The sequence below is a fragment of the Physeter macrocephalus genome, chromosome 16, assembly GCF_002837175.3.
Source record: "Physeter macrocephalus isolate SW-GA chromosome 16, ASM283717v5, whole genome shotgun sequence".
Lineage (NCBI taxonomy): Eukaryota > Metazoa > Chordata > Mammalia > Artiodactyla > Physeteridae > Physeter > Physeter macrocephalus.
In genome coordinates, this window is record NC_041229.1 from 94,847,841 (window position 1) to 94,918,981 (window position 71,141).

Below are 71,141 nucleotides of genomic sequence, written 5' to 3' on the forward strand. Positions count from 1 at the left end.
TGGATTGGGGGTAGGAGATTGTTTTTTAATTTGTTAATCTCTGCTTTTTACAGGCAAGTTTATTCCATTTACATTTATTATGATTCTTAAAACATGAAGACTTCTACCATGCTATTTTGCGCTATTTGTTTCTCTCTTTTATGCTGCTTCTCACTTTTTGATTGGCTCAATTTTTCTCTTTTTTAAACTCCATTTCCCCCCTGTACTAGTTTGGAAGTTTTACACTATATTTTCCTTGTCTTTACTCCTGAACATTTTCAGTGCATATGCAATACAATTTAAAGTTGTTTGGAATCATAACCCCTTCTTTAATAATATATGGTCTTTAGAACATTATTATTCTGATCAACCCTTTCCTGACTTAACATGTTTTTGTGGACCAGTATTTTGTTTTCTTTAAACTCTATAAATTGTGTTTTCATTATTTTATACAAACATGTTGGCATAAAATAAATTACATGTTTATCACTTTGCACACCTCTTGCATCTCAGACCTTCCCTCTGGTGCATGTCATAGTTTAATTGGCACTATTTTTTCCCCTTTGTTGGTGGTATATTAAAAGTAATGGTGGGGCTTCCCTGGTGGCGCAGTGGTTGAGAATCCGCCTGCCGATGCAGGGGACACGAGTTCGTGCCGTGGTCCAGGAGGATCCCACGTGCCGTGGAGCAGCTGGGCCCATGGGCCGTGGCTGCTGAGCCTGTGCGTCCAGAGCCTGTGTTCCGCAACGGGAGAGGCCACAACAGTGAGAGGCCCATGTACCGCCAAAAAAAATTAAAATAAAAAAAATAAAGTAATGGTGTGACTTAGAATTGATGGCATTTTAAAGTTCATGAAACACCTGATCATTTCACTGACTTCTGGCTTCCACTGTTAGTGTTCAGAAGTGTCAGTATGGCATTCTTCTGTAGGTGATACATCTCTGGCCAATTTAAAGACGGCGTTTGACTTGTTGTTCCTCAGTATTATGATAATGTATGCAAGTGTGGAATTTTGAAAATTTATCCTGCTTGGTTTATACTGTGCTTCCTGTATCTAAGAATTCATGTCTTTTGCCTTTCTGAAAAATCCTCATTGTCTCCACCTGCCTCTCATGTGTCATATCTTTATTCTGTCTCTTAACCTCTCGTTCATATTTTCCATACTTCTTGTCTCCCTGAGCTGCATGCTGCATAATTTCTTTACATCTACATTCCAGTTCTCTAATTCTTTCTTCATATATTTTTATCTGCTGTTAAAGCTATTCACTGCTATTTTAATTTCAGTTATATTTTTCATTTTAAAAAGTTCTTTTTAGTTCTTGTTTAAATTTGCCTGGTCATTCATAGTTTCTTAGTGTGTGCTTATTTTAAAAATTCAGTTTTAAAAGTTAAAGTGTTTCATACATTGGTCTTTTACATTCCACATCTGGTGATTCTTCCATCTGAAATTCTTAGGAGTCTAAATCTATTTTTTATATTTTTGCTCTTACCTGGATGTTTGTTTTCTTCTGTGTTTGATATTTTTATTTCGAAGTCGATTTGTTTGATTTTAATCTGGAGACAAATCCTGAGGGCTAAATTGGGATGTTCTGCAGAGATAAATGTTTTGTTTCTCTCTGTCAGCGGCCTAGGCCCTCTACCACGTGGCACCACTCTCTTTGAGGTACCTGAGGATGCAGGAGTCTCAGGCTTAGTTCTCTCACCTTGTAGTGATGCCAAGAGTCACTCTCCTCTTACTAATGCTGATTTGGGCATTTCCCTCACTGATTTATTTTCCTTACTGCTCCCTGCTTCTAGCTCTGGTTTCAGTTTCTTACGCTTTTTTCCCTTTTGGTTTGGTTTGTCTTCTGCCCTTAGAGATACCATTTTTATTTCTTGTGAGTCCAGCCTTGCATTAAAATGTAGAGTGGTTACAAATTAATTTTTAAAGAGTTTGCATAAACATTCTTTTTTACATTTCTTCTAGTTGGGGATTCAGTATGATATAAGCTAACAGATATACAACAGAACAACCCAGGGAAATTCAAAATTTCTGCAAAGAACAGAGGAGCCATACAGACAATTTACGACTAACATTCATAGGGATTTTGTGGTCACTCAGCATGTTTGTCCTAATTTAGCCAAAATCTAGTTGTATTAGTTAGCCAAACTGCCAGAATCCTCCATTAAGTTTTCCATTTTTTTCTCTCTCTCTGTGCTTGGATATCTTCTACTGACTGTCACTTTTTAAAATTAATAGACTGTATAGAGCAGTTTTATGTTTACAGAAAATGCGTGTGATATAACCACCATTATAGTGTCATAAAGAATAGTTTCACTGCCCTAAAAATCCCATGCTCCATTTATTCATCCCCTCCTTTCCCCCGACCTCCAAACCCTGGCATCAGTGATCTTTTTGTTGCCTCTACAGTTTTGCCTTTTCCAGAATTCTATAGTTGGAATCATACAGTACATAGCCTTTTCAGACTGGCTTTTTTCACTTAATAGGCATTTAAGGTTCCTCCATGACTTCTGAGGGCTTGAGAGCTCTATTCTTTTTATTGCTGAATAATATTCCATTGTACAGATGTACCACAGTTTGCTTATCTACTCACCTATTGAAGGGCATCTTGGTTGCTTCTAGTTTGGACAATCATGAATTAAGCTGCTATAAACCTTTGTGTGCAGGGTTTTATGTGGACAAAAGTTTTCAGCTCATTTCGGGTAAATACCAAGGAGCATGATTGCTGGATTATATAGTAAGAGGGTTTAGGTTAGCTCAACTTAGCTTCTTTTCTATTGACCATCTTTTAAGTTCACTAATCCTACCATATTGAGGATACATTCTGCTGTTAAATCCATGTAATATCAGGTATTAAACATTTCATGTCTGGAATGTTCATTTGATTCTTTCATGTAATTTCTAATCACCTATTTAAATACTCCCTTTTTCATATTTTGTCCGTTTCCTCTATTTTTATAAATATTCCAGTCGTTGTTCTACAGTCCTTGTCTGCTTACGCCTACATTTGGATTATCTGTGGATCTACTTGTTTGTTTTTTCTCTTGATGAGCAGTCACATTTTTCTGCCTCCTTGCACATCCCATAATTTTTAAAAATTGTATGCCAGACATTCTATATAAAAGAATCATCAAGACTGAAGTCAATGTTATTTTTCCTCCAGGGAGGGCTTGCCTCCTCGCTGGTAGATAGGGTGGGTATTGAGCTGAGCTAGAGTTAGGATGCCACTTTAATTAAATTCAGTGCCCCATAGTTTGAAATGTCAGCAGAATGAAACCCGTCACGTGTTTCTTGTGGGCTCCTCTTTCTCAGAACTTGGTTTTTAAAGCATAGTAAGACTGTGAGAGGTTTTACCTTGTCTTTCCATCCCAGCCCTCTATCCTTCTGTGCTGCCCTAGTACTCAGTGAATGCCTTGTAGGGCAAACTGGTTATGCATTTGAGAACTCTTCTAGATTCCAATCTATCATGCCATCCCAATGACTGTCAAAAGGTCTGTTGGATTCTCTTTCCCCTCGTAGAGATGCCACTGTCTTTGGCAAACCCAGTTCTCCATTGTCATGCTTGGAAAATGTCCCTGGGGAAGAACATAGCCAGCTCACCTAGCAGGGGTTCTTTCTTTAGAATTTTAGTTAAGCTAGTCCTCATTGCATCCAAAAATCTCCAGTGTCTTCAAAGAAAAACAAATTATAATTTACTTGTTTATTTTTTCCATTATTATAGTGACTGCTCACTACTACCATGTCCCACCCAGAAATAGAGGCTTCACTGAGTTTTTAATTTAATTGTTACATTTGGTTCTTTTTAAAACATCAAAAATTCAAAGCTATTTTTAAACTATACTTATGTTTTTCATTCTTTTATTTCAACATATTAAACATCATTATGTTGTGTCTCTAATAGTTCCAATAATCCAATAATTTTTGTAGATGTTTCTACTGTGTCTGCTGACTTTTGCTAATGGTGCTTCCTTTCCCTGTATTTTTCATGATTTGTGTATGTGTGTTTATGTTCATTAGACCTATATTGGAATTATTCAGAGTCTTACTGAGTGTAAATTTTCCTGGCAGGATTTGTGTGTGTTTGCATCAGACATGAGGGCACTACCAATTTTCACCTGCCTTAAATTAAAATTCTCAGCCTATGCAGTTGTTGGTTTTTGTTGGTCTTGGGTTTTGGGGAGGGGACAGGGGAATTGTATAAATGGTATTAATTCAGCCTTTAATCCTATGTAAAGTTAGGCTAGTGGCCATGAATTCTCAGGGAAGAGTTTTCCCTACCCTAAGTTAATGCCAAGACAAAAAAGTTTTCTTGCTGTTGGCCTCTGTGAGATTTCTTTTCTGCACCCCCTCCCGGTACGTACTCCTTCCTAGGTCCCAGCTTTATGCAGAAGGTCTCTGCTCTAACTCCCCTACACGAACTTTGCATCCTGTCCCAAGCCACCCACCCCCTCCCCCAGGAGTATCCAAGCAGTTGGCCACCCAGGAGTGTATATGCCCCAGCTTACTCATCTCTCTGGACTCATGTTCCCACATTACTCCTGGTATCAGAGGAAATCTTTTTTGCACAGGCCAATTCATGATTGAAAAGCATTTTCTCTTTTATTTGTAGGTGTTTTATACCAGATACCCCTCAGGATCTCCAACCTAATTTCTAAAAATGGAAGCTCTATGTGCTTTCACTACATGGAGTCAGATTCTCCTACCTTGTGTACTATTGACTAGCTCATCTCTGCAAAGCCACTGTTCTGCCCCTGAGAGCACAATGGTGCAAGACCTGGAATAATCCTTTCAGACTCACCTTATAAATGTGGTTTCTGCCCAGCAAGTGGTACTAGAAGTATGAAAGCTATAAGGCCACTTTTAACGTGCCCCGTTTATCCAGAGTGTTATTCCATGCATAGGAATGATTTAGGCTTACTATGTTTTTTTATTCATGCACCCACCCTGATGCAGGTTGTTGGCTGCATTTGACAAGTGGACAAACCAATGGTGGTTGCCAAGCACTACACAACCTATGGAAAAGCTGTAAGTGGAACCTCAGATGAATACTCTATTTAACAGCTATGTTGTCTTTGGTTCTTTCCGGGCAAAAGACAACCTAGGCACATCAATTTAGCTTTTATGCCTCTTTACATAATGGATTTGCTTCTACAAAGTGGATAATTTATTCCTAAGGCATTAGGGGACTTAGTCCACTAATCGCTAACTTAATAATTTCAGGTACTTTTAATTTATTCAGTAATAAGTTTTTGTTGACTATTTTCTGACCAGCATCCTAATCACTTGAAAGAAAACAATCCCTGCCTTTGGACACACCTAAGAACAAATGGACCAATATTCTGGTTTCTCTTTAGATACATAAATCTTTCACCTTTTTAAAACAAATGGATTTGACAACCATTTCAAAGTATCCTATGAGATGGAAAGTAAGGGAGAAAGGGCGAGTATTTAATGTTAATCATATACTTCATGCCATATATAAATTAACATTTAATGTTTATTATGCCTCTCAAGGCCTGCATGATCTGCCTCTTTTCTACCTCATCTCAAAAAACTCTTTCCCTGGGCTTCCCCGGTGGCGCAGTGGTTGAGAGTCCGCCTGCCGATGCCTGGGCTTCCCCGGTGGCGCAGTGGTTGAGAGTCCGCCTGCCAATGCAGGGGACACGGGTTCGTGCCCCGGTCCGGGAGGATCCCGCGTGCCGCGGAGCGGCTGGGCCCGTGAGCCATGGCCGCTGAGCCTGCGCGTCCGGAGCCTGTGCTCCGCGGCAGGAGAGGCCACAACAATGAGAGGCCCGCGTACCGCAAAAAAAACCCCAAAAAACAAAAAAAACCCACAACTCTTTCCCTCACTCTCTATTCCTACAGGAACTGTTTCTCAAATACTCCCTATCAAGTAGTGTGGTAGAATGATTGCAAAAATGGCTTCAATACTCTACTCCTCCCAGTATCCATACCCTTTGCAATGTGACTTTACAACTCCTCCAATCAACAGGTGAAGTCTATTTCCCCACTCCTTGAAACTAAGCTGGCTTGCTTTGGCCAATAAATGAAGAAGTGGTTCTGTACCACTTACAAGCCTAGGCCTGGAGAGGTCTTGTGTGTTTGCACACACCTCCCCTGACACCACTATTAGAACATGCCTGGTGAGCTTGTTCAAGGATGAGAGACCACATGGAGCTAAGGGTAGTCTAGAAGAGCCACCCACCAGCTGCTAACCCACCATCTGAATTAGATCCAAATCAGAACTCCCAACCAACCTAGGACTCAACATACAATGGAGATATTACTCCACTAGTTTAGGTCACCCAAGATAGAGTCTCATATAAAATACCACACCTGTAATATCTGTTTTTTAAATGTCTACCTTCCCTGCTAGACTATAACCTCCATGAGGGCAGGAACCAGGTCTGTCTTGATCAAAACTTTGTCCCCAGCATCTAGCACAGTGCTAGCTACAGTCAGTACTCATTATTAGTTGATTAAATGTGTATATCAGTGAATGTATGAGCGAATCTTCACACAGTCCAACAGATGAGGAAAACTAAGTTTGGGAGGGCTTTAGTAACTTTTCTGAAGTCACCCACCAAGGAAGTAGTGAGGCTGAGACACAGTTCATACACTTAAAATAATATAGTTCACACAGCTCTGAGGACTGGGTAACTCTAAAGCGGAATCTGCTAAGCCATCTAGATAAAGCCATTAAGAACGACCTATAACCCAGGGTCTGCTGGATTATATTGCTACCAGCCCTTCACTTTTGAAGTCACTGAAAGAAACCAGCTATGAGGTCCCAGGAAATGGCTCCACGTATCATTCCAGGAATAGTCCTGCCTTTCTTAATTTGGCTTTCATTCTGCCATGTATTTGTAGAGTAGTGGCATGGTGGCCACCATGAAGCATAGTGGTTCAGTTTTCTCCTTTGTAAATGGAACTAATATTTATATTACCTACAACACAAGGTTGCTCTAAAAATTACATTAGCGTAGGCATGTAAGTAATTGGAGCAGCACCTGGCATGCAAGAAGCTCTCAAGAAATGTTAACTAATAATATTACTTGCTACTATTTAGAAACACAAGGACGTGGAAATGTAGCTTACTCTTTTCAGGGGTAATGTAACTATCAGAACATCTTTGAGCCATATGAATGCTACATACTTTAAAACCTTGAAATAACTCCCTGTTTGCCATAAAGGTCTTCACTGATGCCCATAACCTCTAGTGGTCTCTCCTGTCCTGGATTTTTGTCTGCTCTCCACAATTTCACATCCAATTATACTGTTCTTTAATTGTACCTCATATTATTTACACTATGGTTCAATGGTAGATTTTATCTCTGGCAGCACCTGCAATCATGCTGGGCACTGAACAGGAGGAGTTCCTGTCTGGAGTCTGGGGAAGCATCCTTTCTCCCTCAACAATGTTTAAAGTTGACAGAGACTTGAAAACCTCCACGCAAACACCCTCCTCCCTCAAGCCAGGAAATGCTAAGCCTTTGGCAGTTGAGACGTGAACTGGGAATTTCTCTGTGAAAACTTCACTGAGAACTATTAGCATGATGGCGGTTATTTGCCTTGGATTGGATTTTCTCAGGAATTCAGCAGCAGGTGATTGAATGTTTGGCAAGAGTCTGGTGTGAAAATCAGCAACTGAAAACAGGCTACGTTGTGTGCCTCACCCAGAATCATTTCTAAGAGCTACCCCCATGTAAAGTATCTATCAGTTTTGCCATCCAGGGGATGAGATAACTGTTGGGTGGAAAAGTAACCACCTGAATAAAGCAGGCAGCTGGAAAAGGTACAGAGAACTCTTGAAGCTTCTTGCAAAATGAAACAAGGCACTGTTAAAAATGCAAATTGCTGGGCCCTGCCCCAGACCTACCGGGGGGCCTGGAATCTTCATATTTACAAGCATCCCCTACGGACTCCAGTGCAGATGGTCTTCTGACTACATGCTGAGAAACGCTGGTTTCAGCTTCCAGATTTGTGCCTACTGGGACTTCAGGAGGGTTGTCTCAGGTGAAGAGAATCAAGAAGGTAGTGCAAGAGTAAAGGGCCAGAGATAATAAGGGTCCAAATCAGAGGCAACCCCACTACCTACAGTTGAAGGCCTGCCCTGGAGCCAGCCACTTGCTACCCATTGCTCCCATCCCTGCTATCACAATCACACTGTAACACGACTTAAACAGGAGACAGAAACCATATGGTAATTTGAACAAGGAAAAAAAAAAACTGAGTAACCATGATAGGGTATTACCTACAAGGGAAAAAAGAAAACTCTGATATACAGAAACAGCAGATATAGGGAGCAGCCACTACCTACCTCTATGTCGAGGCAGAACACGAAGGAAGGCACAAATCTGGAAGCACTCCCACCCATCAGGAAGCACAGACCTGTGCTGTACTTTTTAAGTCATCTGCTCCAGGTGAGGGTTTCACAGGGTTTTCAAGCAAAGGATGGCCAGTCTCCTCAGACACAGGAGGGCAAGCTGCTTCCACTGCCAAGGGAGGCTCAGGGTGACTTGGATGTTCAAAATGGTCAATTTCACCTGGGTCCAAGCAGATGTTCCCTATTTCAAGTTTTGGGATCCCATTCCTTCCCAGATGATGTCTTAACTTCACAAGAGATGTTAACAAGGCTGTAAATTCAACTAATTCAGCACACAGAGGTGCCAATCACAGCAGGCCACCATGCACTGCAGAGTCAGCTGAGAGAAGCACTCTGGAGTGAGGGGAAAGAGCTCCTTCTTCCTCTAATGTCCCTCCAGCATCCTCTACTGATGAAGCTTAACACCGAGCCAAATGGCAAGAGAGAAATGTTCCAGTATTGCAAGCAGAGCAGAGAAGTATGGGGCTGGGGCTGAGAATCAGTAGGCTGGTGACTGGTAACGCACCCCACCTTCATTGTCTCTCCCATGGTCTCTGCTACCACCCCCTAACAAAAACACAAATACTGCAAATAGAAATGAGGAAACCCAGGATGCCAACACCCATCAAGAACATCTTTTGAAAACTATATACTCACATGTATCTAGGGTGACCAACCATCTCAGTTTGCCCAGGGCCGTTCCAGCTTTAGCACTTAAAGTCCTGCATCCTGGGAAACCCCTCAGTCCCAGAAAAACCGGAACAATTTTTCACCCTACATGCCTCCCAAAGGTTTTCAAACATTGTGTGCATCAGAATCACCTTGGGCACTTGGTAAAAATACAGGTGACTGTTAAAACTGTTAAAGGTGATGCAGTTATTTTGGGTGCAAGCAGACCATGGATTGATTTTTAAGAAATGTTCTACTTGGAGGACAATCCAGGACTTCTTTGTTCCCGTTCCAAAACCATAATCATTGAAAAGAAAGAAATGGGGCTTCCCTGGTGGCGCAGTGGTTGAGAATCCGCCTGCCGATGCAGGGGACACGGGTTCGTGCCCCGGTCCGGGAAGATCCCACATGCCGCGGAGCGGCTGGGCCCGTGAGCCATGGCCGCTGAGCCTGCGTGTCCGGAGCCTGTGCTCCGCAATGGGAGAGGCCACAACAGTGAGAGGCCCGCGTACCACACACAAAAAAAGAAATGACATCCTTTGGAAGATACAGACAAGGTTCCTGAACCAGAAGCAGACACTGACAAATTATTAGTTGATAGTAGCAACAACATAGGGTCGTTGATGGGGTATACTGAGCTTCTTGCAGGTAAGCACTATATAATACAAGGTTTATTTTAAAGACTTTCACAGAATAACTTGCACAGACATAGTTAATTTAGTGCTAGTTTTGCTATTTTCACACTGTAAGGTACATGATTTACCATGGCCACTTTAAAGATGTTTCTCAAGAACTCAGATGGGTTGAAGACACTCTTAACATTTACTGAGTTTCTATTGCGTTCCAGGCATTGTGCTAAATTCTTTAAATATATTATCTCATTTAATCCTCCCAACAGAAGCTGTGCCCATTTTATAAAGAAGCAGGGTACTCGACCTAGATTATACACCTAGTAAATGATGGTGTATAGACGGAAACCCAGGTCTCTTCTCTCACGCAAAATTTGTTAGCACTGTAGAGCCATAACAAATAAGGCGTGGTCCCATGCCCTGGTCTAAGTGCTATGATCGAGGTATGCACAGGCTGCAGTGGCAACACAATGGAGGTGCATCTTAGACTCTGAATGGCTTTCGGGATAAAAGTAAAATCCTTTTGCTCAGTACATCAGGACCAGGTTCCCCAACGCCTTCGCCCTTCTGCCAGGCCCGCTGGGTCTCAGTCGCTCTTTCCGCACAGACCAAAGAAGCGGGCTCTTGGACGTCTCTAGTTTGGGGTGTGCGGGGAATGTCCAGAGGGACTTCGGCCTAGTTAATACGTCTTCATTCCCACCTTCGCCATATCCCGGCCCCTCACGGGGCAAAACCGCACGCTCAATCTCTGCTCCCCTCGAACCCCGGCCCTACCATCTACACCTTCAGCGAGTCGGCCCTCCTGGCGCGGGGAACGCTGAGCCGCCCGGATTCCAGGAGGTGGCGCCGGAAGCGGCGGCCTTGGCAGCGGCACGTGACGTCAGAGGAAGTGCCTGACGCCGCGGCTGCAGTCGGTGCCCGGCGCTCAAGGTTCCCCGGACCGCGGGCGGTGGAGCAGGCCCGGGGCAGCGGGGTTTGCTTTAGGACGAGCGGCTTTGAACCTCTGCGCCCGTCTCCGCCGGCAGGTGCGGCCTCCAGGCCTATCGCTGGGTGCCCGGGGCTGCGAGTGTGGGGACCGCCCTGAGGTCCCTTCCCGAGCGACCTCCGGGACCTCGTCCAGGGCCTCCCAGGAAAGAAGGGTCTAAAATAGAGAAAGTTGCTAACCCTTATTGAGAGGACTAGGCTCTCTTACCTTCGAGGATCGCTTAACCCGCACTTGGACCGTGAGAGAGGTATTGGTTCTTCTGTTTACAGAGGAAGAAACAGGCTCAGAAATGTGAAGTCGTTTGCCTCAGGCCATGCAGCTGGGAAGTGTCAGATCTGGGTTCAAAGCGAGTCTTTTGGCTGGCGCCAGAGCCCTTGCTGTTTGCACTGCAGCAGGATTCTCACACTTAATTCGAGTAAAGAATCTCAGCATGGAAGGTGGGGTTAGTTAACAGTGTCTGGGACTGCAAATTCAGTAGGTCTGGGATGGGGTTCTGGAATCTGTATTTTCAACAGCCGTACTGTGCATATAATAATAACACACCGCTCCCCTGTGAACACAGCAAGAACGATAGCTAATTGTTGTGTTAAGGTTTTAAGGCCTCACTTGAGAGAAAATGTCACATGAGGGCTTGCAGATGCAAGCAAATCATGTGAGACTGGAGAGTTGGTATTTGGTTCTGCCGTTAACTTTTTGGGCAGATGGCAGCCTCTGTCCTCTCCCCATCTATTAAATAAGAAGACTTACAGACTTATCACTTGGGGGAATTTGTTAGACGCTCAGATTCCGAGGACCAGCTTTATTCTACTGAATCAGAAGGTCTGGAGGTGGGGCTGGGAATCTTTAGGCTAAATAAGCTATAAAATGAGCCTGTTACCTTTGAGATTTGAGATGGAAATGGATTATAGGGTTGGAACACTCCGCCCCCTTCCCGTTTTTGTTTTTTTGTAGCTGTGCATGCTCCTGTATTTGCTGTGGGCTAGACTTTTATTGGCAAAAATGTCAGTATTACTGGCCATTACGAGGTGGATTTTTTACTTAGCTGAAGACTGGAACGTAATAAAATTTGAACGTTAGTCTACCTACTGTTGATTTCCTGAGTGACACTGGGTGAGCCACTTAACTTTGTGGGCCTTACATACCTGTTTATCATCATCTCCTACAATGCTTGTTATAAAGACAAAAACTTGTATCCATCCTACATCACATCCTGAGACAGGCCATAGGTGTTTTTAACAAGCTTCCATGGAAGTTTGATGCAGCCTGTGATAATGGAATATGGCAATGCCCTGGGAAACTGTGTCTTAGCCTATTTCTGAATGTTCAGAGGTGGAGTATTACAGTTTCTCTGTGTTCTGCTCTTGGGGGACTAATAAGAGTAATGTGGTTTTTGATAGGTCCTGGTTTTAGAATTTCTTAACATCTACCTTCTTGCGAATGAAGTGAAAGTACTGTGATAAACATTGCAAAAGATAAGCATTAAAAGCAGCATCCCCAAGTGACTTAGTAGGCTCCTTGACTGAGATGTTGTGATGTCAGAAGTTGATTTCATGTAGAAGCTCTGATTGCTATTGAACCATCTCGTCTGCTTGAAAGGATTATAATTACCTCTTGATAGTCCAAGCTCTCACAACCCCAACTAAAACATCTTTTTTTTTTTAAACAGATACTATTGTGTAGTTTGAATCAGGAATGAAATCTTCTGAAAGCTGAGAGCAGAAGCCTTCTTGGTCAACATGGAAGACAAAAGACGGCGAGCCCGAGTGCAGGGAGCCTGGGCTGGCCCTGCTAAGAGCCAGGCCATTGCTCAGCCAGGCAAGAACCTGTGGGGATCTCGTGTGTGTGTGTGTGTGTGTGTGTGTGTGTGTGTGTGTGTGTGTGTGTGTGTGTCTGGACAAGTGTCATCCTATTATACATATATATCCCTTTGGTTTATGGTGGACTCCCATTTCAGTTGATGTTAAGGTTTGAGTCTCTTCTCTCTTTTGCTTCAGCTCCCACTGCTGAGAAGCATCTCCAACAGGGACCTGGTCAAACCTGGATGAACATGGAGCATCGTCTGTCTGACAGACAGTTTGTGTTCAAAGAACCCCAGGAGGTAAATTCTTGTTTCTTCTTCAACAGTAACAAAGATTTATTTATAAAAGCAACAGTCACATAGTAGACACTCAAATAAATAGTGACAGAATAAACTCACTAATAAAAAGAGAGTTGAAAGTATTATAATAATAATGAAATCTGGAGTATCAGTTTCTTAGTATGTCTGAGGATTCTTTGTGGTCTTCCCCCAATTTGTAGGCATATATAGTTCCCATTTTTTTGGGCAAGGAGGTGTACCATGACTAGAGGTTAGAGGTTATACCATGACTAGAGCTTGCATTAGTTATCTAAGTTCTAACAGTCCTAAAAATTGCTAGTATAGCACATATCTCTGGAATTGGATTGAAATTTCAGCTACTACAATGCTTAATCTTTTTAGCTTTTTCTCCCACTGGGAAGAATGTAAGAAAGGGTGAAGAGTCACTTTTCAATAACATGGGAAAAAAGAGCTAAAAATCAGGCATCTTGCTGTAGTAATGATTGTATAAGTAATATTAAAACTCCTTATTTCCTAGTATATCTTCTATTTTTAAAAATCCCTTGGAAAGATGGTTTTTCCAGAGCTGCTGACTGCTAGGAAAATGTATTAATTCTAATTTTGTCATCTTTTACTGCCCACTAGTAACTGTGAAGTAGTTCTAAGAAGAATAGAGACAAGAGTTTCTGGTGGGATAGTGAGAGCTTAGAATAAAAAAGGGAGAGTTTTAAACCTGATTTATTTTGACTAGAAATGAGAGGATACAGTAATCCTGCAAGTAAGCCTCCCTGAGGATTAGGAATCATTCAGAAATCAGACCTGGCTGTTTCCTTGCAGGTGGTACGCAGAGCCCCAGAGCCACGAGTGATCGAGTAAGTAAATTGCTGCCCTCCTGTAACTATTGCCCACAGTGAAAGGGAGAGTCCAGGATCTTTCCCTCCCCCTGGTTTTTCCATCTGGAAAAGATAATGGCCAATGTGTCTAAATTTTAGGCTGGGATATTTCTGTCTCAGATGTCTTTAAACTTGGTCTTCTGAGAAGCCTTTCTGAATTTGCTGATGGTGTGGAAAATGCAACCAGATATCTGTACATTAAACTCTGGCTCTGGTGTAGATTTCCAGACCCTATTTCACTAATATGTCTGCAGATAGTAGTTAAAACATCTCCTAGTTAAAGACAGAGAGGGATTTTTTCCTCAGTCATTGAAACACGGCTCTTTGAAAAATCTGTAAGTATCATTTTACGAGCAATGCTTATGAAAACTGCTAGAAATCTAGATGCTCTTACAGTTCATTTCTTAAAACCACATAACTCTTCCAGAGCAATTAAATGATAGTAAACATTTCTCTTATAGTGATCCGTGTCTAAAATAGTCTTTTCCAAAATGATGAAAGATGCTTTGATTCCTCTTTTCCTGCTTCTCAGTTTCCATCTGATGTAGATAAATTATCAGTAGAAAGCATCCTTTTATTTTAGCAAATTAGCATTATGTGTATGCTATTGCTCATGAACAGCTGGTAAATTGTGGCTGTTTGCAGATTGACTTGTATATCTTAGAAACGAACACAGATGTCATCATATTTTCAAAGAGGGTACGTAGTTGTGGCCTTGCCCTTAGTTAGCTATGGTAACTTACCTAGTCCTTAGGTAAGTTATTGCTATCTCTCTGGACTTTTGTTTCCTTGTCTGTACTATTAAGGGTTTGGACTGTATAATCACTTAAGACCCAGTCTGGTAGCTCTAACAGTCTTTGTTTTGCAAACACAAATGTGATACTGCCTCCATTGGTGGTAAAGAGAAGAAACAAAACCATGAAACCTCTTACAGATAGGACATTCAGGTTGAAAAAATGGACAATTGTGAATTTCCAAGTCAGAAAAAAATGACAGTACTCATTCCTCCTTGACCATAGGGTTTGTTAATTCTGTTTATCTGAAGTTAGCTATGCTAGATTTTTTTTTTTTTTTTTTTGGCCTCATTGGGTCTTCGATGCTGCGCACGGGCTTTCTGTAGTTGTGGTGAATGGGGACTATTTTTCATTGCGGTGCATGGGCTTCTCATTGCAGTGGCTTCTCTTGTTGCGGAGCACGGGCTCTAGGCACGTGGGCTTCAGTAGTTGTGGCTCGCAGGCCCTAGAGGGCAGGCTCAGTAGTTGTGGCGCACGGGCTTAGTTGCTCCGCGGCATGTGGGATCTTCCAGGACCAGGGATTGATCCCGTGTCCCCTGCATTGGCAGGCGGATTCTTGACCACCATGCCAGGAAGTGGAAGGGAATCTAGGGAAGTCCCTAGTTTTTTTTTTTTAATAGCCAGAAATGTCCCTCACATTTGAAGTGAGCATTTCTAAATGTGGCCCAAAATATATCACACTGAAATATTATATTCACACTCTAGGAAACTTTATAGGCAACTCATTTTGAAATGTGCTAAATGTTTATGATAATAACTCTGCCTACATTTTGGCTCAGAGCGGCTCACACATCTACCTAAGAGCCCAGCTCAAAGATCATGAACTGCTAACTCATGTGGAAAAGGGTGATGGAAATACTGTCCCTTTATATTATTCTCTATAACTTATCTCTGTGAGAAGAATCTGACACAGTTATCTTGACAGAGGCACCTCTCCAGTCTGGGTCACTTTTCTCACCATGGTGGGTTATAGACCTCACTACCCTGCCCATCTGTAACAGATTTGTACTGTTGCACATTTGATTAAGTTCAGTAAGCTTTTTACTGCTCATCTATTATGTGCCAGGCACTAGGAAACAGAAAAGTAACCCATTCCAGCCCTTCAGGAGCCCATAGTCTAGTAAATGAAATAGACATGTAGTCAGATAAGTTGTAATCCTGAATATCTTGGGAGCGTAGACTTGTAGGTAATGTGGTGTGGTAACAGAGGATGAGATAGCTAACATTATGTGCCTGGATTACAGGTCAGGAAAGGTTTAGCGAAGGTGATGCTGAGCTGAGATTTTGAAGGATGAATTAGAAGTTTCCACTGGACCAAAGCTGGGGGTGGTGGATTGGGGGTGCTAGATGGCGGGGAGGCATGCCAGCATGTAGAAAAGCATGGGGTTAGACACGTGGTGGTGCATTCAGAAGATTCCAAGTAGTAATTACCATGGAAGCTGATGCGTCTGTGGGAACTGTCAGGAGGTGGAGCTAGATCATGGGGACCTTGTACTTGCTTCTGTTCAATGTATCTCTGTTCCAAAGTCTCCAAGGGGATACTCTATTTGCCACCCCTTTGTGTGATAGATCCCTGTACCACATCAGCCTGAATTATGGGTGAAATATAAAGGGATAGCACTAGAATTTATTTTGTCCTGGTTTTTGCCTGATTTTGTCAGGATTCCAGTCCCAGTGCCATTAATGATTACCACACTGTTGCCCCTTACCTCAGTGGTAGACGAAGGTGGGGCTGTACTTCCCTCGTAGTGCACCTCCATCGTGAAGTGATTTTGGTGAGCTAGGGCTTTGTGAACTCTGAAGGACAGTCCTTCCTTCCGCTACGTGCAGTATATTGCTTTACTTGACACTAACAAGTCTTTGTTTTCTTTGTTTCTTTAGTAAAGAGGGTGTGTATGAAATCAGCCTGTCACCCACAGGCATATCTAGGTAAGTGAATCCTCACTAGAAAGGGGCTATAATTATCACTGAGTTATAGTCTCTTAAAATATTCTACCCCCTTGATTAAAGTAATTAATGTGGTAATATCTCCTTTTATACTAGCTTCAAAACATTTTCATAGCCTCTCAGGTATAGTAGCTTACTTCTCCAGTTTTTCAGATGAGAAAATGACATCCAGGGAGATTGAGTACTTTTTCCTAGGCTACATAGTAATTTAATATTAGAGTTGGGTCTGGCCTCAACTTCTGTGCTGTTTGTGTTACATTATATTATTATTGTTAGATTACATTGTGTGTATTGGGTTGGCAAAAAAATTGTTCGGTTAGTGAATACGTTGTTCAATAAAGTTCTTGGTGAAAGTGGAAAATGTGTCTTTTATTTTTATTTAAAACTGAACGAACTTTTTGGCCAATCCAATATTATTACATATTATGTTAATCATACATTATTATATATAGTATATATTAAGTTATGTCATATTGCTATGTAAAGGTAGATTTCAATAAAATTAAAGCATATATGATTTAGGGTATATTAGGCATTAGTCATTGTTTCAAAACATTTTGAAAGCATCACCTTAATGCATGTCACTATAAAATAATGAGACATTTAAATAAATCAGAATTTATCTATCTAAATGAATTGCTTAGAAAGAGTTGCTGTTGGACTTGGAAGCCTCTATAATTAGTCCACTGGCACTGCTATTGTTACAGCCTTTTTCAGAACTTCCCTTTTAGAGCAAGTTTAACAGTCACACAGGAAAACCAGTTGCATTATTTTGGTCACATCTCAGTGTTAACCTGGTATGGCTTCAGGTGAGCTTTGGCTCTTTCAAAAAATCATTTCACAATATGTGTAAGCCAAATCATTAGGCTGTATGTACACTGTAAACTTATACAGTGCTGTATGTCAATTATATCTCAGTAAAACTGGAAAAAAGTAATAATTCAGATCCAAACTTCTTTTTTTTTTTTTTTGCGGTACGCGGGCCTCTCACTGTTGTGGCCTCTCCCGTCGCGGAGCACAGGCTCCGGATGCACAGGCTCAGCGGCCATGGCTCACGGGCCTAGCTGCTCCACAGCATGTGGGATCTTCCCGGACCGGGGCACGAACCCGTGTCCCCTGCATCGGCAGGTGGACTCTCAACCACTGCGCCACCAGGGAAGCCCCAGATCCAAACATTTTAAATTGGACAACAGGTTAAAATTAATTAATAAATTACTTGTTAAAAAAAAATTAAATGTACCTTTAAAGAGTGAAAATTTACTACCAACAAGGCTGTTGAAGAGAGTGTTCCATGGGCTTTCAGAACATTTCTTAAGAAAGGTATCCAAAAAAGCCAAATGCATTGTTAAAATGAAATAGTATATTAGGGACATAGAAATCAAAACCACAATGAAATACCACTTTATATTCACTAGAATTTCCATAATCAAAAAGACAATAAAAAGTGTTATTATAAATGAGGATGTGGAAAAATTAGAGCCTTCCTGTATTGCTGGTGGGAAGGTAAAATAGTACAACCCTTTTAGAAAAAAGCTTGATGGTTTCTTAAAAAGTTAAGCATACATACCATATGACCCAGCAACTTCACTCCTAGGTGTCTTACCCAAGAGAAATGAAAACATACATCCACACAAAGACTTGCATGTGAATGTCCATAGCAGCATTCATAATAGGCAAAAGTAGAAACAACTCAAATGTCCATCAGTTGGTGAATGGATAAATAAAATGCAGTATGTCTATATAATGAAATATTTTATTCTACCATAAAAAGAAATGTTCTGATAATGTGCTACAACATGGATAAACCTTGAAGACATTATTCTTTGTTGAATTTTACAGTATGTAAATTGTACCTCAATAAAGCTGTTTAAAGGCGGAAAAAAAAAAAGATATCCAAAACAATTTTGAGCTGGCTTGACACTGTTGAAATAAGTATATATTCAATGAGAGAAAGAACCCTTATTTGGATATGTTTATTTTGATAGTTATAAATGATTGCTTTCCCTACAATTAGCATAGTCTTAGAAGACTACCAATTGTTAAAGTAACACAGGGCCAAGCATTTTATTAGTTATTCTACTTTTCACAGTGGTGCTATAAGGTGGAGATCATCTTTGTGTTACAGATGAGAAAAACCAAGGTTCAGAGAGGTTAAGTAACTTGTCCAAGGTTTCACAGCTAAGCAGTGCTTGGGTAATATTTGAACCATATCTGTGAAAGCTGTCATGTACCTCTTTATCCTTCATTGCCTCTTTTATTTGTCTTAACTTGAAAGAGGTTTATTTTACATCTGGAGCATTGTGATCTGGGTGATATTAAGCTCTGGAGGTATGGTAAGATGATTTCATCTCTCCACGAAAGGAAGCATCATCCAGATTAATTTATTCTGCTAATGATTAGAGTCTAACTCATCTTTTTCTGTGTTCTTTAGTTAATAACTGTTCTTTCTGCATCAAGGGTGTGTTTGTATCCTGGCTTTGTTGACTTAAAAGAAGCCGACTCAGTATTTGAACAGCTTTGTCAGGATGTTCCCTGGAAACAGAGGACTGGCATCAGAGAGGGTAAGTAGATCTCTGAGATCACAGTTGTTGATGTTTGGTCTTCCTTTCCGGAATGTATTCCAACACCGTTGTTTCTTTGCACCGTTGCTTCTTTGCACCACAGCCAGATTTAAACAGAGATTCAAAACCTGACTGGAGCCCTAAGGATGGGTGGGAATTAGCCTGTCAAAGGGGACAGGGAAGAGTGTTCCTGGTAGAAGAAACAGCAAGTGGTTCTCAGAACATGGCAGAAGATGGGAGTTCAGGGAAGCAAAGGAAGTTTGGTTTGACTGAACTGTGGTTGATATGCTTATCTCCTTTTGTGTTTGTTCACTATTTATTACTGCAAATGGTGCCAGCTTTCCTCTTTCTTCATAGAAACTTCCAGAGCTTTTTTTTCCTGATTCTATTTGGCATATATACTTTTGTGTTCCTTTGTATCAGCTTTTTATTCTCATTTTAGTTTCACTAGAAGAGTCCAGTCTCCTTTAGCTTCAGCATCTGTAGTATTCTACTGAGCTTGTTGAGATTACCTGACTTGGAACGGGCTCCTCTGGTCATCCACAAGCAACAGTACCTGCTATACCAGAGGCGGTCACTGGGGAGCGCCTGTGCTCTAGCATAGAATTTCCTTTCTGGCACATTGAGTGAATTTAAATTTTCTGTGGAGAAAGAGGCAAAGTATATTGGCATCATTTTTGTAACTCAGGTGTCAGAATGAGAGTCAGCTCTTTCAGGGCAGCCTTCTAACTCCCAGCAGTTTCTACAGCAGGGCTTTTGGTGACGGATTTGGCTTTGATTGCTGGCTCTGTCTTTCAAAATAATTGTTAATTTTAAACAAATTACAGTTAAATAATTTTCTGATTCTTGATTTTCTGATCTGTAAAATAGAGTGAATAATAATATTGATACCTATCTTACATGGTTGTTGTGATAATTAAATGAGGTAGTGCATGATAAGTACTTAACAGAATACCTGCTACATAGTAAGCCTTCAGTGAATGTTAGCTGCTTTTATTATTATTGTTTTTATTGTTGTAGTGGTTGAAATCAATTGTAGGAAAAATAGCAGATCTATGGGTAACTCCCTCTGTTAATAAATTGGACATCAAAAACTTCTGACTAAAATTAGCTACATGCTGTGATTGGTCAGAGCACTTTTTTCTTCATTTGGAATCAAAAGGGCTTACACAAGGGTGGCACATGGGTGAACAGTTTGTCTTGTTTCTTGTATGGACGTTGGTGCCACAAGGTCCTACCTACAAGGGTTCAGACTCCATATCCTGCATTTTAGACCCTCCCTAATCTGAACCCTTCTATTCTGCACTGTGTCACCTTCACTCTTGTTTATGTCATCACTGACACAAATAAGTCACACACATTCTCACCTCAGAGCTTCACCCATACTGTTTCTTCCAGTGTACCTTCTCTTGTCGTCCTCCTTTTAGCTGTCACCATTCTACTCCTGAAGTCCCATGCCCTCTGTGAAGGTGGAACCTTGGGTCAGGGCCCATCCTTACTCTTCCTTTGTATTTCTCGTAGCTTCTTATACATTGCAAGGCATGGTGTTGGCACTCAATAGGTACACCTTAAATAGCATCAAACCATTTCAAAGGCCCTGTATTTTCTTTCTTAGATGTAACTTACCAGCAACCAAGACTTACAGCATGGTATGGAGAACTTCCTTACACTTATTCAAGAATCACTTTGGAACCAAATCCTCACGTATGTTGGAGTGTTGTTGTTGGTTTGGTTTTATAGATTGTATACTATAAATGTAGAGTACTATAAAATAACAGTAAGATACCTTGCAGAGCTGCATGGTGATTCCTAGTTCAAAAAATCCTCTGGGTTCAAACACTGAGTTTTTGGGCTTATCACCCTTGATGGCTTTTGATCCATAGATAAAGACAGAGGATGAGAAAAAAAAAACTGGAACTAGAGTGAACTAGAACCAGACTCAAGGATTTCAGAGAAATGAATCATTTATTTTCCTAATCTCCCCTTCCCCAGGCTTTTCCAGACGTAGCCCTCTGTGTGCCTCCTGATACATATTTGCTGTGGGGTCTAAGCCTTATGACTGACCAGTGAGGTCAGAATGTTTCTTCCCACTTCTCAGGCTCTTTTGCCGTTTGTGAAAAAATCCGTGCTTTTCTTGTTGACTTTGCATTCTGTGGATGCAGTTCTCATACTTCTAACTTACCATTGCTTTGGCTTGTCTCTGCTGCTTCTTTTGTTTTTAAAAATTTTCATGACAGACAGAGAGATTCTAGTATATAAATTAAGCTTGCCCAGATGATGGAATTAAGAGCCAAGAAACAGCTCTCTGTTTAGTCCCTGGAATCTTGCCTTTGGCAAATAATATTATGTTTTTATTGAAAGAGACTTTGAAGAAAACGGAGTTTTGCTTATGGCATTGGAATAAAGAGAAATATGACACATTTAGAGCTTCTAGTAATTTGTTATCATAAACTACCATTTTACTAAAATGTTCAGGGATAAAATATTGACTGAAGGGAACATGGCTTTTTCACATAAAGAGATGCTGTATGCTCTGGTTTCTACAGCTGCATTTAGAATGTGATCCAGGGAAGCGTTGAGACCCTCTCTGTATGAAGTTGACTTGGAAACGTGAAGAGAATTGAATTAGGCCAATCCAGCATAGACTGCTGGCCGTGTTTCTGGCAGAATTAGTTTATCTTCTTGTCAACAGTCATAGCAGAGAAGCTGAGGATTAAACAACCTGTGGGGAAGAAGTTCTTATTCATTCTAGTTAATCTTTTAGAACAGGATTTCTCAACCTCAGTATTACTGACATTTCAAGCTGGATAATTCTTTGTTTTTAGGGTTATCCTGTGCATTGTAGGATGTTTAGCAATATCCATGACTTCTGCCCACGAGCTTCCAGAAGCACCCCTCACTCAGTCGTGACAACCAAAAATGGCTCTAGACATTGCCAGACATCTGCCAGGGGTCAAAATTGACCTTGGTTGAGAACCACTGCTTTAGAATAAACATAAGGCACAAAGATCTGCTGAGCTGAGTGACCACTTATGCTTGGAGACATTTTGACAACTCTTCAAAAGAATTTTTTATTTTTTTAATTTATTTTTTATTTTTTATTTTTATTTTTTTTTGCGGTATGCGGGCCTCTCACTGTTGTGGCCTCTCCCGTTGTGGAGCACAGGCTCCGAACGCGCAGGCTCAGCGTCCATGGCTCACGGGCCCAGCCGCTCTGCGGCATGTGGGATCTTCCCAGACCGGGGCACGAACCCTCATCCCCTGCATCGGCAGGCGGATTCTCAACCACTGCGCCACCAGGGAAGCCCCAAAAGAATTTTTTAAATGACAATCCTTTTCTTATAATGTAAGTAATATGTGTCTGTTATTGAAAATCTAGAAGCTACAGATAAGTATGAAGAATAATTAAAATTTTGGATAATAGTTCCACTTGATATTTTGGTTCCAGTCTTTTTTTTCTTTATTTTAGGCAAATCTATGTAGAGAATTTTTCTATAAAAATAAAATCAATTATTTATATACTACATTTCATTTTATTATATCATTAACATATTTTAGTATCATTAAATATTCTTTTACAACATTGTATTAATAGGTACATAGTATTCCATAATCTATGTGTAGCATATTTATTCAGGCAAGCCTCTTTTGTTGGATATTAAGGTTGTCAAATTAGAGGTGGTTTTTTTTTTTTTTTTTTTGCGGTACGCGGGCCTCTCACTGTTGTGGCCTCTCCCGTTGCGAAGCACAGGCTCCGGACGCGCAGGCTCGGCGGCCATGGCTCACGGGCCCAGCCGCTCCGTGCCATGTGGGATCTTCCCGGACCGGGGCATGAACCCGTGTCCCCTGCATCGGCAGGCGGACTCTCAACCACTGCGCCACCAGGGAAGCCCTAGAGTTTTTTAATTTGAATTTGGCTGGCTCATAACTTTGCATTTATTGCTAATAAATTTAGTTTGTATACCATCTAGAACAAAGTCAAAAGTGATGCCTCAGATTTTTTTTAAGGGGGGATTCCCTAATGTGTATATCTGTGTTGGGGGTACTAGTTTAAAGTTGTTGTTACCTCAAGTTTAGTATCCCATAGCACAGGAAGAGATTCAACCATAGGTAATTAAACTCCTTTTAGTCTTTTTTCGAACTAAATCTTGTATGAACCCAATGTATGAAAATAAAAGAGTATCTCGACTGACTGGCAGTCCTACCAGCTTGACCTCTCCTTTCTCCTGCTGTGATCCCAGAGACATCTCTGTGGTACCTACGTCTCTACAAAACACTGCTTGAAATCCACTGAATAGGTCCTTTTACATTTGTGATTCATATTTTCTCATACTCATTTAATCAAATGTCTTTTAAGGATAGAATGTATTCACTGAATAGTGAGATGGCTCTGAATTTTAATATAGACGTTCACTTCTGAGGGAGCTGTATATAGAGTATTGGTTGGAGAGTCTAAGTTAATCCTCTAGTTCATTATTTCCTTTTTTTCTCTTTTTCTCCTTCACCGCCAAAAATAACCAAGAAAAAATATATATCCACTTAGAAACATAATGCAGACTTGGTGTTATCACAGTGCTCAGTCCCTAAGCAAGTCAGGGAAGTGCTAATTAGTTTCTCAGTCACATTGCTGAAAAGCTCTCATCCTCCTTTACATTCTTGGGTTTCTTGTTAAGTGTATAATTCTAGCATCTGATCTTTATCGCCATGAAGATAAGCTTAAGTCATAAAATAAATAGGAAATACAGCTTGCTAACATTATTATGGAATTTTACTTTGAAACTTATTCTCTTGAACTAACCTATGTTAGTTTAGTAACATTTGTTTTCTTGATCTAAGTTTTGTCTGTTATTATTGCTGTTTATTTTTTAAAATCCTCTTCTCAGAGGAGCTGAATAGACATTTTTCCAAAGAAGACATACAAGTGGACAACATGAAAAGATGCTCAGCATCACTAATTTTAGGGAAATGCAAATCAAAACCATAATGAGATATCACATCATACCTGCTAGAATGGCTGTTATCAAAAAGGCAAGAAATAACAAGTGCTGGTAAAGCTATGGAGAAAAGGGAACACTCTTACGCTATTGGTGGGAATTTAAATTGGTGCAGCCACTATGGAAAACAGTGTGAAGATTCCTCAAAAAATTAACAGTAGAGCTACCATATGATCCAGCTATCCTACTTCTGGTTATGTATACAAAGAATATGAAAACACTAATTTGAAAAGATATGTGCACCCCTGTGTTCATCACAGCATTATTCACAATAGCCAAGATATGGAAACAACCTAAGTGCCCATCAACAGATGAATGAATAAAGAAGATGTGGCACATATATACAATGGACTACTACTCAGCCATTTAAAAAACGATGAACTCTTAGCATTTGTGAGACCATGGATGGACCTTGTGGGTATTATGTTAAATAAGTCAGGTGGAGAAGGACAAATACCATATGATTTCATTCATATGTGGAATATAAAATACTAATAAATGAACAGACCAAACATGTAGATACAAAGAACAGAGTGGTGGTTACCAGAGGGGAAGGGGCAGAATGGAGGACAAAATGGATGAAGGAGATCAACTGTATGGAGATGGATGGAAACTAAATTTTTGGTGGTGAGCACGCAGTATGGTATACAGAAATAGAAATATTGGAAGAACCCGGATGAACTTTTTGGCCAACCCATACAACGTTGTACACATTAAACTTATATAATGTTATAAACCAGTGTTACTTCAATAAAATAAATAAATAGAATCCTCTGCTTAGAAGGTAATGCTAATATCCATGACAAGGAATGCCAGCTTTTACCATGATTTCCATGTGACAGGGAAGCTGAGTGATTTCCACATATGCTCCCTGGAAGTTTTACCTGACAATAGTCACGGGATATACCTTATAATGACATTATGCTGAACATCCTTTTTTGGATGTTCCTTTGCTGAACATCCAAAAAAGGATGTTTCCTTTCCTTTGCTGAACATCCATTTCTTTGCTTTCAAACATAGAACGTGGACTTTGAAGGGGTTCCTTATTTTTATTTTATTTATTTATTATTTATTTATTTATTTTTAAAATTTATTTATATTTTTGGCTGCGTTGGGTCTTCGCTGCTGTGTGCAGGCTTTCTCTAGTTGTGGCGAGCGGGGGCTGCTCTTCGTTGTGGTGCGCGGGCTTCTCATTGCAGTGGCTTCTCTTGTTGCAGAGCACAGGCTCTAGGCATGCGGGCTTCAGTAGTTGTGGCACACGGGCTCTAGAGCACAGGCTCAGTAGTTGTGGCTCACGGGCTCTAGAGCGCAGGCTCAGTAGTTGTGGCTCACGGGCTCTAGAGCGCAGGCTCAGTAGTTGTGGCTCATGGGCTCTAGAGCGCAGGCTCAGTAGTTGTGGCACACGGGCTCTAGAGCGCAGGCCCAGTAGTTGTGGCACACGGGCTTTAGAGCGCAGGCTCAGTAGTTGTGGCACACGGGCTTAGTTGCTCCACGGCATGTTGGATCCTCCCGGACCAAGGATCGAACCCGTGTCCCCTGCATTGGCAGGCGGATTCTTAACCACTGTGCCACCAGGGAAGTCCTTGAAGGGCTTCTTTAAAGTGGCAGTTCTTAACGTAGAGTCTGTAGATCCCTGGAGGAAGTCCACGAAATTCTTTCTGGGAATCCACAAGGTCAAAGTTATTTTTATGGTAATGCTAAGACTAGGTGACATTTTTCACTGTGTTGAATTTGCACTGGTGATACAAAAGTAATGGTGAATAAAATTGCCGGTGCCTTAGCATGAATCAAGACACTGCCACCAAACTGTACTAGTAATCATTGTTTTCTTTACTACCTGCACTTCCAGTAAAGACAAAAACCAAAAAAAAATGCTTATTTCATTTAAGGATGTCCCTTGATGAAGCAGTAAGCACTATTAGTTTTATTAAGTCTTGATCTTTTTTAATTGTTTGATGAAATGGAAAGTATGCATAAGGCACTCCTGCTGCAAACCAAGTATGATGTTTGTTGAGGAAAAACACTTGTGTGATTGTTTAAGCTGTAAGCTGAACGAGCTACTTTTATCATGGACCATTTTACTTGGGAGAGTAACTGGCACACAAACTAGTTATTCAGACTTGAGTATTCAGCAGACATTTTCTCAAAAATGAATGAAGTGTCACTTCCAGGAAAATAATGGACAAGATTTGTCACTAATGGTAAAAGTTGAGGTTTCAAGGAAATATTAGGAATTCTGGAAAAACTCATATCCACCACCTTGAGCCTGACCTCTTCCCTTGACTTAGCTTTTTCTGAAGAGATCAGTGGTTTTTTGATTTTTTGATATTGTATAATGAAATATGTCAGTATTAAAAGGGTCTGCATAACTCAGTGAGCCAATATTTTCCAAATGACCAATGCTTGATGTTACAGAATCATGCAAGATTAAAACATCCATTCAAAGTGCAAGCTAGACCAGTGGATTTAGATGTAACAATATGAGAAGTTTGTTGATATAGTTTCAGATTCCCCATTGCATCTAACCTTTAAGAAATCAGTTCAGTTGAGTTTTGGTGTAATGTCAAAGAATATTTACAATTATTTGAAAAGGCTATAAAAGATTCTTCCTTTTTCTAACTACATACCTGTGTGAAGGCAGTTTTCTTTGTATGCTTCAACAGAAACAACATATTGTAACAGATTAAATGCAGAAGCAGATATTAGAATCAACTCTTCTATTAAGTCAGACATTAAAGAGATTTGCAAAACAGTGCCACTCTTCTCACCAATTTTATGTATTGGAAAATAGTTAATTTTCATAAAATAATACTTACGTTAATGTGTAATGAGGTTGTTATTTTTTAAATGAATTAAGCAAAAATTAAAATTTTTTTTAGTTTTAATTTGGTAACTATTTATAGCTATAACCCATGCATACTGAAGTTCTTTGGGGCCCTCAATAATTTTTTTTTTTTGGCCGTGCCTCATGGCTTGCGGGATCTTAGTTTCCCGGCCAGGGATTGAACTTGGGCCCTCAGCAGTGAAAGCACAGAGTCCTAACCACTGGACCTCCAGGGAATTCCCACTTCAATAATCTTTGCCAGTGGTGTGAGAACTCAGGTTCTCCAGGAAGCTCTGTAAAGCACTTGAGGTTTCCCGGAGGCAGGACGTAGAGTTCTAACAAGAACCAGTATGAGGTGTGCTGATTGTGTCCCCCAACTACAACCTAAGCTTAGGGGTCATAGCTTCCTAAAGTATGTGTGGCAAGATGCTGAGCTCCGCATATAAACAGAGGTGAACTTGGTGCTCAGGAGGCAGGGCTGTGGACTCTGTTTAAATCTTCTGTAGTGCACAGCCATGTTATGATTCCATTCTGTAGAATGTTTTTCCCCTCTAGGTTCTGTTTTTAGGAAGTTTGCCACTCTGGAAATATAAAATATCTTTTTTAAAGAGCAGTTCTGCCATTCATGATAAAATAGGAATGGAACAGAGGGCCACCCAGCAGGAGAGTTGTCTCACTCCTCAGACTTCAGTCTGCATCTGCTAACTCTTGGTGGCCCGTCAGCTGTGGTGACAAACCAGGCTTACTGCTCCACACGCTACCTCAGTGACTTACTGAGGTGACTTCCCTGAGTGTATTGACAGTTGCTTTTCTGCGAGCATCATATATTTAACATGGAAAGGATGAGATGGGTGGATAGGCCTGGTCTTCATGACATTCTATACCAAATTTAGTACCTTAATAAAAGTGTAGAGGTCAGCTTGCTTCAAAATAGAAATAACAGGAGAGAATTAAACTACTCTTCTAGCCTTATGTTTATTACGTTTCCGGTAGTTTGCTTATTTCATCCCTGTTTATAACATGACTGATTTTGCACTTCCTGGTTTTCCACGTGGCTGCCACCTTGTGTCTTACGTGAACTGTCTCTGCCCCTTTTCTTGGCCTGTTGATTGCAGTGGCATCCTGTGCTGCTCATGCTGAAGAACCAAATTGAAGAGAACACCGGCCACACCTTCAACTCCTTGCTCTGCAATCTCTACCGAAATGAGAAGGACAGCGTGGACTGGCATAGTGATGACGAACCTTCGTTGGGGAGGTGCCCCGTCATTGCTTCACTCAGTTTTGGTGCCACACGCATGTTTGAGATGAGAAAGAAGCCCCCACCAGTGAGTAGTCTATTTATTTTATGTTCCTCCTGCCATCTAATATTCTGTGAAAAAAACTGAGCTCTAAAAGGCTCCTATTTTCAGGTTTAGGGGATTGGAGTATGCGTTTTGTTGATGAAACATTTTCAACTGATTGCTTACCCCACAGTTAACTTTTGACTTCAAAGAAGCCAGTCGTTCATTTACTTATGCAACAGAAACTGCCTGCCGCGTGCCAGGTGCTAGAGGCTTATTTGCATTGGTGGAAAGGACAGACATGGTCCCTGTCCACATGGAAACTGGGGTATACAGATACTACTAATTACTCAAGTAATTGGAATTATGATAAATGCTAGGAAGGAGGGCTTATAAAGGCAAGGTTCAAGTTAGTGGGGGCAAGGAGGCAAAGAAGGAAGTCTCAAGGAAGAGACCCCTGAAATTTTAAGTAAGTGTTCTTCATGGCAGTGTCTCTTTTGTGAGAGAGCATCACATGCATCCTCATTGCCTTCTTAGCCTGTTCCTGAAATCCAGATGGCTCTGTAACTCTTTCAGAGAGGAAATTCAAGCCAGATTATCAGACAAGCAATGGCTAAACTGTAGAATAACTTGAGTTGTCCAGCCCAGCTCTTACCTATATTACAAGACATTTGAGGGATACGAGGGCTGTTAGTGTTTTTAAATCAAAAAGTATAGAACTTTAGGACTAAAGTAGATAGAAGGATAGTAGAAACTCTAAGAAAAGAGCAAATCTCTACCAAATTATCTTATTTCCAGGATTTGTGGTTTTTTTCTAACCAAGGTTCCCAGTCATTTTGTTTATAACATTAAACCAGACCCAGTCAGTGTGGAAGGCCTACAAGGCTGTGTTTTGAGTATGACCTAATCCAGACCACATAATTATCAGGCAGTCAGTGCTTGTGTCTGTTCTGCATCATATATACTTCTTTGGGCTGTTTTTCTGACATGTATTTGGGTTTCCAAGCATGGAATTTTGAAGCATATTGTGTTGTTTTGCATTTATGCCATTAAGCACCTTTCATTGGTATATTTTCTGTTGACTGGGTTTTCTTTGCTATTGTTTGCACAGAAACTTTAGTCTGTGTTAGTGGGGGATTGTCAGTTGCCAGTGACTTACTGAGTCAACTTGCTCCCTGAGCACTTTGAATAGCCTTCACGGTTTCATTGGCAGTCAGCCTTCTCACGTACCAGGGATTACCACCTGAGAAGCAACGTATGGTTATGCTTTCATATGTAGGCTTCCACTCAGTTAAATCCCAAGTTCACACATGTAAAGAATTCATCCCGCCCTTAATAAGTCTCCTGTTGTATGAATAGTGGAGAAACACCACGTGTCTCATTTTAAAGTTCAGACCCTCTTCTCAAGCCAGGCATATAGAACACAAACTTTTTGCCAGGCATGGTCCTGGGAGCTGGGGCTATAGCAATGGATAAGTAAGGTGAAGTCATCTTTCCCCTCCTGGAGCTTCTGATCTGGCCCGTGCTAGTGCTCTGCCCCCCTCCCAGAGTTATCCGTCCAGCTTTCTGATTGGAAAACAAGCTGTAGTGTGTCCAATATAATCTTTGGTGTAATCTGAGTGTCCGAGTCTTTGCTGTTATTTTCTTTGTTGCCAAGTATTTAAGTATTCAGTTACTGCTTCTCTGTACACGTACATTCACCACCACCACCATCATCCCTTTTTAAAAACACTTTTGGCCTGTTTATAGATTTTAAGCTTAAAAATTCCCAAAGCATGCTTTCTGGATAATTAATTTTGCTGTACCAGCAGTTTCCAACGATTATTCTGGTGCCCAGAATACCGCTGTTCCTTTTCCCCTCTAGGCAGCTGAAGGTCTTCATTTTCTCATATAAAAACGTATTCATGGTGATCAAGAGCTATTTCTTGGTAATATAATTCAGTTATGTTATAGGTTCGTGTGTGGATGGAAAATGTAACTACCACTTAGCATTGTTTCTGAGGGCAACCATTTGGAAAAAAATCTCTGTGTAAGAGGGAGACTGACCATACTTACTGAAACATTGTCTTCTCAAGGCTTCTTAGAGTCTATTTTGGTGAACATGAGTGAAAGCACAGGCCATGAAACACTGAAAATGTGGTTAAGTCCCTTTAATTGTCCACTATTAGCAGGGGAATCTGCACTATAACTATGGTAGCTGATTTGATGAAAATACAGATCTGATAAGTAAGAAAATTTGTCTGAAACAAAGTTGGCTGAGGAAACAGATTTGGGAAGAAATATAAATGTGTCAGTATGTCAGGTTACTGACTCTAATAAGTTTTGGCTTCCAGCATAGTCTTAACTATGATTGAATTTGATGCAGTTGTGTATTCCTTCAAATCTGGCTTTTGTTTAAGATGGGGAAATTATAATCATGCATTAGTGAATACAGTTTAAAAATTACTTTTTCCCTCCAGAACCCATAAAGTCCATTCTTGGATAATCAAAACCCAGGTTTAAACTTTTGGAAGGATTTCTTCAAGTTTCTTCAACAGATTTTAAAAATCTTGGGCTCCACAAATCTAGCTAAACTTAAAGTGCAGAAGCCTTTCTTTGAGTTGACATCCTTGGAAATGTATCTTAGAGTACATCATCTTTATCACAGGATAATGATCCCTTTTCTGAAGGATTGAAAGGAAAAGTTTATTGCAAATCAGTCTACTTTTCTTTCTCAACTGTGGTGATAGCTTTGAGAACATGGCTCATGATTCATTATTGTACAACTCAAAGTAAAAGCATAAAATAGAAAGTATAAATTAGTCTTCTGTGTGGAATTTGTAGGAGTCTTGACTTTCTGTAGCTCCTAGGAACCTGTCTCGCTATGCCACTATAGATTGTAATTTTCATGTCTGTCATCAAGACATTTGGAGTGTGCTAGAGGTTGTGGGAGGGCATCTCTTTCAAAATCCAGTTAGTTTTAAACTATCAGAGGAGAAGAAGGTAATACCTGCTTGACTTAAGTCAAAGTTTCTCGCCTGAAGCTGACATAGAGGAATCGTGAGATTGCCTGTACTTCATTCAAGTATGCAGTTTTGAGACAGAAAAGCATCTGTTTGGGGCCACTTTCAAAGAGAATTAGCCTTTTTTTAAAAATTTTTTTTAACATTCAAACTCCTCCACCCCTGCAGCAGCTGTTTGTTTTGCAGTCTGGCACCTTAAGTAGTAGTTCTCTGTAGCTGCTGATCTTCTGAAAGCTGCCCCAGTTCCACGCATTGCATTCCTAACAATTTCTCGCTGTGCTGAGATGGTAAGGAGATCTTTGTTTCCTAAGCATCAGTGCCCCTCTGATTCATGCAGTTGGCTCAGGCAGCTTCATGCATGCGTCACCCCTAGGATTAAACATTCACTCCTCCAAGATGCTGATCCTCGTTTCACCGTCCTCTAGTCCAAGTTTGTCAACTCCTGCTCATTCATTTTGATTTTAGAGTCAATTACCACTTCCTTTAATGATAATAAGATACTTGGGGGCATAGTAGACTTGCTCTTCCATTCACCCCATCCCTTTTTTTTTTTTTTTTTTTTTTTTGTGGGATGCGGGGGCGTTTCACCGTCCTCTAGTCCAAGTTTGTCAACTCCTGCTCATTCATTTTGATTTTAGAGTCAATTACCACTTCCTTTAATGATAATAAGATACTTGGGGGCATAGTAGACTTGCTCTTCCATTCACCCCATCCCTTTTTTTTTTTTTTTTTTTTTTTTTGTGGTATGCGGGGCCTCCCTCTGTTGTGGCCACTCCCGTTGCGGAGCACAGGCTCCGGACGCGCAGGCTCAGCGGCCATGGCTCACGGGCCCAGCTGCTCCGCGGCATGTGGGATCCTCCCAGACCGGGGCGCGAACCCGGTTCCCCTGCATTGGCAGGTGGACGCACAACCACTGCGCCACCAGGGAAGCCCCCACCCCATCCCTTCTTTTGTTAATTCAGTTAAACCTGAATGAATAGCATCATATCCATCTTCAGGCCAATGTCAGGATACACTGTCTTAAGACAGAAGTAAAGCTTTCCAAATATACCTCAGTAGACATTTTTTAGAAACCAAGAACCTTTTTTTTTAAAAATAAATTTATTTTATTTATTTTTTGGCTGTGTTGGGTCCTTGTTGCTGTGCAGAGGCTTTCTCTAGTTGCAGCGAGCGGGGGCTATTCTTCGTTGCGGTGCGCGGGCTTCTCATTGTGGTGGCTTCTTTTGTTGCGGAGCACGGGCTCTAGGCGTGCAGGCTTCAGTAGTTGTGGCTCACGGGCTCTAGAGCGCAGGCCCAGTAGTTGTGGCACACGGGCTTAGTTGCTCCGTGGCATGTGGGTTCTTCCTGGACCAGGGCTCGAACCCATGTCCCCTGTATTGGCAGGTGGATTCTTAACCACTGTGCCACCAGGGAAGCCCCAAGAACCTTTTTTTATTCTCCCAAGCTGGCCTCATTAAAGCTTTTCTACGCTCGTGTCCCAAACCCAGTTGTACTTTTCAAACTGCATCGTGTCCCTGTTGTAAAGATTAGTCTGGTTCTTTTCCCAGTATAGTTTTAATTCTATACTGAAAAGCAAGCTGGAAAAGGAACTACAAAAGCCATTTGGCAGGCTGCTATTTCTCTGTCGGTTACCATAGAAACAGTGATGGCTGAGTTGGGGGGTGTGGGTATTAGATAATAGGAAGTTTGTGATGCACTGAAGGTTTGGATGCCAAAAGCCTTGTTTTCTAGAAAATTACCCGTGCGTAAGCTCTGTCCTTCAGCTGAATCCTGAAAACGTGAGGGGCTTCTATCCATCTCGAGGTGATTGAGTTGAGGCCAGTTGGACATTTCTCTAACCATTCCTCTCTCAAGCACCTTCTGAAGGATGTGAACTCTGTTCATATCACCAAAAGAGATGGTTGTAAAACCACTTGTAATGGTAGAGGTTCTGAGAGTTCCCAGTGCATTTGGGTTCCTAGTACCTCCCTTGCTAATTGGTTTTTTACACACCACTGGGAAGAGTGGAGTATGAAAAGGTCAGTTTGATCATAAATACCAATATTTTTCCAGGACTGTGGAAGAAGTGAGGATATTGGAATCCAAAATAATATAAACTGACTAGCTTACATTTGAAAATTGGATGAACTGGACTGTGTAGTATTTCATGGAGTGGTGACTGAACTGCCGCCTCAGCCAGAACCCCCACTGCAGCTCTTCCGGGTCTCCACACTTCTCATGAGTCCATCTTCTGATTACAGCATCTGTTCTGAGAAATTACAAGACCTACGTGAAAGAAATTGTTGATAACCATCATCTTTTTAATACATTCCCTAATGAAATTTAGAAAATCAGGTTTTGTTTCCTATTTCTGTTACTGACGTTTGTAAAAAGCACTGATCTGCCGCATTTATACTTACTCCTTTTTTGTAAATGGGGATGTTAATTGGTAGCTACTTTATGGGAGTAATAGAGAAGTTTTCCCGTGAAAAGCAATATGAAAGTTGTTGCAGTAATCAGTGAATTTTTAAGCTGTTATAAATGGTGGATGCTACGGTGACTTTTCATATGTGGAAATCGAAAAAGAAAATGAACAGCCAACCTCCAAGTTTGCCTTGGACTGTGAATGGCATTCACTGAGGGAGTACAAAGGAGACTCTGGAGGGTAACGTGGCCTGTGGGTCAGGAATGGTGACTGAGTTTTTGAGCTCCTATCTGTAGGGTCATACAGTGGTTTGGAGAGCATGAGTGAGTGAGTGGGAAATTAATTTGTGCATGTTTAAGCAGATAAAGGTAAATAGTCCTGGTAGGACCTGAATTCTCTACCGACACGAGATCTTTTGGGAGTTGGAATCATCATTTGCTTCCGTGGGGCCTTGTCTCAGGCTAGAATCCATGTCCTGACTGCCACTGGGAATAATTAATTTTTGCAGAGAGCCTCCCAGTTTCGTATTGCCACCGATAGTACTTTTCATCTTGGGAGAACAACCTTTTCCAAAGTGATTCGTCAAGTGTCTGTGTGCCCCAATTAGGTATGGGATCTGCTTGCAAACTTTTTTTTTAAACGTTATCTCAATGGTAGAGTTTTTTTCCCTCCACTTTGCCATACTCTATAAAAAACTGTTCCTAAGCCTTCTGGTAATTTTTCCATCTTTCATAAGCCACATTTTCATGGTGGATGACTGCTTAGCTGAGGCAGAAAAGAGCTTAGTGAGTTTGAGGAAGGAGGAGAAGGCCCCACAGTGGAGCAGAGAGAGCAGGCGAGGAGAGTAGCCAGTGATGAGACGGGAGGAGTGGGGCGGGGCCAGCTCATGCAGAGACTCACCAGCCTCAGGAAGGAGCGGATTTTATTTTAAGTACATCAAGAAGCCACTGAAATGTGTTAAGCAGAAGAGTGACATGTTCCGATTGAAATTTTACAAGGTCAGTTGCTACTGCGTGGAGCTCGGGCTAGATAGGAGCAAGAGTGGAAGCCAGGAGACCAATTAGGAGGTTGTTATACTTCCCGGGACCAAGGCAGAGAAGAAGGGAGGTGGACAGCTTTAATGACAGGAGCTCAGAGGAGCAGGTATTTTTAAGAGAGGCATGGGAATAATGGTCTGAAAGTGTTAATAAGGAGTATCCCCCGGCTCTATAGATATGAGAGGCGTGATCAGCTTCCACAGGAGAGAGAGTTTCAGGGAATTTGGAATCTTCTGGAGAGACCTAGTTCTTGATTAGGACAAGGAAGTAGAGGGAACCTTCAGAGCACATGAGGTTGAGGATCTAGGGGGGTGTTTGCTCATCACTGAATGAGAATTCCAGCGGACACAGTGGAAGGGTGCAGGGGTGGGTGTGGGAGATTATGTCTGATCAGGTTATGTCCCGGAATGGTTTGGGAATGAATGTTCTGATTTAATGGATGACTGGAGAACCCTGCAATTTTGACTGGGGTCAGCTGGATGTCAGGCTTCACGGAATTTGTTCTGTGTGCTCTTCGAGGAAGGGAGAGTGTTTATTTCTGGTGCTACAGTGATGAGTGGAGGCTCTTTCAAAATAGCAGTTCCTTTAAGTTGCATTTCTTGGAAACATTATATCACCCAGAATGGCATCTTCATTACATTAAGGCACATTCAGTATGGCTAGAATGACTGTAACAGTCAGTGTAAAGCCAAGCTTGTTTTTGTTTAAATTCAGTAACTTCTGACCCCCACCCCACCGCCGGTACTATATCAGCAACAAATCTGAACAACAAACACTGTCGGCAGGTGTTTCACTGTAAACTGCATTTGCCTTTTACAGTCACTGGGTTCGCCCGGTATAGGATGATTGACTGCACGTGCCAGTCCCTCGTACTTAGTATTCTCACTCACCTCGCTAGAACCTTCCATGCCAAATCCATGTCAAAAGTCAGGAAAAGAGTTTGATAAAAACCCAAAGATTTGTGTGTGGCAAGCGAGCTCAAAACTGTTTTGAACAGATAACCTCGGTCATTTCAGATGTATGCTTTTCCACTTAGCCTGTTCCTTTAGTAGATCTTATTTCAGAAACAGCTGCTTCTTTGTTTTTTCAGATTGATATTGAGGATGCCATCTTTGCAAGCGTGGTTTGAGTCAGCAGACTAACTGTAGAGATGACTTTGTGGGGTCCTAGCTTTATTCTGTCTCCATAATTTACATAACTAATATGTTTATGTCAGATTTTAAAGATACATTACCACTATGAACAAAAAGTCCAGCTGTGTTCTTACATCAGTGCTGTAGGAACAACTTTTCTGTCCAAATATAGCTGCAAGCTTTGATGATCGATGAAGCTGTCTAGAAGCCAGCCAGGTTCTCAAGGGCAAAAGCAACACCACAATTTGATTGGGAAAACAAGCTGGAAAGAAATGATTAAAAAAGAGGAGAAGGGAGCATTTTGGCATGGCCATAAGTTGGGAGGTAGGGCAAGTAAAGGGACACTTGGCTCCAGCAGGCTAAGTAGCTGTAGCACATGCTGGCATTTAGTTTTCAGATATCATTGCAGTCTGCAAAAAAGCCTTGACGATACTTGTCAAGCAGCTCTACCATGTATCTGATTCTTGGACTGGAGAGCTAGGGAAATTCCTATTCTATCTGTTACCATCTTGAGAAAACCCTTTGCTTGATTCTGCAGTCACTCTAACATCTTGGTTTTTTCTTGATTTTGAAGCACGGATTCTGGGATAAGTTGTCTCTATCTGCAGTTTCCCTTTCCTACAACTTAACTTACTTTTGGAACACCTGCTCTCTAGCTCCATCCCACCACACTGCTAATATTACTATACCACTGTCCTAAAGAGCGGGGAGTCTGGCCTTCTCTCAGTCATCATTCTCCTCTTCTTTGTAACGTTGGTCTCCAGTGTCCAGCACCTCTCTGCCTGAAACTTAGCCATCTGTTAGCTGCCTTTTCTTTCTCTTATTAGCTTCTGAAATATTGTATTATCTTAGCTATTCTCACTTTTCTCATTGCTACTTGTCTGCCTCCTTTGAGGTTTTTTTCCCTTTACACCCCTTAAATATGGATATTCAAGGTTGTCTTCGATTCTGTTATCTTTGTCTACATTACTTTTTAGGAAATTATGAGCTAGCAGTAGATTGTAAATGCTGTATAGGCAAGGTCCACTTCTGTCTTGTTTATCATTACGTCCCAGCATTTAGCACTGTGTGTGTGTGTGTGTGTGTGTGTGTGTGTGTGTGTGTGTGTGTGTGTGTCGGGGGGGCGGTATTTTGTTGAATAAGTAAATAAATGGGATTTCATTTGTTCTTATGGCTTCAACCATTTCTTCTTTGGTGGAGCAACTTCTGGATCTTATTTCATTTCCAGCTTTGACTTTTATCTCAGGTTCTAGTCATCACTTTGTACATGTTCACGAGACATTTCCACGTATAATAACATGTGACGTCTAACCTGAAATTGTAAAATTCGATTTATTGTTGTTCTCTCAGAAAACTCCACAGTTTCACCCACCCATAATAAGGTCGTTTATGTTCATGATGTTACTCTTCTCTTGGTCAGGTTTACATTGTAAGTTATTTTCAGTTCTTCCCATTCTCTCATTTTAATTGTTTCAGTTCCCAAATCTTCTTAGTTCTTTCTTGAAATGTCTGAAAAACTTATCCTTCTAACAGCAGCTTCATTCCAGGCTCTTTTTACCACATGTCTAAAATACTAAAATGACCTTTTTCCACCCTGATATCTTTAATTCTAATCTTTCCTCCCTAGTTCTGTCTGATATCCAGATGCCAGATATTTTCAGGAACAGCTCATTTTTTTTTTCTCTCTCTCCCCCCCCCACCTCCTGCTCACAAATATTAATTGAGCACCTACTATGTGTCGGGTACTATGCTCACCTCTGCGGATATAGCAGTAAATATGGAAGACATGGACCCTGCCCTCATGGATGTCACAGGAGCTAGAAGATAATCAAATGAATGGAGAGACATAATTACAACTTGTGGTTAGAGCTCTGAATTTAGATTTTACTCTAAGTGCAATGGGAATAAATGAGGTTGTGACATGCTCTGATTTATATTTTTAAAAGAGCTCTCTGGCTGCTGTGTGAAGAATAATTCAGGCAGAGGCAAGAGTAGGAGACTAAATAAAAGGTTGTTTCAGTATTTTTAGTGGGAGACTGCTGATTTGGACTCAGATGGTGGCAGTGGGGAAGAACAAAGTGAATGCATTTGAGGTATGTTTTGGAGGGTGAACCAGGTTTCTGGCTTGAGCAGTTGGTGGATGGAGGTGCTGTTTCCTCAGAGGGAGAAGGAGCAGGGGGTTTTGCATTTTATTTTGCTCTTATTTAGGGAGGGTCTGTAGAGGGAATCAAGAGTTCCTTCTTCTACATGGTATGTTCAAGATACTTGAGACTTCCAAATGTAAAGTAGGACATTGGCTGTGAAGTCTGGGCTTCACATGACGGGTCTGTGCTAGAGGTATCATTTGGGAGTTGTCAGGATAACAACAACAATAACAACAGTAAAGGGATGGTGATCAACAACAAGTGTATAGTACTGACTCTGTGCCTGGCTTTGTTCTAAGTGCTTTACGTGCAGCCTCCAGTAATCTTGTCAAGTTGATAGTGCTGTTATCCCCATGGGACAGGTGAGGTGGCGGAGGCACCGTGTTCTACCACTTGCTCCACATTGCACAGACAATTATTTGTTGAACTGAATTGAAACTAATAATCTAGATAGTAGGTAGAGCTATGGAATTGCACCATTATCAATTCAGGGCAAAAGAATAGAGAAAGAGGAGCAGAGAGCCAAGATTGAGCTCACTGCTTTCATCACTTTGTTTTCCAACTCAGAAGTCTTTATTTGCTCCTACTGGAACAAATCGTAAATGTAAACTCCTCAGCCAGACTGTCAAATCTTTACATAATCTATGCCCCACTGACTTTGGTGTCTCACTGTTCCCTGTGCGATTGCACTATTCTGCTGAACTGTCTCTTTGCTCCTTAGGCATGCTCTCCACCTTCTCATTAACTTGAGTCCTCTCCAGGCTTCAAGGGCCCACTGTAGACTCGAAGCCTTTCCTGATGCCTCCAGTGAAGAAACTAATAATAGTTAGTGCATGTCAGGTGCTTCCTGTGAGTTTGGGAAATGAGAAACAGGTAGCGGGCTTCTACTTTGTTTTGTTTGACCTTTCTGCTCATTTGTGTTTTGTTTTTATACGCATCTTCTTAGTAAAAAGATGGAAAAATTTCTAGTAAGTAGCTCACCTAGGAGATCAGAGATGACTTGGAAAACCAAATGTCTCACTGTTGACTAAGATCATTAATTTGGAAGCATATTTTGCATCCATGGCCTTTTCTGATTGCGTTGGATCACTGAGACTAAGAATATGATACTTGAAGCAGCATATCTGTCCTGAGCTTTGTTTCAGGCACTACCATGTGGAATGGCAAAGGGTTATCAAAGAAGCCTGGCAGATAACATGTGGCCTTGCTTGGGAACTTACATAGGATGACAAGACATGGGCATAAAAGAAGGAGTCATGTGAGGGGTCCACCAGCGGCTCAGTTGGGTAGCTCTTAAGCGGAAACTGGTCCTCAGACTTGTTTTGTTTATATACTTCCCAGGGTTTTTAAAGAAACTGAGTTAGTTGCCAAAATTTATAACTCAGGAGATTTCATCTAAAAATCCCGTTATCAGGGCTTCCCTGGTGGCGCAGTGGTTGAGAGTCCGCCTGCCGATGCAGGGGACACGGGTTCGTGCTCCGGTCTGGGAAGATCCCACATGCCGCGGAGCGGCTAGGCCCGTGAGCCATGGCCGCTGAGCTTGCGCGTCCGGAGCCTGTGCTCCGCAACGGGAGAGGCCACAGCAGTGAGAGGCCCACGTACTGCAAAAAAAAAAAAAAAAAATCCCGTTATCAGTTTCCCTGGAAAACCCAGAAGATCGGGCAACTCCAGGGGAACGGTGAGGGGGCTGCAGAGTGGCTCCCACCTGTATGCAGGCCCTGTGCTCTTTAGTTCTCCATGGTCCCCACTCCCCACTCTGTTGCGCCTGGCCCACGCCCCTTGTTTATGCTACTTGCTGATGTTTGTGACCCTTACAGTATAGTCAGGGTGCCATATAATTCAGATAGGAAATAATTACAGGATTTCACAAGAAAGAGACATAACTTTGGAGAGCACAGCAAGGTGGAAAAAGTACAGGCTTTAGAGCCAGGCAGATCTAAGTTCAAATACTTGTCTACCTGCCTCTAGCCAGCCTTTTGCCTTAGAAACGTACTTTCCCTCCAGTTTCCTTTGCTTATAATACAAAGGAGAATATCATGTCCCTTACAGGGTTGTTGTGAGAATTAGCAGTACTGGGTACAAATGGTCCCTAACATGCCTGGTACTTTAGCAGCGTACACCATGGTAGATCATGTCCAGAAAGTCTAGCAGGATGCCTTGGTTTAAGTACCTGGAAATTGTTATGAAAAGACACTTGGGGCAGGGAAGTGGGGAGCCAACTCTAGGTTGATTAAAGAATTAAATGTAAAACATATAGACTTTTTTTTTAACTGAAAGGAAATGCAGTTGTATATTTAAGTTTCCTGAAGACGGGAAAAAACCGTGAAGGAGAGCCAAAGAAAGATCAGTAGAGTTGACTGTAAAAATTTTTGAGCTATTCTGTGTTAAATATCATAAATGCAGTTAAAAGGCAAATAGCAAATGAAAAAAATATTTATAGAAAGTGTAACAGAGACAGAGGGAAAATATCTTATTGTACATGGTTACAGATCAATAAGAAAAACATTAACACCCCATAGAACGATGGACAAAAGACACAAACAGAGTTTACAGTAGAAGAAATGCAAACAGCAAACAGCCATGTGAAAAAACGGTGAACTTGGTTAGAAATTAAAGAACTCTGTTTGAAGAATGAATTGCCATTTTTCCCTAATTTTTTTTGCCAATTGATAATGTTCCATACTGGTGATGCGCTCAGAAGGCAGGTGCTGTCACATTTTCTTGCTGGAATTATAAATTGCCACAACCTTCTTAAAGCAGTTTGATGTATAAATCAAAGTGCCTTCAAGTTCATACCCTTAGATCCAGTTATTCCACTTTAAAGAATATATCCTAGAAATATACTCAGAGATGTTTAGACCAAGATCTACTTGCAGTAGGTTTTTCTTTCCTTTCTTTTTTTTTTTTTTTAAAGTATCACTGGTATATTAAAATCTCTGTTTCCAACCATGTGTACCTAACTGCTATATCCTTAGCACTAGCATAGTGCCTAACATATGTAGGTGGTCAAAAAATAATTTGTGAGTTTAAAGGAGGAAGGAGGTGTTCATACAAAGGAATATTATACAGCCATATTTTTAAAATACAGTACATCTAAGATATAGAAAATGCTCACAATACAGTGTTAAAAATGAGTGCACGATTGTATGTGTAGAATATTCCCTGTGTATGTGTTGTATGAATTTTGGATGACGGGATTAAGGGTGATTTCTATATTTTCTTGGTGCTTTTCCTCAGTCATTCAGGACATATTTATTGATATGTGTGATAGGCATTGAGTGTATTTCAAAAGGGAAAGACAGCATAGCCCTCCCCTCATGGAGTTTGTTATCAGAGATCAAGAAGGCAGACATTGAACAGGTAATTACAAGTGTGTCAGTTACTCTAGTGAACTTACGTTACTTTTATAGTAGGAAGAAAAACTATGCGAATGATGATTTTCAAGCACTGACGTTTGTATTGGCTTGGCCAAAAGGTTCGTTCGTTTTTTTCCATAAGATGGCTCTAGTAGCGCTTAGTTGTCTTTTAACTTCATTTGAAACAATTTTGTTAGATTGTGTGGTGACAGCTGTCATATCAGTGTGCATTAAAAAAAAATCAGAATTGGTGAATTTTTGTGTAGCCATTTTAATATTAAAGATGGGGGAAGCAACATTTTCAGCATATTATGCTTTATTATTTTAAGAAAGGTAAAAACACAACTGAAACACAAAAAAATATTTATGCAGTGTATGGAGAAGGTGCTGTGACTGATCGAACATGTCAAAAGTGGTTTTCGAAGTTACGTGCTGGAGATTTCTTGCTGGACGATGCTCCACGGTGGGGTAGACCAGTTGAAGTTAATAGCAATCAAATCGAGACGTTAATTGAGAACAATCAACATTATACCATGCGGGAGATAGCCAACATACTCAAAATATCCAAATCAAGCATTGAAAATCATTTGCACCAGCTTGGTTATGTTCATCGCTTCGATGTTTGGGTTCCACATAAGTTAAGCGAAAAAAAACTTGACCGTATTTCCGCGTGCGATTCTCTACTTAAACATATAGAAATGTTCCATTTTTAAAACAAATTGTGATGGGCAGTGAAAAGTGGATTCTGTACAATAATGTGGAACAGAAGAGATCGTGGGACGAGCAAAATAAACCCCTGCCAACCACACCAAAGGCTGGTCCAAAGAAGGTGATGTTGTGTATATGGTGGGATTGGAAGGGAGTCCTCTATTATGAGCTCCCCAGAAAACCAAGTGATTAATTCCAACAAACACTGCTCCCAGTTAGACCAACTGAAAGCAGCACTTGACGAAAAGTGTCCAGAATTAGTCAACAGAGAATGCATAATCTTCCATCAAGATAGTGCGAGACCACATGTTTCTTTGATGACCAGGCAAAAACTGTTACAGCTTGGCTGGGAAGTTCTGATTCATACGCCGTATTCACCAGACATTGCACCTTCGGATTTCCATTTATTTCGGTCTTTACAAAATTCTCTTAATGGAAAAAATTTCAATTCCCTGGAAGACTGTAAAAGGCACCTGGAACAATTCTTTGCTCAAAAAGATTAAAAGTTTTGGGAAGATGGAATTATGAAGTTGCCTGGAAAGTGGCGGAAGGTAGTGAAACAAAAGGGTGAATACGTTGTTCAATAAAGTTCTTGGTGAAAATGAAAAGTGTCTTTTATTTTTACTTAAAAACCAAAGGAACTTTTTGGCCAACGCTATAATTTCTAAGACACCTTTTTTAGGACAAGAAAGGCGCAATTACATGAAAAATCTACATAGATCTCATACAGTGTGAAGTTTCCTTTCCAGTGAAAAGCAAAACGTTTAGATTTCTTATCTGTTGGGTGGTTTGTAATGATATAACAATATACACCCAGGCTTTTTTTTTTTCCTAAATAGCATTGTTTTGTTTTGTTTTGTTTTTTGTGGGTTTTTTTGCGGTACGCGGGCCTCTCACTGCTGTGGCCTCTCCCGTTGCGGAGCACAGGCTCCGGACGCGCAGGCTCAGCAGCCATGGCTCACGGGCCCAGCCGCTCCGCGGCATGTGGGATCTTCCCAGACCGGGGCACGAACCCATGTCCCCTGCATCGGCAGGCGGACTCTCAACCACTGTGCCACCAGGGAAGCCCCTAAATAGCATTTTTTAAAAAAATATTTATTTATTTGGCTGTGCCGGGTCTTAGTTGTGGCACGTGGGATTTTTATTTGCAGCATGTGGGCTCCTAGTTGCAGCATGTCGCATCTAGTTCTCTGACCAGGGATTGAACCCTGGCCCCCTGCATTGGGAGTGTGGAGTCTTAACCACTGGACCACCAGGGAAGTCCCTAAATAACATTTTTCTAAAGGAAACTGAATATGCTAAGATCTTGGTGAAAGTTGTGGAACTTTGGAAAACCCCAGCATTCACTGGAAATTATAATTAAGCATTCAGATGAATTGGCTATGGTTGGGGAGGGAGTGAGAATGTTGATTAACACCAATATAAAAAAAATTTTTTTTTCTTTTTCCATCTACTTGTGAGGTTTCAAGTGTGTGGAAAACCAAGAATATCAACAGCAAAACCCACCCTGTAGACTGACTGTGACCCTAAAAGTTTCTTTTAACTGGGATTGGGAATGGAAAAATTTTATCCTAAGCCATGGCTTCCTCTCCCGCTGCGGAGCACAGGCTCCAGGCGCGCAGGCTCAGCGGCCATGGCTCACGGGCCCAGCCACTCCACGGCATGTGGGATCTTCCCGGACCGGGGCACGAACCCGCGTCCCTTGCATCGGCAGGCAGACTCTCAACCACTGCGCCACCAGGGAATCCCCTAAGCCATGGCTTTTTAATGGGTGTGTTTTGTTTTGTTTTGAAGAAAGACCTGAATAAATCAAAAGGGTTACAGAGCAGTGTTTGCGTAACTTAACCATGCTTAATGGCTGTGAGTTCATTCCTCTAAACAGTCTGAACTGTGCTTCCACTGTCGCTTATCCATTTATCAACTGAGCCCTTATGCTTAGCCACGTGAGCTCCTCTGGCCTTTTATCCGCTTCCTCAGTGGAAAAAGTCTCTGTGTATCTTGGTTAAGTTAAAGTGTGGCTCTTTGGTCTGTTGCTGCTCTGGTCTCAGGGGAAGGAAGCATTCGTGAGCTCTGTGTTGCCTTGATAGAATCCCCTGCCCTCCTTTCTGTCTCCTTCTGTGAATTAGGAATGTACTTCCTAAGCCAAGGGTGTTGGAAGGAACGAATAACAAGCAGCAAAGTAATGACGTCACCTCTCACTGTGAGTGTGCTGGTATCACTGTCTCCTTCAGGGACTGATGAGAGTAGCTCCCTGCCAAGTGAAGGCTCACCCTCTTTTGCTCTTTGGTACAACTAATGGTTATACTGGATGTAATGTGTTTCAAACCAACCTGAGGCTTTCTCTCATTTGAAAACCTCAGGTCTTAGGAATATAGTGAGGGAGATGTGGCTCTGTTGAACATCACTTTCCGTCCATGCTGATATTTCCCTCTTGCATTCGGAATTCTCTTTCACTTGCTGGGTCTATTCCTGCTTCATGTTTCCAGGTAGAATTACAGTGCTCCCCTCTTCTCTTCCACTGGCCTTAGCACTCCCTCCTCCCCAATAATGGTTTGTTTTTTTTTTTCATGTTTGGAAAACTGTAAGTAGTTCCATTTATTTGGAGCACAGGGTGCCCGTGAGAGAGATGTAGGAGCTGAAACTAAAGAGAAGGAGCAGGCAGGTCATCAAGAGCCTTGGGTGCCAAGCTAATGGATTTGAACTTCATCCTGAAACCTTTGGGATGTCATTAAAGTATTTTAAGCAAGGGAGAGGAATTCTGAGATCAAATTTGCATTTTATTACAGTGGCTTTGGCAGAGCAACACTGGATTAGAAAATGCTGGCTCTTAACTTTTCTAACTTCTCCAAATTACTCCTTATACCTGTTCCCTGGTCTCACAGACCTGTGTACACAGGATGGGGCTTGGTTTCTTGGCCTCTGGGCTGTTGCATATACAATTCCTTCTTCCTAGAGCATGCTTTTCCTCCTTAGTGTATTTTTTTTCTTTTTTTAAATTGAAGTGTAGTTGAGGTACAGTGTTATCCCAATAATGTTTTAATGTTCTAAGAGATCTTCATCTCAGGATTCTCTTCCTGTTGTGTTAAGTGTCTTTCCTGTCCACTGTACTCTCCTGTCTTAGTGTCTGTGCTTGGTTTATAGATTAAGGCCCCGTTGTACTTCTGGATTATATAGAGGGCAGCAACAGTTCTGTTTCTAGATGAGTTGAACCTTGATCTGGTGACTGACTTACAGCCTAAATCAAGGAGCCTTGGACCCTCTGATCTCATGAACGATGCACTCCCTTCTGATACCTTTTCTTCAGTAGAACATACATCTCCTCTGTCTGGAATACTTTTTTCAGAGAGCAACCTTTTGCTTTTCTGAGATGGAGCTGGGCTACCTGAGGACAGGGTCACCTCCCACTGGTTGGCTGAGGGGTCAGAGGTAAATGTTTTGGTGCTTACTTATTACTGGAAGACAAAAGGTGGCAGACACAAAATCAATCACTGAGACCAAAAGTTATTTCAAACATTGCTTATATCTTCTGCTTATAAAGTTACGACAGTGCTTGACAAAGTCACTGCCAAGGGCTGGGGATTGGAACCTAGACTGTTTATGGAAGTTCATTTTGTTTTGATTTTGATTTTCCTGGGGAAAATCATTGTAAACAGTTACATTCTCAGAAGCACCCCTACAATAATAAACATAAACACAGCATTGCAGTGAAATTAATCCTGTAGTAACCCAAATGTAATCTCTTGCATTGGAAGTGAAGCAGATGAATGGATGAATCTGCCCAGAATGGAGGTGAAGAAGTCAGGAAACTTGGGTCTGTCCCGGTCTCAATTCTTGACGTGCTCTTTGTTGCTGTGAGCAAGGAAGTTGTTTAATGTGCCCCTTTGTCAGCGGTGGAGGAGGAGTGACACCACCTGTTGGCCATATTGCAGCCCGTGCTGGGAGGCTTCATAACGGTGTTGGACGTGAATTGACTTTGAGCTCTGGAAGAAAGGGGCAATGTAAATACGGGCCTTTGTATCCTAGGTGCTCAGGAGTTGCGATCCATTCTCAAAGGCTTACACAGCCAGTCTCAGTTTAGCAACACTGTTCTGGTCACAGCAGAGCTCCCTCCCTTCTTTGAGAAAATCTTGTTGTTGATTGTTCTGGAAAGAAACAAGAATATATCTCCAAAATACCAAAGTAGCTATAAGAAGAGTTGTGACTAGTTTTAACTTAGGTACCAATTAGTGAATTAGCATAAATTATGAAAAGGGGGTCAAAACTCATCACACCATGTCTTGTTTGAAAGCCTATTCTGCTCACACTATGTCAAAACACAGGGCACAGAATAAGGCAGATGTAAAGAATTATTGTATAAATGACTTTGAATTCCTTCATAGGCCAGAATGTGCTTTCCTGCATTTTGGATGCTGATAATACTAATACTAATAGCTGTTATGCTGTACCTAATACTTACCAGTCTCCAAGTAATTCACACATATGTAGGATGAGGCTCACAGCAGCCCTGTGTGGCGGCAGGTACTCTCATCATCCTCATTTTACAAGTGAGTAAATTCAGGAACAGAGAGGTGAAGTAACCTGCCTAAGGCCAGTCAGCCACCAAGTGACAGAGCCAGTCTGGCTGAGTGGAGGCTGGCATTTCTTTGACCAGTGTCATGTTCTGTTGCAGCATCTTGATCACACAAGCAAAAAAATTCAGTGCAATGAATGCTGTTTTCTAGGAAGAGAACGGAGACTACACATATGTGGAGAGAGTGAAGTTACCCTTGGATCACGGGACCTTGTTACTCATGGAAGGAGCCACCCAAGCAGACTGGCAGGTGAGAACATGCAAGTGACGTGGATTTGCTGTCATGTAGACGCAGTTTCCTGACTGACTTATGGTTATTAATTTCTGTATTAGACGTGGTGAAAAGCAAGTGGCTTTTATAATGAGCAAGAGGCAATAAACTGACATCATTTCCAAGGGGTTTTGATTCTACTGACAGTCAAAATGGCCCTCTACAGCAGCGGTATCCACTAGAACTTCCTGTGATGATGGAAATACTCTATCTGTGTAGCCCAATGTGGTAGCCACTATACACATGACTGTTGATCTCTTGAGATATGGCTAGTGTGCTGAAGAACTGAATTTTTAATTAATTTAGAGCTTCAGGCCGCCAGTGGCTAGCATATGGGGCTGCACAGCTCCATAGCTTAGGCCAGGCCATTTTCAAGGTGTGCAAATTAAGAACACTTAGCATGAGAGGGGAATCTCATGCCTGTCTGTGATCTCAGCCATTTATGTGTCTTCTTTTGAGCTTTGGAAAAATGGCAGGAGGCTGAGAGGAAGAGCAACACTTAGAAAAAAGGAAACTGTCTGCCTGTGAGGGTGCTGACATATCACAGTGAGGGTGGTGGTAGAGATTTGTTTCAGAGAAGAAGACCTTTCTCCACAAGACTTAAAGGAGCTGTTGCTGCTCATTGGCGGGAGATAAAATTGAAACATGTCTATGTCCTCATAAATAAGTTTTCAGTTGCTTTGGAATAAAAGTGTAAGTGTGTGTATGTCAGAGTTGTTCATATTTCCATTTAGCATCGAGTGCCCAAGGAGTACCACTCTAGAGAACCAAGAATAAACTTGACTTTTCGGACAGTTTATCCTGACCCTTGAGGGGCGCACCGGTGATGTGAGGTCTTGGAGAGGGAAGCTGTGCTGAGACTGAGCAAACCTTCCACCATGAAGAAACTTCCGGAGACTGGTCCAGCTGCTCTCATGGTGTGGCTGTTTGGAAGATGTGGATGGGATTTGCTTCCCAGCTTGGAGTCCTATTAGATGACGGCCTGCAGTTCATGTTTGTGATATGTTTACTGTGGGAACAGTAATCCCTAATCTTGTTTTGAAATCACGTATTTTCTTTAGGCAGATTAAAAACTGCTGTGGCTGTGTTCACAGATGATTTTGTCCATAAGCAGTTTTTTTTTCTGCCCTCTCCCGCTTCATTTGAAGAAATATGAATGGACTTTGCCTCCGGGGTAAATCCACACGTTTGTTCCTTGTGCCTTTAGCAAAGTGGAGATATAAAGATGAGTCAGTGACTCTGGAGCCTTCCGTAGGCAGACAGCTGCTAAAACCCAAACAGAGCTTTGTTGAAGTCTGCCCTGACTCCTGAACAACTTGGCTTGTGTGCTATTGTAATGCAAAGCTGCATATTCTGGGAGCACTTTATTTAACTGAGTCTCCTTGCCTGTCCATCTTCCCAGGATACGCTCAGACAGGTTACAGGCCTCTGAATAAAGAGCAGAGGTGGTATTCTCCAGTGCCTCTCCAAGCAGCCACCTGGACTACTTGAAATACAAGAGAAAACTGTCCCCTCAAAGGGAGGAAGAATTGAGTGATGTCATGAGAAATTTCGGCTGAAGAGCAGCAAATGCCCTGCTAGTGGCAGCTGTTCTACAAAGATTAGTTCCCCCTGGAGAATGACTTGAGTCATTTAAACCCTAGCCGGATAGGAGCGGGAGCAGTCCTACAGGGAATAGACTCAGTTACCTAACAGTCCTTTTCACTTTAGAGTTCAGTACCCCTATGACTAAGGCTTTCTTCTGACTCAGTGTTTTCTTCAACACATGTTCCCGAGATGAAAGGGTTAGTCTCTGATGTCACCAGGGTTCCCAAAGCAGAAAGAGCGACTGCCCCTGGTTGCATCATAAAAGCACGTGTCTTCCTGACCCCTTGACTTAGGAGCAGCATGCCAGTTCCAAACCAAGACAGGGAAAACCGGAGAGAAAGAGAATGGATTTAAATGGATGAAAGTAGGGCGAGAGAGTTCGAGTTTCCCTTAGCTCCCTGTGGGGAAAATTTACCGAGCCTTCTTGCTTTTGATCCTGTTTCCATTCCATGCTGTAAGATTGATGATCTCCATGATCACAATAAAATGCCAAAGGCTGGGCAGGCCCTTCCCCAGAAGGCAGATGAATGCCATGCCTGGCCAGGCGCTGTTCTCTGACAGGCTCTGTAGCTTCTTGAACCAGAGTCTCTTTCTTTTAAATGTCGTTGCCTGTGTGTTGCTCCTTTCTCTAAGAAATGCTAAATGCTTTATGAAATCTGAACATCATACTGACTGAGCCTTCCCGTGAGGGAGGTACAAATCACCATAACTATAAAATGAAACCTATTTAATCCCTGGCTTTCCTCCAGTTCAAACAAACACAACCTGGCCAGAGTGGTGCATCCAGCTTCGGCTATGAGTTGGCTGCATGACCTGGGGAAATTCCTCTTCTGTTCGCACAAGTGACAGGGCTGACAGATGACTCCAGGTCTTAACCACATCCCTCCTGACCCGGGGTCATGCTCTCCCCTCGCGTCAGCTACGATTTCAGCTCTTCCCTCATCACTGCCATGTCTGTCAGGGAGACTAACTCCTGCTCTTCAGCAGACAGCCTGGACCACCGCCTGGGTTTCTTCACCTGAGAGCAGCAGTCTTAGGTTTTGTTTCTTGCTGTCAAATGCTGGAACTGCCGCTCTTTCTACCACTAAGATAATGTCCCTTCTGAAATGTCAAGTAGGTACTTGCCATAGAATAAAAGTACAGGGTTAGGACTGGACAGGAATTCCAGACCCCGGCAAAGGAGGCCCACGCTTAGTGACTGCACCAACCTGTTGCCGTGTTTTACTGGTGGTAGATCTAACTAGGAATCAGGGGCGAAGCTATTTTTGCCAACATTACTTGTAAAGCAGAGGGAGCAAATATAACGGCTGTCGCCTGAAGAAAAACAGGCCTAGTGTTTTAGTTGCCCGTTGTTTGAGCGTTAATAACCTGCCAGGACAACTTAATAACCGTCCTAGGAGGTTTTCCTACATAATTCCTACTCCTCCCTGGAGCCCTGCCAAAACAAGATGCTAGTCCCGTTGTAGAGACTAGGCAACTGAGCCTCCACGAGGTGAAGTCATTTCCTAGGACTTATGAACGGCAGAACCAGCACACACAGCACAGGCTAATGCCTAGACTGTGCCTTTCCCTCTGCCGTGGGCACCCCCAGGCCCATGAGCCTCAGGGCTCGCTCATGCAGAGCGGGCAACCCAAGCTCACCCTAGTGCCCTGCTGGCCAGGCTGACTGCCAGGCCACTCTGTTTGTCCCCTGGCTTTCCTGTGAACCAGTGCAGGTATCTGCACCTCATCTCTCCTTAATCAACATGAGCATCTCCTAGTCAGAAACTCTGCTGCCACCTGGACTAGAACTGTCCAGTTTACTGGGGGAAGCTCATTTTGGGGGGACACAGTCCAATTTATGACAAATTAGACAAATTCTCATCTCACCTTCCTGGCAAGTGACTGAGAACATGTTTCCTGACCATATCCAAGCAAACTTTCAGAGGTAGACAGGTGGTCCCTTCCTCCCTTCATTCGTATCTGTGAGTACATTTGGGGACCCTGATGCCCAGACTCAGCATCAGGCTTCCTCATGATGCTTACCAACACCACGACTCCGATAGCAGACAGCCCAAGAAGCAGGGTAAGCTCTGCACACTAAAGACATGCTGACAACAGGCACCTTGCCTCAAAACATGGGTCGGAACATCTGACACAACATCAGATGGTATCCTTGGTATACAACTAACCACTAACTCACATGGCATTGATGATTCCTAATAAGTTTGGGTCACAGCTCATAAACCTGCCATTTTCCTGTGACACTCACTCCCTGCTGCCTCCATGGCTGGTATGACCTGCCCTCACGAGTGGCAGGTCTGTCTGGACCTGGTCAGTAAGTGGCACCGTCTCCTGAATTGTGTCATGGCAACCCCAGAAGAGTTAAGCGGGCACTGCAGTGAGCAGAACGCTCCAGTTGGACGCTTCAGAGAAGAGCCCGACACACGATGGGGCCCTGCCCTGCTGCGGATATTTCTTCCTTGAGTTCTGGCAGCTTTTCCTTGGCTGCAGAACATCTAAGACCCACTTTGCCTTTTCTGGTCATAAACACTTGTAGTGTTGCATCTGAAGTCTTGATTTCTTTATTTTCTTAACTATGCCTTTGAAAAAGCCGAATGTTTCCATAGTGATGCATTCTGTTTGTTTAAATCTTTACACATACGTGGTTCCACCCACACGCTCTCCTCAGAGGGATTTAGTTTACAGCTGTCCCCTTACCCCCTCCCAGCTTCCCTTTGCAAGGAGCGCCAGTATGAGACCCCTGTCAGTGTTGTGCTGCTGGAATCCATTCTTAGATATGATGATTCCTGTGTCTCGGGGTCAGCAGGGAAATTATTTTGATGTTTACTAATGAGGGTGGAACACAGGTTAATGGTGCCTTTTCCAGCTGGCTTAGTACTGCTGTGACAAATCAGAAAAGCCTTCCCCAACCTGTGACCAGAGCCCCATGCTGGGCTGGGCTTTCAGCTGGGCGTGTAGGAAAACAGGATAAATTAGGTAGTATTTTTGTAGCTACTATTACCCAGAAGATTGTTTTCTCAGATGAGCCAACTTGGAGATGACCAGGGCATGTGTGACACTGTGATCATTAGTTATTTGAATGCTATCACTTCCCCTCCATGTAATGGTGATGTCACACTCCCTGGACACCAGGGACAGTCCCTATTGTCATGTGGCCTCCACGAGTGTGGACATGCTCAGGCAGGATCCTGGCCTCTGACCCCACTAGCTTTTAACTCTGGACACAAAGTCTAGGTTTCTAAAAGGGAAGGAAAGGTGAAAGCCAGGAGGAAGTGTAGAGTATTTACTGGACCTGTTACATACATAATCTGACTTATTCTTAAAAGCAACCCTATGAGGCGGTTGGTTGGTTTTTTAAACAGATGAGGAAACTGAGGTACCTAGAGGTTAGATCAGATCCTGAGACTGGGTGTTCCTGGTGGGCAGGCTCCTGCGTGGTTACTTGTCCTCAGGCATTTAGTGCGATCTCTGGGCCTCCCCCGGCCCTGGCGTAGGGGGGATGGGGGAAGCGGCAGCCTGAGTCTCCTGGGGCTGGAGGGACTGTGCTTTCTCACCCCCTTTAGCAGCCGGCAAAACCTCGGGTCCTTGCCTGGGAGCCTGGAAGCTTCTCCCCAGGGGGCGGGAAGCAGGAGGAAGTGGTGGGCCAGGCGCGGGGCTCTCGAGGGCTGCGTGATCAGGTTGCAGTTAGCCGCCCACTGCAGGAAGGGTGTGGGCGAGCGCTGTGACCAGCGCCTGCAGCGCAGCGCCTGTGATGCTCCAGACGCCCCCGAGAAGGCGAGCGCGAGCCTGCAGGAGCAGCATTAGCCGCGGAGACGGGACGGCGGCCTCGCCTTTCCAGGAGGCTGCAGCGGGGAGGCCCTCCCCCGGGCCGCTCTGTGGCTCTGAGGACTGAGTCGGAGCCTCTGCCACCAGGTCCCTCCCTGCCCCCACCCTTGTCTGCATGAGGATGGGACCATCTAGGAAGGGAATCCGCACCCTCCAAAAAGCGATTCTGGGTTGCGGGCTGTGTCCTCCCTGCCTGAAGAAAGTTTGTGGGATGGGTGGATGAAGGACGCCGTGAGGGCCTCCCACACTCGGGCCTGGGGTATTCAGGCTGCTGCCCACCCGGTCGGGACTCAGGAGAGTCCAGGAGAGGAGGAGGGCCCCCCAGAAGTGTCTCCCCCTTGCCCCTGTTGGTTAGAGAAAACTTTTCTGGAATGTTTTCTCTGAAAAATATGTCAAGGGATTAGCCACTAATTTCTTCCCTGCACCCTGTCTCTGATGTTAGCTGTGAGCCTCTATTCACCCCGTGTAAAGGGGAAAGGAGGACAGTTAGCCTAGAGGCAAAAATCTGGGGAGGAAGTCTGAGTGTGTGGCTTCCCGCTCGCCCCCCAGTCGGCCCCCTGGAGGGCCTCCCGCCCTGGGCTGGGAGAGGGGGGCCAGAGAGGAGAGCTGGCGGACTCTCCCGCCGCCTTGCTCTTTGTCTCCACAAGTCCTGTGAGGGTGTAGGCTAGGAGCTACTCTCCCCGTTGGACAGATGCTCTTCTGAGGGCCACCCAGGGCCACGCCGGCAGAAGCAGCGTGAAGAGCCACAACAAGTGCCCAGGCCAGTGTTCTTTCCACCACTCTGAGGTTCCGCGACCTCTTCTGAGATCCCCAGATGAAAGCAGACCTTGGTGACAAGAGGGAACATGGGCCCAGACAGCCCCAGAAGGTCGCAGTGCCTGTTGGGGCAGCCCTCCAGGGACTGGTGGTGGCGGTCTCCATGCCGTCCCGGCTGGGTGGCTCGGGATGTGGCCAGGATCCCTGGCGCAGCTCGAGGGAGCGTCTTCCTGCCGAACGTAGAGCAGGCTGAGCTCTGCACCAGCTGCTCTGGGGAGTTAGCTGGACAACTTCAGGCAAGACTGGTTAGGCCCCCCCTTGTCACAGTGCTGCCTGCAAGGGTGGAATTAAGAAAGAGCTTTGACACATCCCCTCTGTCCCAGGCTCCACATCTGGCAGACTTAGTGCAGAGCCCCCGTGGGTCTAGCCTCAACTTGAGCCAGGCTGACCTGACCTTGAGTCCCACTCTGTCCTTCCTAGCTGAGTCACCTTGGACCCATCTGTCAGCCCCCAAGCCTCAGTCTCCTCAGCTGTGAAGTGGACGCAGAGGCAGCCACCTCTCCGAGGTCTGGTGAGGGTCGAGCTCATGAATGTGACATGCCTGACAGTAATGTGCCTAGCAATGTAATCGTTTTAAGTAGAACATTCCACATGCCCTGCTAGCCCCAACCCTAACCCCTCTGCTGGGTGGGCAGTGCCGCTGTGACTGACAGATGGCCCTGGGACCCTACCCTTCCCCTTGCCCGGCTCCCTGGGTGCCTGCACCTCTGTCGCGGGCAGCGAGGGGAGGCCCAGTGGCTGTGGGAGGAAGAGCAAGATGGAAATTGTGCACGAGGAGGCTGATCATATTAAGATCCAGCTGCACTTAAGCGTCTCCTGGGAAGCTCTTTACAGCGCGCTGAAGAGAGCTCCCAGATGCTCAAGCGGCCTTGCATCGAGGCCCGGTAGCTCTTAGCAGCCTCGCCACATGCTCCCCAGGTAATTGGCCTCCTAATGCACCAGTCCTGGCCGGGTTCCACCGCCTCTTCCCCCTCGGGTCAGTTCATGATGTTCCCCAGCCTGGCGAGCGGGTCACAGACCAGTGTGACACACCCCCGCCAGTCACATTGTTTTCTTGTCCTTGCAGACCATTTCTAGATTCTGTACAGAATGCCTTGGCCTGGAAGAGTAAACAAGATTGCCAGGCAATCTTGAATCAGGAATTCTGTTCAAGACCAGGGCTTTTATGTACAGAAATTGTGTGTTAGATGCAGTGGGGAGCATATAAAAGGGAGACACGATCCCTCCTATTACAGATAGAAGTAAACCAGCATGGTTTTCATTTTCCTCTTCAGCATTAGTTTTTATTCCTAACTACAAAAGGGATATGTGTTCTTGGTAAGAAATTTATAAGAAAGATAAAAGGAAAATCATTTATAACTTCATACCAGAGATGACAGCTCTTCACATTTTGCAGTGGATTTCTTCTCTACGCGTTTGTATACTTCAAAAAAAAAAGGAAAAGAAAAGAAAGCAACTTCATACTGAACTCATCAACTTGTAGTCTTTTGCTACTTATTTTTTTTAAATTGACGCATGACATTAATTGTTGTTCCTTAAGAAGTGGCTGCGTAGAATGGTATATAGTTGTATCATTATGTACCCAGTCCGTTGTGTTGGATAATTCAATCATTGTTCAGGTTGGAGTTGCTTTTGCTATTTGTAACCATTCTGTTGATTTTGGAAATCCTGAGAGTGGATGGTGGGGCGGCAGTGTAGCTAGGAGTCCAGGATTTGGCCTCAATCAGACCTCAGTTCAAATAATAAAAGAAGAGATAAGTAACATTGTTATAGAGCCTGAATATTGTGCCAGGCACTGTGTTAAGTGCTTTACATACATTAACTCATGAGTTATGAATCCACATAACAGGCCATGGGCTAGGCATTATTTTTATTCCCACTTTACAATTGATGAAACTGAAGCACCACCCCTCCACTTTTGCAGCCGTCCTGTGGCTAAACCTTTGTGCATGTGTATGATTGTTTCTTAGAATACATTCCTGAAAGTGGGGTCCTGGCCCAGATTTGGAAAGCTATACGTATTTTTAAGGCCTTGAATACATAATGTGAATGACTTTCCAGAAAGGTTGCCCCAACTTCTACCAGCAGTGTTTGCGTATATTTGAGAAAATCATGCCATGCTTTGAGCAGCAATAATGTGCCAGGCCAGTGTTCTAGAAAGCTTCTCTCCTTGAAGGAGAGGCTGTGCCTGGTGTAGAGTAAGCAAGCACTCAGTACATCTTAGCCAGTGTTAGAATTGTTGTCACGTAATGTGTCGTTTGTTGAGAAAACAAGACGCATACTTGAAGAACCTCAATAACAAGGTGAATGTGGAACAAGGGGTCCTGACAGTGAGTGCCACACGTGTTGGAGGAATATGGGACGTAATTTGGGGTAGTGGTCATGGAAGGCTGCATGGCGGAGGAGGCACTTGGAGAATGGGAAGGAGGACCCTGAAGTAACAGCCTGAAGGCTCATGAGCAGTGGAGCCTACGTGGCTTGTGTCCAGGGCTTGTGTAGGGAGTGTTGAGCTGGAGGAGAGACAGTGAGAGAAGAAGATGGGCCCAGATCAGGCCTGGGAGCCACCCCAGGCCAAAGGCTCTGATGGTGGGGAGCCTCCGAGGGCTGAGACTTTTAGGAAAATGTACTTATCAGGAGGGAGCGAGGGGATGGGACTCGAGGCGGGGAGACCTGTGCGAGACCGGGACGGGAGCCCAGGCGGAGGTATCTGCGTGTGTGGCCTGGTAGGCACTCTGGGAGCAGTGAGGAGAAAAGATGTTGGGTTTCCTGGTGCTGGTAACAACCCTTCTTGCCGCGAGTCCTGAAGCAAAAGAAAAACAGACACAGGGCTCAGCTATGAGGTCAGCATGTCTGACAGAGCTGGATGGGAGACCTTGGCTTCTATCCATGACCAAGGTCAGACTCTTGATACTCCCTCACCAAGTCTGGGCCTTGGGGCACCCTGTTCAAGGAAACAGCACAGCAGGCCCTGTCCCCGCCAGCTGCTGGGAGAGTCGCTGCAAGCCCCGCTGCGCCAGCACGTGGAGAGCTGAGGAGGTGGGCCTCCGGGCCTGCTTCCAGCAGGTGGACGCTGGCCCTTCCCGGTGTCCCTCCCTCCCAGGTGGGGGCCACAGGAGCCGAGCAGCACACTCCCTCTCCGTGGGCGGGCAGATCTGCAAGTGGGCAGGAAAGGGATTCGCCTTCCCCGCAGGCCACTGCCTTCTCCAAGCTCCCCTGTCAGAGAAGTCTGTCCTCCTCTCCTGGAGGAGGGACTCGGGGGCTTGGGAGAACATTTCCAGTATTCTTCCCGCCCCCCCAACCCCGGGGCTGGAACGTTCCCTTCCTGGTTGCAACTAAGGTAAGAGATATTCCCCACTCCCCGACACGGGCATCCTGCCCCATCCAGGATCCTTTGGAGGAAAGGCTGCCAGGAATCAGCCGGGCAGGGGAGTGTCCAGGTGTCAGTTTTGGTGCCATGTAGACCTGTTTCTAGAGCCAGCTCCTCTGCTTACTGCTGTGTGGTCTTTGGCAAATTTCTTGGCCTGAGTTTGTCTGCCAATAAGACTGGGTTGTTGTGAGAATTGAGTGTGACAGTGTAGACCCGTCTCGGTCTGGGTAACTATTATCATCAAATAATGTAGACGGGGAGGAGGATCCTCCAACCTGCGGGCTTGGGGCGGATCTCACTGTGATAGAGGTGGCGTGACTTCTGTGTAGATGGATCTAGGACAAGGCCTTGGGGGAGAGAGGCCCCAGCCTGGCCAAGAGAGACTCGGGAGGCAGCTGTACAGGGGCCATTGGGGGCGCAGTGGGTGGGAGTGTGGAAAGGGACCTGATTCTGGGGTGTTCCCATGGAGGGGGGCTTGGGAGGAGGGAAAGGAGGCAGGGAGAGAGCCAGAGAGGAAGGAGAAAGTTCTTTCACGGCACCCCATTGCCCCCCACCCCAATACAAAGCACTGTATTCTTCCACTCTCGCCTGGGAGCAACATGGGGTAACAGTTGGCAAGGCTGATTGTGTCTAAGGTTAAAAGGTGAGTAAGAAGTTGTGCCTCTGAAAGGTGGCCCCGGGTGCTGAGGCAGTAGTGTTCCGGCATCCTGTCTCTGGGCCCCGGGCCAAGCCCTTCTGCACTTGGCCCCAGTTTTCCCATCTGCAGAATACAGGGGTTGCACCAATTTAATTTTTTGTAGTTGTTTTGACCACAGTTCATGGTTAAGAAAAAAAAAAGTTTACACACACATTTAACTAAAACTAAAGCTTAATAGAACAATACTTTATTACACGTCTCTACTCTGATGTTGTCTGTTGTGCATCATTCAAAAATGCTGGTGATGGGGCTTCCCTGGTGGCGCAGTGGCTGAGAATCCACCTGCCGATGCAGGGGACCCGGGTTATTTAAAGGATTTTTACATAAGCCTGTTATTTGTTTGTTACAACTAGTGCATGAGGTTGATATTACTACATTCATTTTACTGAAATAAAAAATCTGCGCCTTGGGCTTCCCTGGTGGCGCAGTGGTTGAGAGTCCGCCTGCCGATGCAAGGGACACGGGTTCGTGCCTGGGTCCAGGAGGATCCCACATGCCGCAGAGTGGCTGGGCCCTTGAGCCATGGCCGCTGAGCCTGCGCGTCCGGAGCCTGTGCTCCGCAACGGGAGAGGCCACAGCAGTGAGAGGCCCGCGTACCGCAAAAAAAAAAAAAAAAAAAAAAAAAAAAAAAAAAAAAATTTGCTGGTGATGGCTCCCTAACTGATTGTATGGCCCACTAATGAGTCACGCCCCTCGCTCTGAACACTGGCCCAGCTCATCTGGAAGTTTTCTTCCTGCGCTGGCAGCTGGCAGCTCTATTCCATTTCCTCTGGCCTCATGACCCCCATCAACCAAGCCTTTGTGGTTTTCTTCTTCGTATCTTCAAACAGTAATCTCAGATGCGAGAGGGAGCCCCTGGCCTGATGACACTGCTCCAAGTGCCCTCTCACCTCCGTGGGAGGTCCTGGCGCGCCCACTGTCTGGCTGGGCCCTGCCTGCGCTGTGTCAAGTGCCGGGATGTCCATGGGTGGGGAGCGCCCCGTGGCATCACCACGGGCAAAGGAGTGGGTTTGGATGTAATCCACACTCCTCTCCCCACCCCACCCGACCACTGCCTGGGCCAGAGGACACCAGCCTTCTCTCTGGAAAAGTTGTTGGGGGGCTTCCCTGGTGGCGCAGTGGTGAAGAATCCGCCTGCCAATGCAAGAGACACGGGTTCGAGCCCTGGTCCGGGAAGATCCCACATTCTGCGGAGCAACTAAGCCCGTGTGCCACAACTACCAAGCCCGCGCGACACAACTACTGAAGCCTGCGCGCCTAGAGCCCGTGCTCCACAACAAGAGAAGCCACCACAGTGAGAAGCCCGCGCACCATAACGAAGAGTAGCCCCCGCTCACCACAACTAGAGAAAGCCCACGCACAGCAACGAAGACCCAACGCAGACAAAAATAAATAAATAAATATATTTTTAAAAAAGAAAAAAAAAAGTTGTTGGGAAGTGGAGCCTGGCTCCCAGTTGGAATTCCAGACTCTTCCCCAGGTACAGCCGCTTCACCGTGTCCCTCCTTTCACTGAACCCCTGTCTGGGCAGGTCCGGGAGTTACCATCGTGGGAGCTGCTGATGGATGATGAGATGAGCTTTGGCAGTGACAGACCTGGGTGCAAACCTTAGCTCTATCTCTGCCTGGCTGTGTGGCCCTGTGAGAGTTCCCTAACGTCTCTGAGCCTGTTTCCTCATCTGAAGTTTGGAGATTGCAACACCCATCTTGCAGGATAAACTTAAGGGTGAGATCATAGGTACCGAGTGCTTTGTGTTGGTGCCTGGCCTGAAGAAAACTCATTCCTTGAAATCCCATCCCCTTGGGTGTCCCTGTGAGGGAATGGCTGGAGAAATGGCAGCTGTTGCCGCCTTAAAGAAAGAAGGGGGAGATGCCTTCCATGGGCCAGTTATAGGAGGGCAGTGTTGGAGAGAGGCTGCCTTAAGCGGGCTGTCCTGGGAGTGACCTGCAGCCCCAGCGTGTCCAAAATGGGCAAAGAGACTGGGGTGCAGCAGGCATCTTGTGTCCGCTGGGCAGCCAGAGACAATGTCTGAGGAGGCAGACAGGCAGGGATTGGGGAGAATGGAGTCTCTGGGCCCCCATGGCGGGCCAGGAGCTTTTCACGAGGCTGATGGTGTGTGCCAGTTCAAGGCCAGGCTCACAACACATCACACAAGAGGGCATCGTTTCAACCCTAATTTTTTGGAATACATTTAAAAATTCACCCTCCTGCAGGGCAAGTTTTACCCCAGTATGTTCTCATAGAATAATCTGGTTTGATCCTCATAACTGCCACCCTGGGTAAAGGATGGGGCAGGCACAAGGCTTCCACCGTCACAGGGTAGCAAGAAGAACTTTCTGGCAAACACTAGAACCAGGGTGCCCAAGCAGGCAGTCTCGATACGCTGTTTGCCTCTTCTCCTGCTGTTACCCATTGCCGAGGCTGTGTGAACGTCTTCTTTGTGGGTTGTCTTCAGAACCCACAACACTTTCTTTTTGGTGCCCCCCTCCCATGGTGATAATTATTGAAACATCCATATCCGGGCTCAGATCTTAGTTATTATGGATCTGAGCCAAGCTGGAGACGACAGGCATGAGGGCACCTCTATCTTCAGAGACTGCTGCTCCTGGGCAGCTGCTTCCCAGAACACAGAAAGCCATTCCTCCCAGGGCTCCTGTGCGCATTGGCTCTTGATAGCTGTAGACACCGGGGCTCTGACAGCTGAGGCGACTTGCCCAAGGCCACACAGCTCCAATAGCAGAGGCTAGGGGCCCTTTGAAATGCTGCCTTATGCAGCTGGGACTTGGCACTGCCTGGGAAGACCTCTGACCCCCTCACCTCTGTGTTCTCGGCCAACTCCAGCTGCCCTTTGCTCTGTTTTGCCAATAACCAGAAGACTCTCCTTCCAGGGCAGAGACTGGCACTTTAACCTTGGAACATAAGTAAGTTCCTGGGGCTTGCTTTGGGGAACACATGGGGCTGGCTCATGGTTCAGCAGAGGCAGTGAAATTTCTCAGAATCTGAGGTTGCATGCGCTGCTTTAGGCTTACTAGCTGGGGGATGTCTCTGGGCCTCAGTTTCCCTGCCTATACGTGAGGGGCAGTGCCAGATGGACCCCTTCCGGAGAACCTGTCCTCAGGGCAGCGAGGCTGGACTAAAAAGTTCAGGACTGGGTTCCATCCTTATTCTGCCACCTTGCTGCTTGCTGTGTGACCTTCATCTAGTTCCCTCCCCTGTCTGAGCCCCTGTTCTCCACTCAAAAGACGGCAAAGATATCCCTGCTTTGCTGAGGTCATAGAGAGGAAACTACTTTGCCAAGCTCAAGTGCCACAGATGGTAATTTTATCATTATCCACGTAGTGATTCCCTGGCCAGCAGGCCCGGGAGAGGCGACACTCAGGCCTGCAAAAAAGCATGCAGGAAGGACTGGGCCACAGACCCTGGGCTGCCAAAGCTGTGCCAGGTAGCAAGCCCGTAGCAGGGAAATGCATTCCCATTATTCACATCAGCAAGCCAGGCCCACAGCCTGGGCATGACTGTTGGGAGGTTTCCCTGGGCTCTGGTTCCCGAGAATCTCCCTGCTCCCCAGTCCAGGATGGTGTTCCCTGGGGCTCAACCTGGGAGTGGGGGATTGTCAGGGTTCCTCCCCCAGTGGGACCAGCCCTGCTGTGCCAGCTCCAGCAGCCTCCCTGCCAGCAGCTGGTATTCTGTTGCACTGTATACAGTGAGGCCCAGATTAGACAGTGAGCTCATCGTGACATGAATGGGGCCACTGGGGGGGTGGGGGGGACTGGAGCCTGAAGGTCTGACTTGAGGGTATCGCTGGGGATCTCCCTGCACCCTCTCCCTTCTTCTCTCTGTCTCTCAGGCCCCCTCCGTCTCCCCCGGCTCCCGTGCGCACACCAACACCCTCTCTTGGAGCTTGCCGGGGATCGTCATGGCAACCGTCCAGTGAAATTATCAAAACACGTTTATGCTCACAGTCGTACCAGACCAAGAGCTCATTCTGAGTGAGGCAGAAGCAGGTGGTTGGATGCTGAAGCCACGGGCTTTGTGCGGGGGGCCCACAGGGGGAAGAGGGCGCAGCAGGAGGTGAGGGTGGGGCCCGGCGGCAGGAACCCTGGGGAGAGGCCTTGGCACTTGCTCCTCCTCACCCCTTATGCCACATTCACATTAGTATTCCATCTCCACACACCTGGATTCAGACACACACACACACACACACGTAGACAAGTGGTCGCTGAGCCAAATACACCCAGAGTACAGATGGACCCGAACAGCAACATCTGGAATAACCATGACCTCATTCAGCACTTGGAGGCCTGAGACCCACTCTGGGGAGACTTCTGGGTGAGCAGGAGGGCACAGCCAGCCGACCCAGGCTTCTAGCTGGCAATAGGTCTGTGCCAGGGCAGCAAAGCAGCCACAGGAAGAGGCCAAGCCCTCTTGTCGGGAAGCAGAGAAGGACCTGTGACCAGAACCACCCTGACCTGGTTCTTCCCACCTTGCTGCACAGCCTCCGTGGCTCACTGCGTCTCTGCAACCCGGAATGGACTCAGCATCCCTGCTCCCTTCTGACCTGGGCCAGGGTACCGCAGGCTCCCTTGGAAACAAAGCCCTGCTAATAGCCGAATAACTGGTGGTTGCTATTTTCAAACCCTGGTTCTGCCCGAAAGCCAAAGTGTGGGTGGAGATGGTGGAGGAGGTGATGGCACAAGCCCCTCCCCAGTCTGCTGCCATCTTCCTGCCCCATCTGCTCCCCCAGCAGCCCCCTCCATGGAGGGGAGCCTTCCCCTGCAGCCTCAGCCCGGGCTGCTTGCCACTCTCTGGCCCAGGAGGAAACATCTGCTTCCTGCAACTGGGTCCCCCCATCTGTACATCCTTCCAAGGATTCTAGAATATTAGAGGTGGAGGGGCCCCCAGCAAATCCGAGTCTAACCTCCTCACTTCACGGATGGGGAAACTGAGGCTCAGAGATGGGAAGCAATGGGTTCAAGGCCACAGGGTATGTGTCTGATGGAGCTGATGCTGCAACCTGGGTGTCTGAATTCTAGTCCTGGGCCGTTCCCGTCACATGGTGAGATGCACTGTTGCAGACAATGTGTGCTGATTTCTGAGTCAGGCAGACCTGGCTTGAGTGGTGGCTTCAGCACTTAACACCAAAGGTGACCCCGGTAAGCTGCAAAGCACCCTCAGTCCTCAGCTGTAAAATGGGGTGATAGTAGGGTCCCCCTTAAGGGATGCCATTAGGATGATTTGAGAGAGGCATGTGTAAAGCACTATTGGCACAGAGTAGGTGTTCCACAGATCACATTCTCTGTCCTTTGCAGTTCCAGGGCTACAGGCCTGCTGAGAAGAGAGACCATCCTGCATCCCCGGTAATGGCCACCCCGTGTCCCAGGGTGGCCAGGGGAAGCAACCTAGCCTGTCCTGGAAAGACAGAGTCCACCGGGAAGGCAGACCACACTGACAAGTGCGAGTAAATGAGAAGGCCTTGCAGACAGTGACCGAGGGGGGAGCCTTGAAGAGGGTGGCCAGGGAGGCCGCTCTGAGGAAGCAGCAGGGGAACACACGGCCTGGCCCAGGCCTCACAGTAAGTTCAGGTGGAGCCAGGCTAGGACCTGTCTTTAGACTGCCATTCTAATCATCTCTCTCCTTCTAGAAACATCCTTCTGTGGGATTCTGACTTGTTCTTCTGGTGTCGCTCTTACCCTGCTGGACGTTGCTTCTCTGAGTCCTTGACTGGTTCATGCCCCTCCCAGTGTTGGCTGCTCCCAGCCCTTCTCTGTCTGGAAGGTGGGTTTTCACCCGCTCCCCTATCTACACCCTGACGAGTCCCCAACGGCCACCTACATCCCTCGTCTCTCCTCTAAGTTCCAGTGTCCTGCTCGACCTCTCCACCCCGATGTCTAGTGGGGTTCTCTTGGTTAGGACAATCTAAGTCAATATAACAGAGACCCCAAATTAGAGTAACTTAAAAATATTCAGTTGGGGCTTCCCTGGTGGCGCAGTGGTTGAGAGTCTGCCTGCCGATGCGGGGGACACGGGTTCGTGCCCCAGTCCGGGAGGATCCCACGTGCCGCGGAGCGGCTGGGCCCGTGAGCCATGGCCGCTGAGCCTGCACGTCCGGAGCCTGTGCTCCGCAACAGGAGAGGCCACGGCGGTGAGAGGCCCGCGTACCGCAAACAAACAAACAAACAAAATTCAGTTGGTGGCTCTCTCACAAAATAGCTCCAAGGGAAATGTTTCGGGTTGGTAGAGAGCTCCATCCCACAGGGTCATTTAGGGACCCAGACTGACGATGGCACTGCTGTCTTTAACAAGAAACCTCCAGGGCTTCCAGCCAGTGTGAGGGAAAGAACACGGAAATCCCGGGCAGGAGTTTCTTCTTAAGCAAGTGAGACAGCAGTCTGATTTCTGCTCACTTGCACAGATGAGAGCTTAGACACACAGCCCCACGGAGCTGCAAAGGAAGCTGGGAAGTGGGCCCAGCTGGGCAGCCAGCTAGCAGTCTCTACCACGCTCCACCCCCTAGAATGGTGAGGCCTTCCCGCCCTGGTGGTGGGGGACCCCCTTCTCTGGCGGCAGCTTCCTCATCCTGCGTCTCCCTGGTCCCCGGCTTTGCCTTTGGCACAGTCCTCCTTGTCTGTGGCTCTCGCCCGCCACCCAACAGGGTGTTGAAAATCTGTCCTCCTTGAGTGCTTATTTAGGCTGGGACAATCATGGGCTTTTGAAGTCTAGCCTTTCAACTTTGTTGATAATAACAATCCCTTCAGAAACGTAGTAGGCTTTGGGTCTTTCTGCTTCTAGTCAGTTCCATGGGGAGTAACCACACCCCAAGTTCCTTTCTTGATGGAGTTACTGTCTGTCTGTGTTGCCCAACCCACCTCTTTCTCTCCCACTTTAAATGAAAGTTTAAAAGTCCCTAAGGACATCTGAAATAATAGACTTGGATGACAAGGCAGTACCCCTAAGAGAATACTTTGCCACAAGGGTGATTCCTTTGTTTGGCTTATTGTTTGGCCTAATAGACAGGCTTTGAGAAAGGCTCTGAGCGCCTACCGTCTGATCTGTTCTTTGGGCAAAACCAGTTGGTTTTTCCAACCCTGAGGACAGTGATTTTCTATGTTATCTCCTTTTCTGTTCATCTCTTCTTGCAAACCGGCCAATCTCTTTCTTGTAGTATCTTGCTAAAGGCAGCATCAAGCAGCCAACACATGCAAATGTTTTTTGCTCTTTCCAACCACTCTTCTAGAATTAGTGGCTCAAGAAGGCATGTGGTCTGCCTTCCAAATTATCACAGGTAATGTTTTTATTAAACGTTTTGTCACAACATAACAAAGGTCACTGGTTTTCCGTTCTTCAGTATTTGTTTCCCTGTTGCTCACCACCTGTTGGCCAAGCCAGTGCCACATGTTTTAGGGTTTTTATACATGGCAGCTTTCCATTCCTGGTACCAATTTCTGTATCAGAGTATTGCTAAGCTGCTATTAAAAGGAACTCCCCAATACAGTGGCTTTAGGGTTAGAGAAATGAATTTTTCTCTCACGTAATATGGTTCTGATATGATCATTTCAGGCGTCACCCTGGTGGGTAGTGGATTTTGATGGGTAACCTGCAGACCCCAACCCCACAATGGCCCTCCCCTCCCCAGCCTTCTCTTCCCCACACCCCTCCCCTGTATCAGTGGCACCACCATCTAACATTTGCTGAGGCCAGATACAAAGATGTCAGCCTTGATTTCCACCCCCCTCCCCTCAACACCTCCTCCCAGTCCATCAGCCATCCAGTTCATCAGCAAGTTCTCTCAGTTCTATCCCCAGACAAATACCAAATCTGACCCCTTCCCTACAGCTCCGTTTTCTTCACTCTCATCCAGGTCTTCAGTGTCTTATATCTGTGGGTCATGTAACGATCTTCTATGTGGGATCCCTGCTTCTTCCCCTATCCTTTCCAGTTACTCTTCACACGGCAGCCAGAGTGAGCTTTTAAAAACATAGAACGGGGCTTCCCTGGTGGCGCAGTGGTTGAGAGTCCGCCTGCCGATGCAGGGGACATGGGTTCGTGACCCGGCCCGGGAAGATCCCACATACCGCGGAGCGGCTAGGCCCGTGAGCCATGGCCGCTGGGCCTGCACGTCCAGAGCCTGTGCTCCACAACGGGAGAGGCCACAACAGTGAGAGGCCCGCATACCGCAAAAAAATAAAAAAATAAAAATAAAAACATAGAACGGAGCTCCCCTGCTCAGAATGCTCCAGTGCCTTACCATCGCCCTTAGGATAAAATGCAATCTCCTGACATATACACACTATTATATATGAAATAGATAACTAATAAGGACCTACTGTAAAGCACAGGGAACTCTACTCAGTACTCTGTAATGACCTATATGGGAAAAGAATCTAAAAAGGAGTGGATATATGTTGATATATCACTGATTCACTTTGCTATACAGCCGAAACTAACACAGCATTGTAAATCAACTATCCTCCAATAAAAATTAAAATAAATAAATAAATAAATAAAAATTTTTTAAAAAGAAAATGCTAACTCCTTAACATGGCCCTCAAGGCCTTCCGTGAGTGTCCTTACTTCTCGTGCCCCTTGCCCCCTCTACTTTAGCCACATCGGTCTTCTTGCTGTTCCTGGAATAAGCCAAGCTCCTTCCTGCCTCACTGTCTTTACACCACATTCCCTCAGCCCTAAACATTCTCCCCGCACTGGTCACACACTGGTTCCTTCTTTATCCTCCACGGGGCAGACAGCTTCAGTGTAGCGTGTAAGCGAGAGGGCTTAGGAGCTAAGTCGTCTGGGTTTGAATCTCAGCTCTGCTGCTTACTAGCTGTGTGATCTTGGGGAAAGGTGCTTAGCTTCTCTGTGCCTTGGTTTTCCTATCTGTAAATGGGGATAGTAAAAGTACTTGTTATCCAGGGCTGCTAAGAGGATTAAATAAAATAGTGAACACATTAAATGAGTTAATGCATAAAAAGTGCTCAGAGCGTGGCATCTATTAAACACTTGGTGGTGCTACTATTGTCCTTCGGGGGGCACCTTAAATATCACCCACTCTGAGGAGCCTTTCCCTGCTCCCTCGCCCCCCCTCCACCTCTCCATCTGCATCGCTATCACACCACCCACAGTACATTTCTTGTTTAGGTGTTTATTGTCTGTCCCGCCCCCTTACCTAGACTGTCACTTTCATGAGCGCAGGGACTTTCCTGAGCTGGTACACAGTAGGTTCTCAATAAATCTTTGTTGAATGGCTATGGAAGGAATGGAGGCCAAATTCCATGGATTCCCTCCTTTCTCAGCAGCCCCATGAGCTGGCTGCTGGCACCCCAGGGCCATGTGTCAGAGCAATGCTCACAGTTTCCTCTTGGGAGTCTGGGAACCCCCCGGGGCAGGGGACCTGCTCTTGGAAGCCAGCCGTGGGGGCATTGGTAGGTATGAACCCCTAACAGGGGACTATGAGAGCATATGCACTCTGGAGTGGAGCCCACTTTTCCCCGCAGTCTCTAATGGGCTAATTACTTATCCTCTCTGTGCCTCCACTTTCTCATATGTAAAACTGGGAGAATACGAATTACCTCACAGGACTGTTAGGAAGATGAAGTAGGATAATATATGTAAAACACAGCTCACTGCCTAGCTTGGAGTAAAGCTCTCCAGATGGTTAGTTACCATTATTGTTGTTGTTAGTGCCATATCTAAGTGTCATTCTTCTGAGCACGAATGGGGGTGCGCGAGGGACTTGGTGGGTGCGGGTAGTGAGGAGACAAACATAGAGAAGACAGGGAAGAGAAGTGGACTGGAAAAATCGGGTGTGTTTGTATTCGTGCCCGCGTGTGTGTGCGTGTGTGTATGTGTGTGTGTATTTGGGGAGGGAGGTGGCATGGATCCAAAGAGGACATCCAGTCCTTCCTCGGAACTCAGTTTTGGGGAGCCCGGGTGGCCTGGCTCTCCCTGCAGCAAGGAGACTGGGGGCTGCCCCCGCCCCGCGCGCTCAGCGCAGACCCCGCGCGGCCAAGTAACCAAGCGCCTTGATTGTGCGCCTCTGGGATTAGGAGGCTGGAGAGGCGGACGTGCGCCCCCGCGGCCGCCGCGGTTGGTCCAGACTTGGGGATCCCAGGGCAGGCAGGACCCCTGCTCCGGGGCCACCCTGCACCCCTGCTCCGCAGCGTTCTCCAGAGCCTCGGATGCTCCCGGAACCCCCGCGGGCGGGGCCTGCCTTCCGGAGCCGGGCTGGCGGGCGGCGCTGGGGAAAGGGCCGCGACTTTCCCAGAGTGGCGGGGCGACGTCAGGCGGAAGGGCGCGGGGCGCGCACGCTTTAAAAGGCATTCGCTGTCATCCGAGCTCGCAACCGTGGGGGCAGGAGCCGGCTATATAAGCGGCGGGCTGGGCCGCCGCGGGGCAGACGGCGACAGCAGCGGCGGCGAGCGCCTCGGAGCGCAGCGGAGCAGCGCCCCCGTAGCCCCGCGCCCCTCGACGGGTCCGCCTGCCCTCCCGAGGAGCGCCGACCCGGGCCCGCGAGGGCCGCCGCCACCCCGCAGCAGATTTGGATCCCCCGCCCGGCGAGCCCCAGGCTGCTGCCTCCCGGGGGGTCCCGGCGCAGCGGCCGCCCCCGGAGAGCCCCGCCGCCCCGCCACCCGGCCCCGAGGACGCCGGCAGCGCCATGGCGGCCGCCAAGCCCGGCGAGCTGATGGGCATCTGCTCCAGCTACCAGGCAGTGATGCCGCACTTCGTGTGCCTGGCCGACGAGTTCCCACAGCCCGTGCGGCCCGCCAAGCTGTCCAAGGGCAAGGGCCGGCTGCGGCGGCCGCGCCAGTCCCGCTTCAAGACGCAGCCGGTGACCTTCGACGAGATCCAGGAGGTGGAGGAGGAGGGCGTGTCCCCCATGGAGGAAGAGAAGGCCAAGAAGTCGTTCCTGCAGAGCCTGGAGTGCCTGCGCCGCAGCACGCAGAGCCTGTCGCTGCAGAGGGAGCAGCTCGGCAGCTGCAAACTGAGGAACAGCCTGGACTCCAGCGACTCCGACTCGGCCCTGTGAGGGGCGCCGCCCGCACCCGGGACTCGCGCGCCTCGGCGGCCCGCCGGGGACAGGTGTGCGAACCCCTAGGGGCCCCGCCCCCCGGGGTCCCCCCGAGAACCGGGACCGCCGCCCCTCGAGCGCTTGCACCCTCGCCTGGCTGCGAACTGGTCGGGCGCCCCGAGCTGCGCTCGCCCTGGGCGGGAGCGCGCGCCGGGGCGCCAGGGAGGGGGCCCGCTTTCTCTGCCCTTGTAAATGTTTATTTTTTAACTCTTCCCAGTACGAACTCTGCTGTGAGTGTGTGCGGGGAGGCGCACCCTCGCTGAGTCGCCCCGGGTCACCGGGGCTTCCCGGAGAGCCGGCCCACGCCCTTGTCCGATGGTTTGCAACTCCGATTTTGCACACGGCTCCACCGTGCCCCCCAGCGCACACCCTTTCACACTCACGCCCACACACTCTCGCTGAACACTTTTATAATTGTTAGGCGCGGCGGATGGGACTTGGGGCGTAGCGCAGCTGCTGCTGTGGCCGGAGGATTGATATTTATTTTTGCATTGCGATGGCTGACGGCGTTTATTTAACGATCTTTTTACCTGGATATGTCTGTGACACTCCCGAACGGAGACAAATAAAGTCAATATATTTGCACAGTGCATTTCTCAAGGCTCTTGACTTCTTGAACCTTGAGGGCCCAGGCTCCCAAGACTGGGGGAGAAGTGGGGGAGGATTCGCTGGAACGGGGGGCCGGGAATCCCCGGGTGGAGGCAACTCCACAAGCTTCGGTCACCGGAACGACGTCGCGTCCCCGGTGCCCGGGTGCATTACCCGCTTCCCCGGTGGATCCACCCGGCCCAGAGCTCTCCTGCTTCCCGAGGGTCTGTTCCCCATCGCCGGTGTCCAGGATGGGGTGGAGCAGCTAGGGAGGCGAAGGTTGGCTCTGTGAGGACGGAGAGCGCCTGCCTGGCGCAGTTGACCTCTCAGGGAGACCCGGGTCAGGGTCATCGCCCGGTACCCACCACAGAAGACCCCACTCACTCCGAGCTCTTTCCAGGCGACGGGTGGGGAGATGCCTGAGCCAGCGATAGGAGACCCAGGCGGGGATATGTGGGTGGTGGGGTCCGAAGCAGGGCTGGGAGCTGGCGAGAGTGTGGGTACGCCCTCAAAGTCGCCTGCGGGTGAGGGCCCCCTCTGCCCCCGCGCTGACTCAGCGTGATGCCAGGCGCTCCTGCGCTGGGGGAGCAAAGGGCGGCTGTTTCGGTTCTTTGGTCCTTTTCTCCAGCTCTTCCCTTTGCCCTCTTCAAGGTTCCTCAAGGCATCTGTCTTTGGTCAGAGCCTGAAGGGCGCCTGGGTACCACGGAGTCCCCCCCACCCACACACACGCCTTTGCTTACAGATGAGGAAACAAACCGAGCAGAGAGGGAAAGGTCACATGAAGAGCAGGGGCCGCGCAGCCTGCTCTCCTGACTCCACGTCCAGTGCTCCTTGCGTCACAGACTCTGTCTTTCCAGTGCTTTCCAGCAGCTGTCTGCATCCCTGTCTACGCCCTGAATCCTCTGGGTTAGCAGTGTAAGAGGCTCCTCCGGCTCGTTGTAGTAATGGGGGTAATAAACCACATTCGGTTGAGGAGGGCAGGTCCTCACACTTGGGGCCCCCTCCCAGCCCACCCCTCCAAGAACACTCCAGACTTGAGCCACCAGGGCCCGGCTTTCCGCTGAGCAGTTTAGAGAGACGCGGAGAGGGTGGATGCCCTTCCTACTCCTCTCTCTGCGGGTCGCCGCTTGTCTGTTCTCGGATGCCCCCTGGTGGTGGGGGCCTGGCGCTCAGCTCAGCCCAGCCCTGCGGGGCATCTGAACCGCCTTTTACTCTTCAGCCTGCACCTCTTGTCGCCCTGGGCGCGGTAGAAAACGAGAAGGCAGAGGAAAGAAAACAAAGAAACAAAAATAGAACATACAGGGTGTAAAAGAACGTCCTCCCCTCTGGCTCACAGAGAAGGCGGCCAGGCTCGGGGCCTTGGGGACTGCAGCCTTTGGGGTTGCCCTCGCCCCCGGGAACACACGGGCCGTTTCAGTCCCCAGCAACAGCCAGTTCCACCGTGAGGGCGCATGTCCGAGGCACTTAACTGCAAAGGCATCAGCGTGGTGAGGCAGCCGTGGGCCCATGTTTTGATTCCCGTCTCTGCAGTGGCCGTGGTGAGGCTGGTTTGAGACCCTTGGGGTGGGAGGAGGGTGGCCCAAGCTCAGAACTCCCTCCCCGAGCCCCCTCCCCATTCTCTTCCCTCATCCTGACCCCCCCTCACCCCCACGTTATCTTACATCTTGGACAGTAGCTCTTGTTTCTACTCTTCAAGAGCCAGGTGCCGCAAACCTTCCTGTGGGTTCACCCTTCCAGACTGATATCCTGGCTAGGCGTCCCCTCTGGGCACCATGCGCCTGCCAATACGCTTCGCCCTGCTGGAGAGCCTCCTTCTCCAGTCCCCCATCTTCAGCCCATACCCCAGCTGAAGGCCTCCCTGAAGGGTCTCCTTGAGTCATCCTGGCCAATGTCTGGGGACATTGTAGGGGACCACATTCGATCGCTCCAATTGCTGTTCAGCTGCTGGCAGGGCCCAGCGCCCAGTAGGTGCTTCCGAAAAGTTTGTTGGATTAAAATGAGTAAGGGGGCAGTGAGGAAGATTGATGCTCATCTTGCCTACTTCCTGATTTGTTTTGTTTTGTTTTGTTTTGTTTTGTTTTTGTGGTACGCGGGCCTCTCACCGCCGTGGCCTCTCCCGTTGCGGAGCACAGGCTCCGGACGCGCAGGCTCAGCGGCCATGGCTCACGGGCCCAGCCGCTCCGCGACATGTGGGATCCTCCCAGACCGGGGCGCGAACCCGGTTCCCCTGCATCGGCAGGTGGACGCGCAACCACTGCGCCACCAGGGAAGCCCCTCCTGATTTGTTTTAAAATTAATATTTTGTTACCCAAGAGCTATTTGTTCATTATATTAAAAACAAGTCAGTCATACTCCTACCACCCCTGAGATAAATATGTCAGCATTCTGGAGGTTATGCCTGTATTATGTGTGCATGTATATGTGTGATATGTGTGTGTGTATATATGTAGATATATATATATATATACACATATATATATTTTTACAAAATGGGTTTATGCTCTAAATACTATTTAGGATGCTTTTTCTTTTCTTACTTGGATTTCTATTTAACATCAGCATGTATCGAT

The 71,141-nt window shown here is 45.6% G+C and overlaps 2 protein-coding genes across 4 annotated transcripts; both read left to right on the top strand.

Annotated features, from left to right (window-relative positions):
* Positions 1–10,546: 10,546 nt before the first annotated feature.
* Positions 10,547–47,867, top strand: ALKBH3 (alkB homolog 3, alpha-ketoglutarate dependent dioxygenase). Of its 3 annotated transcripts, none has more exons than XM_007126407.4 (10): positions 10,547–10,875; positions 12,295–12,443; positions 12,623–12,726; positions 13,543–13,577; positions 16,274–16,321; positions 18,797–18,900; positions 20,516–20,604; positions 27,834–28,043; positions 46,452–46,602; positions 47,358–47,867. In XM_007126407.4, exons 2-10 carry the CDS (start codon positions 12,365–12,367, stop codon positions 47,384–47,386), a joined length of 849 nt encoding a protein of 282 aa, XP_007126469.1. In that variant the 5' UTR covers positions 10,547–10,875; positions 12,295–12,364; the 3' UTR covers positions 47,387–47,867. The 3 variants fall into 3 exon arrangements, with proteins under 3 accessions (XP_007126469.1, XP_023989167.1, XP_023989168.1); XM_024133399.3 differs by having other exon boundaries at positions 10,547–10,668; XM_024133400.2 differs by having other exon boundaries at positions 10,547–10,668; positions 46,504–46,602.
* A 19,392-nt stretch (positions 47,868–67,259) lies between these two features.
* C16H11orf96 (chromosome 16 C11orf96 homolog) lies at positions 67,260–68,573 on the top strand. The gene has a single exon (XM_007126409.4). It carries the CDS (start codon positions 67,570–67,572, stop codon positions 67,939–67,941), a length of 372 nt encoding a protein of 123 aa, XP_007126471.1. The 5' UTR covers positions 67,260–67,569; the 3' UTR covers positions 67,942–68,573.
* Positions 68,574–71,141: the final 2,568 nt, after the last annotated feature.

Excerpts from the sequence above, each read along its gene's own strand:
- C16H11orf96 (XM_007126409.4), top strand. The coding sequence starts at position 67,570 with ATGGCGGCCGCCAAGCCCGGCGAGCTGATGGGCATCTGCTCCAGCTAC.
- ALKBH3 (XM_007126407.4), top strand. The coding sequence starts at position 12,365 with ATGGAAGACAAAAGACGGCGAGCCCGAGTGCAGGGAGCCTGGGCTGGC. Across the intron at positions 12,444-12,622 it reads CCAGGCCATTGCTCAGCCAG|CTCCCACTGCTGAGAAGCAT; the intron begins GCAAGAACCTGT and ends CTTTTGCTTCAG. Across the intron at positions 46,603-47,357 it reads CCACCCAAGCAGACTGGCAG|CATCGAGTGCCCAAGGAGTA; the intron begins GTGAGAACATGC and ends ATTTCCATTTAG.